The sequence below is a fragment of the Zootoca vivipara genome, chromosome Z (assembly GCF_963506605.1).
Source record: "Zootoca vivipara chromosome Z, rZooViv1.1, whole genome shotgun sequence".
Classification (NCBI taxonomy): Eukaryota; Metazoa; Chordata; class Lepidosauria; order Squamata; family Lacertidae; genus Zootoca; species Zootoca vivipara.
The window spans coordinates 26,626,104-26,698,192 of NC_083294.1; the positions used below are offsets into that span (position 1 = coordinate 26,626,104).

At 45.1% G+C, this 72,089-nt stretch overlaps 1 protein-coding gene across 2 annotated transcripts; it reads right to left on the reverse strand.

Annotated features, from left to right (window-relative positions):
• Positions 1-15,264: 15,264 nt before the first annotated feature.
• On the reverse strand, positions 15,265-42,940 carry CYSLTR1 (cysteinyl leukotriene receptor 1). 2 transcript variants are annotated; one of them, XM_035102076.2, is made up of 2 exons: positions 42,661-42,940; positions 15,265-18,915 (listed from the first exon to the last, which is right to left on the reverse strand). In XM_035102076.2, the coding sequence occupies exon 2, from the start codon at positions 18,896-18,898 to the stop codon at positions 17,861-17,863; it is 1,038 nt and encodes a 345-aa protein (XP_034957967.1). In that variant the 5' UTR covers positions 18,899-18,915; positions 42,661-42,940; the 3' UTR covers positions 15,265-17,860. The 2 variants fall into 2 exon arrangements, with proteins under 2 accessions (XP_034957967.1, XP_034957969.1); XM_035102078.2 differs by having other exon boundaries at positions 42,634-42,940.
• Between the last annotated feature and the right edge of the window lie 29,149 nt (positions 42,941-72,089).

The following is a 72,089-nucleotide window of genomic DNA, read 5'->3' on the forward strand; positions in this document are numbered from 1 at the left end:
TCGCCCGGGCTCTCCTTGCACCTAGAGATGTCGCTACCGTCTCTTACAAAACAATAATGGAACGGCTGAAGGAGCACTTCTCACCACAGCCCTCGGTGGTAGCTTGCCGAAATGCCTTCTACGCAAAGCGGCAAGCCCCGGGGGAAACCATAACTGGGTTTGTGACCTCCCTCCGCCAAGCCGCCCGGTTATGCAACTTCTCAGAATTGGAGAACATGCTTCGTGACCGCCTCGTCGGTGGCCTGAGGGACGAGATGTTGCAACGACGCCTCTACGCCAAAAAAGACCTCACGTTCCAGATTGCTCTGGAGGAAGCCCTGGCAACCGAAGCTGCCGAGAGGTCAACGCAAGAGGCACGACCGGCCCCGCCATCCCAACCGAGGGTCTACCACGAAGACCTCACCGACGAATCCGAATCTGACAGGGAGGAAGTACACCGAGTACAGCGGCGCACTCAAGCAGCACACACACCACAGCAGCCTCAACGAGAAGGAGGGAACTGTGCAAGCTGCGGGGAGAACCACGAGAGGAGGACCTGTCGTTTCCGCAACGCAGAGTGCAGGCAGTGCAGAAAATTGGGACACATCGCCCGGGTGTGTCGGGCTCGACTCACCCGTCGACAAGCATCAGATGACCGACCCAGGAGCCCCAGGTCACACGGCACCATGCACCAAGGCAACTCAACGGAGATCACGGACTACCAGGTATTCCAGTTGCCCCATCCCAGCACAGAGAAAATTTATATAGAGGTACAGATAGAGGGAGCCCCATGCCGCATGGAGCTGGACACGGGTTCAACTCTATCCATAATCTCGGCCCGAACATTAAGGGAACTGTGCCCTAATGGGGGTCCCAAACTAAGGCCGGCCCCATTCACCCTCCGGGACTTCCAGAAACGTAAGGTCCCTACTATGGGGGTGGGGACCTTCAGGGTGCAATATCGAGGGCGAAAGCAACAATTGGACTTGCTGGTAGTTAAGGGCCCCTACGTTAGCTTACTGGGACTGGCATGGTTTGGACCTCTGGGGCTAGCCGTTACCGGGGTGAACCGCACTAGCTTACAAGTGGACGTGGACGCCATATGCAAAGAGTTTCCAGGGGTTTTCGATGGGGCATTGGGACGATATACAGGACCCCCCATTGCCCTACAGCTAGACCCCGCTGTACGACCCATCAGACACAAGGCCCGCCGGGTCCCGTTCGCCCTGAAACCCCGCATAGACGAGGAATTGGACCGGCTCGTGGAGCAAGGAGTGCTGGAGCCGGTGCCCAACGCCCCCTGGGAAACTCCAATTGTCACACCCGTCAAGCCTAACGGTTCGGTCCGCATCTGTGCAGACTACAAATGCACCATAAACAAGGCTCTCACGGCCCATGCATACCCAGTGCCAGTGGTCAGCCATGTCCTCGCCACCCTGGCTGGGTCAAAAATCTTTGGCAAACTGGACTTGGCCCAAGCGTATCAACAGTTGCCTGTGGACGAAGCCACAGCAGAGGCTCAGACGATTGTGACGCACAGAGGGGCATTCAGAGTAAAGCGGCTGCAATTTGGCGTTAGCGTGGCACCAGGCATATTCCAGAATCTAATGGACTCTCTCCTTAAAGGGATTCCTGGCGTCACCCCCTTCTTCGATGATGTACTGATCGCCGGGCCCACACCAGAGGAATTTGAGGACCGCCTCCGCTCCGTCCTGCACCGTTTCCAGACGGTGGGCCTCAAGGTGAAGGGGGAAAAGTGTTTACTGGGAGTGCCGCAGGTGGACTTTCTGGGATTTAAGGTGGACGCAGAAGGGGTCCATCCAACCGGTGACAAGGTACGGGCCATTTGTGAGGCCCCAGCGCCCAAGAGCAAGCCCGAACTTCAGTCATTCTTGGGACTATTGAACTTTTACCATGCCTTCCTTCCCCATAAGGCAGCGGTAGCGGAGCCCCTACACAGACTCCTAGATAAAAGGGCCCCTTGGGTGTGGGGCCAGCGACAAAGGGCCGCATTCCAGGCAGTCAAGGACTTGCTCGTCTCGAACTCGGTCTTAGCACACTTCGACGAGAGGCTGCCAGTGGTGCTGGCATGCGACGCCTCTCCCTATGGCATCGGCGCTGTCCTGGGACACCAACTCCCGGATGGAAGAGAGGTGCCGGTGGCATACTTCTCCCAGACGCTTGCTGCAGCCGAACGAAACTACTCACAGATTGACAAGGAGGGTCTGGCAATCGTGAAGGGCGTAAAAAAATTCCATGATTTCTTGTACGGGCGGCCCTTTACCATAGTGACTGACCACAAGCCGTTGCTTGGCCTGTTTGTTCCTGAGAAGCAGACCCCCCAAGTGTTGTCTCCACGTGTCCTCAGGTGGTCAATTTTCCTTGCCGGCTACCAGTATGCACTAATCCACCGCCCTGGGAAGGCGATGGGCCACGCAGACGCCCTCAGCAGGCTACCACTACCAGAAACAGGCCCCGACCCAGCGCCTGCACAAGAGGTTATGACCCTGGAGCTGCTTCCCGACCGACCCATTCAGGCACAAGAAGTTGCGCACCATTCCACAAAAGATAGGGTCATCTCCCGGGTCCTGGACTGGGTGTGGCGAGGATGGCCCAGCAGCAGCCCCGGGCCAGAATTCGCTGGCTACACAAACCGCAAACATGAACTGTCGGCCCACAAGGGGTGCCTGTTATGGGGAAGCAGGGTTGTTGTTCCCCAGCCCCTCCGCAAAAGGGTCCTCACAGCCCTACACGAGACACACCCAGGGGTAGTGAGGATGAAGGCCCTTGCCAGGAGTTATGTGTGGTGGCCGGGGATTGACAGAGAGATAGAGGCCTGGGTCCAACACTGCCAGACCTGCCAAGAATCCCGCCCGGATCCCCCAAGGGCCCCAGTCCAGCCCTGGGAGTCCGCCCGACATCCATGGTCACGCTTGCACGTGGACTTCGCTGGCCCCTTCCAGGGAAAAACATTCTTCATAGTGGTGGATTCCTACACCAAATGGCTGGAGGTCGCACTGGTACCATCCACTTCTACAGCGGCAGCCATCCGGGTACTACGTAAGCTGTTTGCGACCCACGGGCTCCCTGACACCCTCGTCTCGGACAATGGAACCGCATTCACGTCAGAGGAGTTCCAGACCTTCACAGCGCAGAACGCCATCCGCCACATCCGCTCAGCACCATTCCACCCTGCCACCAATGGCCAAGCGGAGCGCATGGTGCGGACCACCAAGGACAGCCTCCGCCGCATGACACAAGGGGACTGGGAATACTGCCTTGTCACATTTCTTCTAGCACAGCACAGCACCCCAAGCACAACGACGGGCCGGAGCCCAGCTGAATTACTAATGGGCCGGCGCCTTGCAACTAGACTGGACCGACTTCACCCCGAATGGAGCTCAGGATGAGGTAGTGGGGGGGAAAGGCAGGAACCCCCGGACATTTGTGGCCCAGGACCCAGTGTATGCAAAGAATTTTGGGGCAGGCCCAGCATGGGTACCCGCCACAGTCACCAAGGTGACCAGTCCCGTGTCGTACGAGGTACTAACGGAAGGGGGGCAATGTTGGCGCCGCCACTGCGACCAGCTACGGCGACGATTCCCAGGAGGAACCCGGGAGGAGAGCGGGACAGAGGGGTCCCAAGGGGACAGCAGGGCAGTGAGGCCTGTAGAGCGAGAGGGGTGGGCAGGGGAAGCAGAAGCAGTAGGCACAGAGGGGCGCCCCGAGGCTGGAAGGACACCGGAACCAGAGCTACAACCTAGTGGTTCAGTGGCGCCAGACCAGACAGCCCCGGCACAGCCAGCAGCCTCGGAACACGAGCCAGAACCAGAACCCCTGACCAAGGAACACCCCAGGCCACAACGCACACGGAGGCGGCCAGCAGACCTTGGGGACTACGAATGCAACTTCCCGGGCAGGACTGGAACTTAGAGGGGAGGGGTGTTATGTACTGAGCTGAATCCTAGAACAATAGGATTCAGAATCAGCGGGAGCTACCCAATCCAACTCCAGGTGGAAGTGAATCCGCAACCTGATTGGCCTGCTGGAGCAGCCAATCAGGCTGCAGGCAGAAGTCAATCCACAATATAATTGGCCCACAGGTGTAGCCCTGAAGTAGCCAATCACGCAAGGCCCATTGTGTAAATAATGTATATAAGCAGATGGTTTTGGGAAAAGAGCCATTCGTCTTCTCTTCTCCTCCTTGATGACTATGAGCTGAATAAAGAGCATGAAATTCACTCTCGACTCCGAGTATATTTCAGTGGTCTAGGGACCCCAGGAGGTCCACATAATCCACCCAGGGGGAGGCACATAACAAAAATGGCACATAACAAAAATGACCCCAGAAATATCAAACTTTTCAAAAGCAGGGGGTCCATGGCTTGGCTTTTGAAAAACAGGGGTCTCAGTATGTAGCTAATTAGCAACCACTGCTCTACAGGACAGAGGCATAGCATTGGGGAGCCCTGGGCACACAATTATGAGGGGGCGTGAACCAGCCCCCCCACAAAGATCCCCATTCCACCCTGCCTGCTGCCAGGCCCTACACCCAGCCTGATGTCGCTGCTGCATCCTTGCCCTCCTCACTGAATGGCCATCTGGCCAGCGTTGGGGGGGGGTTACTTGCCAAGGGCAATTAGCTGGCTGGGCTCTGGTGGCTAGGGCTGGGCTGGCATGGCATGGCGGGTGTGGTGATTCACCCTCACGCCCCGTACCCACCCAGTGTGTGCACGTGCTCACATCCCAGGTGCCAACAAACAACCCAATGCTGCTGCTACAGGATAAAAATACCTTGGTGAAGCAAAGAAAGAAAGCACACCCTTTCTTCTCTCTCTGTGTTGTGTTGAGATCTGATCTGGGGAAAAGCAGAGAGAGAATTGCCCAGATTTGGTGCCACCTATGACAGTCACTTATAAATCAAAATGTGCCCATGGGCCTAAAAAGGTGGTAGGAAGCAAAGGGCATTCTAAGCACCGTATATGTCTTCTGTATTAATCAGGGAATTGCAGATGAGTAGGCTATTCTGGCCTGCCTCCAATCCTATTTAATATTTTGCCAACTTGAAATCTTACAGTCGAGGCTTGTGTGGAGCAGGGCTATCCAAAAAGATTTCTGACACATATAATAAAATACAGTTGGTGAGACAGAAATGAAAACTCACTATATTTGTCCGCTGGAACTCTTGAGTTTCAATGAAAAGCAACATTTTGTGGGGGAAGCTTAGTTTCTGTTTTCGTTCATTTTCAACCAAGGTCATATTGGGAAACATCAGATAACACCTTTTTCTTGAAGGGTTGTGTGTGTTTTAAAAAATGGAGGATTCAGGGGAGCTTATCACGCACACCATGGGTAGGCAAATTAAGGCCTGGTTGCCGGATCTGGCCCAATTGCCTTCTTAATCCAGCCCACGGACAGTCCAGGAATCAGCGTGTTTTTACATGAGCAGAATGTGTGCTTTTATTTAAATGCATCTCTGGGTTATTTGTGTGGCATAGGAATTCGTTTATTTCCCCCCCCCCCAAAAAATAGTCCGGCCCCCCAAAAGGTCTGAAGGACAGTGGACCTGCCCCCTGCTGAAAAAGTTTGCTGACCCCCTGACGCACACCATAGGTTGGGTTCTTTCTTTCTTTCTTTCTTTCTTTCTTTCTTTCTTTCTTTCTTTCTTTCTTTCTTTCTTTCTTTCTTTCTTTCTTTTTTAAAAAAACCCTTTTAGATCAGAGGCAATGAGACAGACACATACAGTATATAGGTTACATGATAGTCTAAAATAAACTTATTTTTTTAAAAAATGAATACTGAGTGATACAAAATTTATATAAAAGGGTGGAGCTTTTGATAAAAGGGTTGGGACTTCCAGTGAAAAGAGGGCAGGGCACATACTGCTTTTTCCCCTTTTGATATAGGTTAGTCCTTTTATTCTTCTGAGCAGACTGTGGATTTGGTGATGGGTCCCTCTTACAACTCCCTTCCTTGCCCCTACCTTATTTGAGCACACACATTGGACAAGCAAACTTTGTGCCCAGGTATGTTTCTTAGAGGAAACAACAGGTGTTAACACAGGGAGGCCATCTTAAAAATTAATAAACACATAAAAATAAAATGACTTGATTTTGCTCCCTGGGAAAGAGGAAGATGGCTTGTCTTCCTTTTATAACATGAAGTCTAGTGTGTTGCTATGCAAAAAAAGCTGTTTTCCGATAGCAGGTGTCATTTTCACAACGTCAGACTGAAACCAACGTGTGAGTAATAGTCACGACATTTCTCAGACAGACTGAAAAACATCAGCACAGCATCAAAAACCTAATTAAGCAGCAGTCTTTTGAGTCAGTGGTTATAATAAAGGTGTCAGTTGGGGAACCACAACAATAACAATAACAATAAATTCTATGCTGCCCATCTGAATGGGTTGCCCCAGCCACTCTGGGCAGCTTCCAGCAAATTATAACATAAACACATTAAACATTAAAACATCAAACATTAAAAACTTCCCTATACAGGACTGCCTTCAGATGTTTTGATAGTTGTTTATTTCCTTGACATCTCACAACAGGGCGTTCCACAGGGTGGGAGCCACTACTGAGAAGGCCCTCAGCCTGGTTCCCTGTAACCTCTCTTCTTGCAGTGAGGGAACTGCCAGAAGGCCCTCAGTGCTGGATCTCAGTGTCTGGGCTGAATGTTGATTGTGGAGATGCCTCTTCAGGAATATATAGTAACCTCATGCATATCGTCCTCAGAAGTTCCGCCAGTGGGGTCTGGTGGCCATTGGGACTGGCAAGGCAGAACACAAGGAGGCCAACAGTAGGTGGAGCCAAAACCACTGACAGGTGGAGCTGACTATTTCTAGTTCCCTCCCCATCCTCTAGAGGGATGTGGGTGGCGCTGTGGTCTAAACCGATTGGAAGGTCGGTAGTTCAAATCCCCGTGATGGGGTGAGCTCCCGTTGCTCGGTCCCAGCTCCTGCCACCCTAGCAGTTCGAAAGCACATCAAGTGCAAGTAGACAAATAGGTACCGCTCCGGCGGGAAGGTAAACAGCATTTCCGTGCACTGCTCTTGTTCGCCAGAAGTGGTTTAGTCATGCTGGCCACATGACCCAGAAGCTGTCTGTGGACAAACACCAGCTCCCTCAGCCTATAGAGTGAGATGAGCGCCGCAACCCCAGAGTCATCCGTGACTGGACCTAACAGATAGGGGTACCTTTACCTTTATCCCATCCACTTCCTCCATGCTAAGGAGGAGGAAGCTGACCGACAGGGTTTTTGTCCTTTGAAGTCGCAAAGTCACGACTTCAAAGCACGTAGCATGCAGCAAGGCACTGCTAAGACCCTTATTTTGTAGAGCAGCTGCTGAAATGAAGGGGGGAGAAACTGGCTGCTAACTGTGCCTTGCTGCCTGCTTACAGAATGTGCATTGAAAGCCCAGCTAAACTGAGTAGGTTTGGGTGTGTGAGAGAGTCTCCTCCACTAAGCTCTCTCGTGGAGACTAGCCCACACTCTTGTGCTAGTGCAATCAAGCCCTGTAATCCAGTTTACTCTTGCAGACCTCAAACTGAATCCCTCCAGCAGGATAATGGCACTGTGAAGGCACCCTTAGAATATCATAGGCAAACAAAAGGAAACAAGGTCCAATCCATCAGTATTTGTACAGTGGTACCGCCAGTTACGAATTTCATTCATCCCAGAGGTCTGTTCTTAACCTGAAACTGTTCTTAATATGAGGTGTGCTTTTGCTAATGGGGCCTGCTGCGTCACCGGCACACGACTTCCACTGACACCCTGAGAGCAAAGTTCGCAACCAGGAGCTCATTACCCAAAACGTTCGTAAGGAGGTCTGTACATAACCTGAGGTTCCACTGTAAACGGTTGAAAAGATGCACTGTCATGTCAGAACTGCAACCTTTAGTTGCCCCCCTCTCTCTGTGTGTGTTTTCACTAGAAAGTGGAAAACCATCATGCTATCTGCACAAACTAGAAGGAGAAGCCACCAGCTTTAGCACAGGGAGTAGGAAAAATGTGTGTATGACAAGATTAAGGAATCTGTGCCCCTGCAGATGTTGCTGGACTCCACCTCCCATTAGCCTTAGCATGGCCAATAATGTGATGTGAGCTGGAGTCCAGCAATACCTGGGTGCCCACAGATTGCCCACCCATAGATATGGGGACAATAGTACTGGCCACTGGTTGGAGTGCTGGACCATGTTCAAAACACTGAGTGATCTTGGGCCAGCCTAACCTACCTAACCGGGTTGTTGTGAAGGTAAAAATGGGGAAGAGGAGAACTATGCACACCACCTTGAAAGAAAGGTGGGATAAAAACATAACAAACACAAAAAAGCTGGGCACTATTATTATTCTAATAATGGGTTGTAGCTTATACAGTTGACGCTTGAGTTGCGAACATGATCTGTGTGGGATGCCTTTGCAACCTGCGCCTGCGCGTCTGTGCACATGCGGGTTGTGATTTGATGCTTCTGTGCATGCGCAAAGTGCAATTTAGCACTTCTGTGCATGCATGTGTGCCAAACCCAGAAGTAACCCATTCTGGTACTTCTGGGTTCGGCATGGAGCGCAACCCGAAAGGACGTAACCTGCAGCGGACGTAACATGAGGTATGACTGTATTTGTCAACATTGTGAATTATGCCACACTAGAGAGAAACAATGTCCATTTTCTAATATTCTTAAAAGACTTCTGATTATCCTGAGGTTTGGGAAATAGGTGAATCTATCTAACATTAACCAATTGATTAATAAAAAGTGGGAAGCTACAGTCTTTAATTGATTGACATCACACATATGCACTCCCCTTCTGTAAATTTCCTCCAACACCCCATCTGAAGACTGAGTAGAGGCAACTTTTGGTCCCACCTATAGTTTTTAAAGGATGCTGGAAATTGTTAGGAGATCCCTATTCCCTTCAGAGAGTTCTGATTCCTAAAGTGCCCTGAGATGAGGGATTGACTGTTACACCGCTCTGGGAATAGCAGCTTTGTGACGGGGTATGAGAGTGTCCTAGCATCTCTTGGCATCCTTAACAAACCACAGTTCCTAGATATTTTGGGTGGTGGAGAGCCACGACTCTTTTAAATGATGGTGCTTTAAATGTATAGTGTAGATGGGACAACACTGAGCCAAGGTCTAAGAAAGTTTTAACTGAGAATTTTGGCATTTTCTGAACAGACTAACAGGTTTCTATGCTTTTCATGTGTCCTTCTGAAATTGTTGGCACAGTCGCCACAAAGGATGTTGGTTATCCAACACTGAAACTTGGGTAGATGTTTCAAGCTAACGTTACTTCTTGTTCTGAGATGTTATCCAGTCCTGAATGGCTATCAATCAGAAATATTCTGCTTTCATGAATACAGTCTCTCTGAATAGAGTACAAACCAATACAATTAATATTTGAGGTGCAAACGCAACATAGGGCTCATTCAGACTACCTTTTGCAGGCCCACACTTTAAAACTCTGTGTCCTAGCAGGGTTTTATTTTTTGTCCCAGCACTTCCCCTGAATTTTATCACTGAACTGGAATAAAGGGCAACCCTCAGAAAACCTGACTGCCCTTGGGGATAAATAAAACACAATTCCAGTTACACTGCAGTGCCATCTAGCAACCAGACAGAGCATGGTACTGCCTGCAGAAACCAGCAGACTTCCCCCCTAAAAGTATTCACTCAGAATGCCTTACTAACTTTGTCCCCATTTCTAACATTAGTTTTACACATGATTCCTGGTGCATCAAGGAACTGTAGCTTTTTGATAATTTTGTTAATATTCCCGAGCATTTTAAGCTCTTTAATGCGATAAAACCCGTATCAGATAACAGCAACAAAAATCACATCAAATCACATCTCTCTTTTTCCCTTACACAGAGAAGAAGTACAGCAAGTTGCCTGGAGCTTGGGCAAAAATACCTGGTTGCTTCTCATTTTCTGGTTGCAAGGGCTTTTGAAGTTGGGGAGCTTAAGCTGTTGGAGCAAGGTTTGATCCCAGGTGAAATTCCAATGAGTCAAGGTTTAGCTTCTGAGTCCATCAGAGAAAGTGTGCATAAAATTGCATGCATTTGTGATGATAACAGATAACACGTTAGGGGAAGCTGCTTGAGAAAATGTGCCTATTAGGAGAAGTTCCCACTAAAATGATGACATGTTTTCATGAGGACTTAAAAGAATTTCAGAGTGATAGAGAACGGTAGATGAATAAACTTAAGATGGGGAAACTGAGAAACTGAGAAAAATCAAAACCGACACATCTGCTCACCCTTAGCTGTGATTCGATGCTCAGTTAAAGTGCTATGAATCTACTTAAAACTGTCATGGCTCCCCCCCCCAAATAAATATTATGGAAGTTGTAGCTGGTTAAGGATGCCGAGAGTTCTTAAGGTGCCCCTATTCCTCTCACAGAGCTACAGTTCTCAGAGTGGTTTATCAGTCGATCCCACAGGGAACTCTTTCAGGAGAATAGCCATCTGCTAGCAACTCTCAGCACCTTTAACCAGCTCTACTCCCATAATTTTAAAAAAATTTTTTGGGGGGGAGCCATGTCTGTTTAAAGTAGCTCTATAGTGCCACAAAGGTGAAGTATGGATGTGGTCTGCATTCCATGCTCTCTTGCGGTTGCATGAGGAGGGCAGGGCAACCATTGACTCAGGGGATGGGTATTTTAAATGATTTCCCCTAGTGAACTTGAAATCAATGGCAGGGCAATTTCTCCTGGCAGATCCTGGTATAAAGTTGTGCCAGTGATGAGGTGTTGGCATGGATTGAAGGGATGTTATTATTCTAGGATATGGCAGAAGAGTAATGCAGGTTGGCATCAATGCACTGTCAGACAAGTTGCTGATGGCAGACCCTCCAAGTGTCCCTATTTTTCAGGGACACTCCTGATTTAGAGAAGCCATCCCAGTTTCTGATTTGATCCCAGACTGCCCCGCCTTTTCCTTAGGATGTCCCTATTTTCATTGGAGAAATGTTGGAGGGTATGAAATTATCTGACCCCTAGCCAGCGGAAGGCAATCCTGTATAGAGAAGGTGTTTTTTTAATGTTTAATGTTTAATTTTGTTTTTATATATGTTGGAAGCTGCCCAGAGTGCTTCATGGGTTGTATGTCTTGTATCTTATCCCCAGCTGATGAAGACTACGGTATTACAAAACAGTAGTATCATTCTGGAGACACTGTCCTTTCGAGGCTTTTGAGACGTCTTCTGTTGAAACTGTTGAAGACTATTGGGAGACTTTACTTCTGAAACTTTTGAGATGTCTTTTGTTGAAACTTTTGAAAGACTATTGTGAGACTGTCGTTAGATATCTCTTTTGAACATACGGCTTGATGGTCCTCGCTACCACTCTGTTCTATTGTACACATGAACTTTGCTTGGCTTATTCCTACAATTTGAATGATATCATTATTCTATTATATATTCTCTACTAACTATCAGCCTATGTGTTGTGTTTGTCAGGGCCGGCTCTAGGGGTAAGCTGGGTGGCGCGGGGCGAGGGCACCGGAGCGATCTCCGCATCACGTCGCCAGGGCGCCCGACATGCTTGAGACGGCCCTGGTGTTTGTATGGTTGTGATTAGCTTTTTCTTTTTAGCTGGTGCTGTACCCAACCCTGCTGTTATCAAGAGGAGGGAGCAGCAGTGAGTGGGAACACCACAGTGAGGGGAAATCCCAATCAATCTAGCCCAGATGCCTAATTAGGCCTTGCCAGGCCTTCCCAGTTGACCTCAAGGCTGATTTGGTAAAGGTGAGACTTGGATGAGGGTGGAGCTTGGATGAAAGGGGCTTTCACTGATCAGCTGGGGACCTGAACGAACTTGTGATAGTCCCAAGGCAGCCAGAAGTGCCTCATCAATGTCCCACCTGCCCAAAGCCCAAGAGTCTACTTGATGCCCAGTTGCACCTCTTAATAATAATAATAATAATAATAATAATAATAATAATAATAATAATAAATTATTTATACCCCGCCCATCTGGCTGGGTTTCCCCAGCCACTCTGGGCAGCTTCCAACAGAAATATTAAAATACACTAATTTCTTAAAGATTAAAAGTTTCCCTAAACAGGGCTGCCTTCATCAGCCGAGTCTCAAGAATGAGGGCACCAGCAGAATTGGTGGGAAGCCCAGAGTTGGCATTGGAGTGCCCATTTGGTTGCCAGGAAGCTCTGTCACCCAAGGTCTCCTTGGGAGGAGGGAGAAGTTCCCACTGCAAACAACGATCCAGCTGATGATCAGGTAGAAAAAAGGTTCAATCCCCAGCATCTTCAAGCTGGGTTGGGAAATGCTCCTGCCTGAAACCCAGGAGAGCAGCTGTCGGTTAGTGTCGGCAACACTGACCTAGATGGATGACTGGTCTGACACAAAAAAAGTCAGCTTCGTATGTTCAATGTAGATCCATTTGTAAAGGACCATAGCTCACTACAGGTTTTGTGAAACTCCGGAGAACTACTGCCAGTCAATACTGAATGAGATGGTTCGGTGTGGTATAAGGCAGTTTCATAATAAAGAGGCGGAGCAGGCAATAGTGAAATACATTTCTTGGTCTCTTCTGGACCATTGTTGAGCTAACAGCTCCCTAATGAGCAGTAATGGGCAGCATTGTTGGTGTGTGTGTGTGCTCATATGGTGTCCCAACAGGGGCAGGGGCATGGTGCAAATGCTTTGGCAGAATCAATATGGTACTCCTGCCAGTGTTTGCACCACACCAACCTCCCCCTGCCTTTTCTCCCCACTTCACCTTCTTCGTAAGCTGCAGTGAATCAACTGGCAGGAGGTCAGGTGAGGGGTGCAGCTCTTCCATGCCAGGAGCTGCTGCTCTTGAGCTCCTTAGTGCCAAGAGTACTTACCTTCCCTTGGTGATGATCAGGGCCAATCTGGAGGAAATGCCAAAGTTCCTCCTGTCAACATCTGGTAATGGGTCAAGAACACCATCTCTATGCAGCTCAGGGGTGAGGAAGCTTTTTCAGACCAAGGGCTGCATTGCCTTTGGGACCAACCTTCTGGAGACTGTAGTGGGCAGGGCCAGGTGTAAAAGACTAGAGGCAAAAGTGGGCACAGCAAGGGATGTGACTCTTACTTTTGTATTGTTGGCTACTTTCCTGCCACACAAAAGCCAAAGGTTTCTGCGTGCACACCCACCCACACCCACAGGTGTATCCATCCAGGAAAGATTTTCACAATTCAAGGATACACTCCAGCCAGCCAAACACTTGAGGTAGGTGTGGAACAGGGTCAGCAGCAAGGGTTGTGGCTGGAAGAGACCCCCAAGGACCAAGTATAGAGGTCTGAAGGGCCACTTTCATCTCCCGGCCTGAAGTGCCGCATCCCTGATAAAGATCCATTTGATGTTGCTCCTAGCCTCAGCAGCTCCTGATATCTCTGCTACCTTTTCTGGAAGTAAACTGGTCTAGCGAATTTTGCAGTCTTTCCTTCTATCCTTTTTTTGCAGTTAGCTATCACAGACCTCATGAAACTCTCACCAGGCAGCAGGACAGCAAATTCCCTTTCTGATTTGTCCCATTTTGATTGCACTCATTCTTATTGGATAAATACAAAGAGCTACAAACTACAGAATTTTCCTGGCCACTCGTATAATTTGTGCTCATTTTACAAGCCCCACCTCAAAGGAAGCAAAAAAAGGAGGGTCTGCATACATATATTTACATTCAACACAAAGACAAAATTGACACGATATATATTTTACATGCATGTTACTCTTGGCAACACACTCCACATAGGCCACAGTTTGTAATAACTACAATGGCAATTTAAAAAATCACTTTTGAAATTTAATACTTTGTGCAATTGCTACCTCACTGAGTTTTCCTTGTTCATTTCTTTGCAGGAGGTGTCCAGTGCATTTGCCTTTAAACCATTGTTTAGTTTATCTATGATTTTAAGTTAAGTGCCCTTAACTCTAGAATGGAGGTTAGAATCATAGAATTGTAGAGTTGGAAGAGACCACAAGGGACATCTAGTTCAATTTCCTGCAATGCAGGAATCTTTTGCCCAATGTGGGGCAAATGTCTCAGGCTCTACTGACTGAACAATCCCTTCTTAGCATTAGGGGAGCTTTAACCCAATGCCCATCACTGTAGCCCCAATTTGGATTGGGCCCCCCTTTGCTGGCAGTTTGCATATGGAACAAAACTCTAATTCAGTTCAATGGAAGGCCCATCCCCACCTTGTGCCAGTTGGTGGCAAATGGGGATGTTGATTCAGATTGGAATCATAGTTAGGACAATGAACAGTTAAAGTCTCAACTCCAAAGCTAGGTTTTCAAATCCAGATCAGAGCCACCAAAACAATCATTCATGTTTTCTTTTTAAAAAACAAAACCCTGTACTAGAGATAGAAATTTCTGTCAATTTTTGTTCTCTCAGTTTTTCCAGTCTGAAATTCAGTTATCTACAGTCCTGCAGCAATTTGCTTTCTAATAAAAAAGAAAAAAGTGATTTCCCCCCCAGCATTATTGTACAAATTTCTCCTGCTAAATACATTTTCTATGCAATATGGACTACTGCACACATTTTCACAACCATGTACATTTTAATTTATATATTATATATATATATATCTAATATATGTATTTTTGTCAACACTGTTTGGAGAACTGCATTGCAAAATTCAGATAAGTGCAAATTTCGAAGTGCAAATAGCAGTGTTTCACTTTTCATGGTGTCTTGGAAAGTGCTAATTAGGTAGGTTTGCTTTTAAATGTGAACAGAATCAAATTTATCCTACCTCCCCACTCTGCCCTCAAGGATAAAGATACAGAGTTAGTATATCTATCTAGTTTGGCACCATGAGGAGCAGATTACTCCTACATTGCTTGATTGGATAGGCACTGACTCTGGCATGTTGAAGGGAGATGAGCCCTGCCTTGATCTCCTTGGAGCCTTTATACCAAATAATATTTTGCATTTTAGCCATAGCACTATTTAGGAAGCAGGCTTAAGCGTCTCATTGGCCCTGACACAATTCTGAATTCCCTGCCTCTTTGGGAATTCAGGGCACATACTCATCAGCTCCCCAGCTGCATTAATTCCCACCATGACAAATGTTTACATTTCCCACTGGCACTGTGATTAATGTCTTGAAAGTTTGCGCAATGGTCTTGCTGGGAGTTTCCAATCCTGTTTACTTTGGTCCACCAGCAGAGCTGTATTTTCTGCTGCTGCTCCACCATAACCTCCTGAGTGCTAAAGGAATGTGTGCCTTTCCCTACCGGCTGTTTCTCTTCTGTCTCTTTCTCCCCCCCCCCCCAAGCCGCCCCACTTCACTCAGATTTAGGTCACTCTGACATTTTCCTCCCCTGCTCTCTCTTGAGATTTTACAAGGATGCTGAAAATTCTGCAGAACCTTGCCAACTAAACTTTGGGTGTGGAAAGAGGATTCAAACATAGCTCATTTATCTTTGCATTATCGGCACTGATTGGCAGAAGCTTTTCAGGGTTTCAGACTAGGTTTAGGGCACACTATAACTAAAGCACATTTGAAGTGCATACATTCCCTTACGGAATTGTGGGCACTTTAGTTCACCCCTCACAGACTTTACAATCCCTAGTAAACTATAACAAACTATAGCCTGCAGAGTTCTTTGCGGGACAATACTTAACTAGATTGAGTTTGACCAAACTGTGGGAGGCAGTGGAAGACAGGAGTGCCTGGCGTGCTATGGTCCATGGGGTCACAAAGAGTCGGACATGACTAAACGACTAAACAACAACTTAACTAGATGGACCTAAGGTCTGATTGTGTGATTCTATGTTCTTACATGAGCCTCCTTGGTCTTAGCTCAAAACTCTAAACATGCCCTCCCAGGTCTCAGTTCTGCACCAGTATCAGAGCTCACTATAGCTTTGTGGTACCTGCTTGGAGATAGTGCATGCATTTCAGCCAGGGCTAGACCAAGACATTTTGGCACCTGAGATGGACCCCCAAAATGGCACCCCCCCTCCCCACCAGGGAAATCTACATCTGGAACAAGGAGGGGGGGAAATATTGAGATGAGGATCTGCAGTCACATCAACTTGCCTGATGGGTGGGCCGGCCCTGATATACAATGTAAGTCAGTTTAATCAGTTTCTTGGCAAGCAGTCTCATTGACACCAACTCAAGAAATAAGACAGTGGATCTTACATACTCGGTGGAAATTCTAGATATGCAGAAGCGTATACATTTGTTAAATTAAAATTTAATAAGAACATTTTAAAACAAACAAACTGATGACCTGAGAAAGCTCTGTGAGCCTCCAGGATATAATGGAATGTCAAAGTGCCTGTTGAAAGGGAGGGGAAAGAAAGTGAGAAGAGGAAACTGGATTACCGAAGCCAGGTGTGGAGAACGTTTAGCCCTCTGGGTGGTGTTGAACCACAACTCCCATCAACCCCAGCAAGCATGGCCAATGGCCAGGGATGTTGGGAGCTGCAGTTCAGTAACATTTGGAGGGCCAAAGGTTCCCCACTTAAGTCCTTTGCATCTTATACTAAGTACACTGGAAGGTGGGATTAAAACTGGTGTGTGTATCCAGTTCCCCTCAGTGTTCAGAGGGCATTTGGCTCTGCCCGCTGACTACTTGCGGTGTCACATGCATGACGCCAGGACATCACATCGGGCCCCCTCAATCATCTTGAAAGATGGCACCTCTGAAACAAAGTACAGTGGTACCTCGGTTTAAGAACAGTCTGGTTTAAGAATGATTTGGTTTACAAATTCCGCAAACCTGGAAATAGTGTCTTGGTTTGAGAACTTTACCTCAGTCTAAGAATGGAATCCGAACGGTTGAAGGGCACTGGTGGCGGGAGGCCTCATTAGGGAAAGGGCGCCTCGGTTTAAGAATGGTTTTGGTTTAAGAACAGACTTCTGGAACAGATTAAGTTTGTAAACCGAGGTACCACTGTACTTCTTCACACAGCACATATTTAGGGTAGTGATGGTCACCGATCTAGATGGCTTCAGAAGAGGATTAGAGAATTTCATGGAGGACAAGGCTATCAATGACTACTAACCATGATGGCACTGTGTTCCTGAATGCCTGTTCATAGGAGTCATAAGTGGTGGAGAGCACTTAGGGGTCCTAGGTTCCTATACCTATTCCCTTTCCCATTCTCCGGAGGACCTTCACCCTCCTTTACCCAGTTATAGCTATGCACTTTCTGCGAATCAGATCACTAGGATGGGATAGTGACTTTGCAACACTTAAAAATTAATTCATTTCTCTTAATTTGGAAAGAATCTTGTGGTTGGTTAAGTGTTACTGGGAACTGTAACTCAGTGAGGGGTAAACTACAGTGACCAGATTTTTGGGGTGTGTGTGTGTATGTGCTTCAAAAGTGCTGTGTGTTCCTTTATCTTACAACAAGCAGTATTTAGTCATTGTTTACTCTTTAGCATTGCCTCCACAAGACCACTTGTTTGCAAGTCAAGTTGTGAAGGACACAAATGCTTGTGCACAAGCAGTCCTGGATGGATGGATGTATTGATGTATTGATTGATTGCTTACTTGCAATGCACAATTACTGGGCAACTGTGAGATAGCCACTATCTTTCAGCCCAATCTACCTTGGAGGTTTGCTCTGTAGATAAAATAGAAGGAGGAGAGAGAACCATGTACACTTCCTTGAGCTTGGAGAAAAGGTGGGACATAAATGTGGCAAATAAATATGACAAATCATCCCGCACATCTACTAAACCACCAACACACATGGGATAATGCACCTCAGAGGGTATGACTGCTGCAGAGGTATCTGAATGACTCCAGAGGTCATGCCAGTTCCAGGTTGCCTTGCACCATCATGTTCATAACTTAAGAGTTAGCAGTGTGCCAGCTTTTTTGGGTTCCCACCCTGTACAGAACTTTTTTGGAGCTTCTGCAAAGTCTATAAGCCCATCTCTTCTCGTGCCTTCCCATTAGCTGGCTCCTCCTCAAAGTTCTTTAAGGACATCTTGAACTTGTGTGCCTGTGACACACTGGAGGCTGAGCCCTTTCGGAAGGTAGAAAGCCTTTTGCGAAAGTTGCCTCCAGAGAAGAAATAGAGAAGCGGGTCGAAGCAGCAATTGAAAGCTGCCAGGGAAAGCGTTATCACCACAGATTTCTGCATGTAAAGGATATCCTCACAACGTGAACCCCCTTTCATCATGAAATGAATGTGGACGGTGCGTTGGACATGATAGGGAGCAAAGCTCAAGAGGAAGGTCAAGGTGACAATGACAATCATCCAGATGGCTTTTCGGTGGGCTGCTTCTTTTTTTTGCAGGGAATTTTTCAGCAAGGTTCTTATGATCATGGTGTAGCAGGCGGCGATGGTGGTGACGGGAATGATGAAGCCAATAAATAATGCAATATAATGGAGGACCACCAGTTTCAGCATCTGATCTATTGGTGGGGGCTCAAAGCACTTAGTCTTGTTGCTCGAACTGTCCAGGTATGAGCCACTCAGCAGAAATGGCACACTTGTCAGTATCACGAAGATCCAAATGGCCCCGCATACCAGCACGGCTTTCTTCCGAGTTACAAACCTGAGGTTCTGCATGGGGAAAACAATGGCAATGCAGCGGAAGAAGCTCATGGCCGTCATGAACATGATGCTGCAGTACAAGTTGACGTACATGGCGTAGGAGCTGATCCGGCATAGGAAGTCACCAAAGAACCAGTCTCCCTTGTGGACATAGTACACCACCCGCAGAGGCAGTGTGCACACAAACAACAGGTCTGAAGTAGCAAGGTTGACCATGTATATCTGGAAGGCTGTTTTCTCCTGGAATGTTCTTATAAGGACACACAGCACAAAGCCATTTCCTAATAAGCCGAACACCGAGATTATAGAGTACGTTGTAGTGTACACTTGATTCCGGAAATCATCAATGGTGGCACTGCATGTCGTCACGTTGCTCTGCATATTTTCGCCACGAGTCATCAAATTGAACTCAGATCCTGTAGTGCAAACATGGGGGTTGGAGGAAAGGAAAGGAAAGGAAAAGGAAACAGTATTATTGTGGTGATTTTATACAACTTTTGCAACTGCAAAAGTGAAAGTGAAAGAGATGGCTTTACAGGGCTCCCAGTGAGCCAGTAAGCTGCAAATTAATAATCGGATCTGAGACATCAGTTATTTGAGCAAGCTGGTAGAGACATTATTTCAGTGACCTCTGGATGTGAAGTAGTTAGGGAGAATTGTGAAACCATTATTCAATATCAAGCTGAATAATCAGATCTATCAATCAGTTAAACATCTGGTGATTTCAAAAGGTACCCCCTTCGTTTAATTGTTGCACTTAAGAAAATGCAGCAAATTAAAATAATTCTAATTACTTGAGCACATGTCCTTGTACAAGCTCCACCTTAAAAGAAGCATTTTCTTCCATGTGTGGAGAAGACATTTAATTCAAAATGAATCTTAGTCTTCCATTTCAAACTATTGCTTCTGTAATATGTGAAGGTGTCTGTATTTACTTGACAGATTATAATTAACTGAACAAAATTCAGGCATTTTATTGATGACTAGCTGGCCCGGCCACGTGTTGCTGTGGCTCATCCCTGTGTTTCCCCCCACCCTGTCCCAATCCATGACGCATCCCATCTCCCCCCCACCCCCTGGCTCAGCCCTGTGGTTTCCCCCACCTTGTCCTGACTCATAACCTATTCCGCCTCCCCACCCACCCCCGGTTCATCCCTGTGATTCCCCCCACCCTGTCCTGACCCATGACCTATTCTGTCCCCCCCTCCCCCAACACACACCCATGTGAGTCCCCACCTCCATTCAGGCTAGTTCGGCCTAGTCTGTAAAGGCGAGCCGAGGTGCTGTGGAGAGGGAAGGTTTTCTAGCTGCAGTATTAGTGTAGCCGCCGATAGAGGGCGAAGGTTTTATAGTTGCGGTAGCAGTGTAGCCGCCGCTAGAGGGTGCTGTTTTGCAACCTCTTCTGGCTTCTTTTCCCCAGCATGCACTTGGGGGTGAGTTGTGTGTTCTGAAACATGGTTTTTGGGGTTTTTTACATTGTGCAGGTGTGACATCTGTCTACACAAACGGTATATGCTTCCTCTCACATTAGCATGGGACGTTGTGTGCAAATTTGAACGCTATCGGTCAAGCGGTTTCGGTGAAAAGTGGAAACACATTCACATGCCCTTTTTACATTTATATATATATAGATGAATGGTCACAGGGCAGGGCTGAATAAGGGGAATTGCTCTTTGAAACCTGCTTTTGGACCAGTGAATTATAGCAATGTTGGTTTTGTTTTGAGCTGGAAATCTGCTAAGCGAGTTTGAGCAGTTGTCCAACATGCTGGGAAAGGGAATTTTTTTACATTTTAATGGAAACCTACAGAATTCACATTTCCTTAAAGAAATAGTTTTTAAACTACACAAAGTGAAGCACAGCTATCCACCAGAATTTGCAGATGGTGACAGCAGTCACGAAATTAAAAGACGCCTGCTTCTTGGGAGAAAAGCAATGACAAACCTAGACAGCATCTTAAAAAGCAGAGACATCACCTTGCATACAAAGGTCTGTATAGTTAAAGCTATGGTTTTCCCAGTAGTGATGTGTGGAAGTGAGAGCTGGACCATAAAGAAGGCTGATCGCCGAAGAATTGATGCTTTTGAATTATGGTGCTGGAGGAGACTCTTGAGAGTCCCATGGACTGCAAGAAGATCAAACCTATCCATTCTTAAGGAAATCAGCCCTGAGTGCTCACTGAAAGGACAGATCGTGAAGCTGAGGCTCCAATACTTTGGCCACCTCATGAGAAGAGAAGAATCCTTGGAAAAGACCTTGAAGTTGGGAAAGATGGAGGGCACTAGGAGAAGGGAACGACAGAGGACGAGATGGTTGGACAGTGTTCTCGAAGCTACGAACATGAGTTTGACCAAACTGCGGGAGGCAGTGGAAGACAGGAGTGCCTGGCGTGCTATGGTCCATGGGGTCACGAAGAGTCGGACACGACTAAACGACTAAACAACAACAACAACAATTTTGCAATGCAGAGCTTTAAACGCAAAATGTACAAAAATAGGGGAAAGCGTGTATTAACAACAGACACTTTAACTTTCAAAAATGCATTGTATTAGGGAAAGTATGATTTGCAAAAAAAACCTTGAGAATGGAAGAATGTGAAATTGAGAGAATTTTAAAGCGACAGAGGCCAGAACTTACAGATTCATCTATCCCAGAAGATTCCCTGGACAGAAGCTCATGCATTCAGCCTTGTATCCTGCGCAGTTATCTGCCTATTCACTATTTCTGTTGGCATGGCAGACAATGTGATTACCAGAAGGGGGCGATCCTGTTTAAAGAGAGGAGTGCTTTACCAATGAAAAGAACTTACTGTTTCCTTTTACTGCGAGTGGCTGGCTCTGTTGGGAAGGCTTTAATACTAGCAGCTAGCTCTCCTGCACTGCCAAACTGGGAATCTGATAACACGGAAAACAGATAAAACGGTGTCTGATTTTGCCTTGTGCACAGATTATTATTTTTCTACCACACAGTTTACTTGCCGGGGGCGGGCGGGCGCGTGGGGGGGGGGAGTAAGCTGCATTGAAAATAGCAGGACTCACTTCTGCATAAAGATGTTTAAGGCTTTATTGGAAACCTGTTATCCATGTGCACCAGTTGGGATTGCAGAGCTGAAAATCAGAACACACTGGCCTGTGCCATCGTTCAGGGGGTGAAGGCCGCTGGGGAGTTAAACCCCCTGCCTCCCAGGAAGAATATCACAGCAAGGGGGAAATCAGCCTGGGCCCAGCTATTGGCCAAAAAGTGCCAGCACCAAAGAGCTTACTCCTTTACCCCTTGCCAGACAGAACACTTATAAGAATTTTGTAACTAAGAGCTGGTTCCCTTAATATTCATTTTTCCTCCTCTCTCCCAATTTCCATTTCTTTTATGTTGAGCCTTTTAGACTGCGCAACCTGAGACCATTGACCCTCTTATTACTGATACATGCAGAAACTATTTTAGGTGTGTCTGATATGTGCGCAAACGTGCACACCACAGTGAACCTGGAAGTGATCTAAAAACATCACAGAAAGGGAGCAGAGGTGCTTTGGCACGACCTTTTTATGGTTGCCAGGCACCTTCCTGGAAGGTGCTTTGGCAATTGTAAAAGGGTCGCACCCAAGCAGCTCTGAGAGGCTCTGGGAAGTGGTGGTGGTCGAAACAGGGGGGAAGCAGGGGAAGAGAGGGAGGAGGTGAACAAGCAGTGGTGGTGGGATGGTGGCAGAGGGAGTGCAAGCAAACGGCGACAGGATGGTGGGGGAGATGGTGGGCACAGTGTGTAGCGACATTTTTCATAGAAATATGGCACTGCCAATACCTCCCCCCCCCACTTACTCCGGACTTTATGCACCATTTCAAAGAAATCAGATGAAGGCTTGCAGAGGCAGACGCCAAACCAAAACCACAAGCTGCCATTAGAAGTAAGGGTGTATCTACTTAGACACGGCTCAAGGTATTTATTTCTACAGTAATTGTTATGCTACTTGGGGAAATGAAAATAGTGATCCTGTACAGGCTTACTCAGAAGTATGTCCAATCAAGTTCAATGGGATTCCCCCCCCCAGGTAAGTGTGGGCAGAATTGCTGCCCCTGAAGGACCAGGTGTGCAGCCTGGGAGTCATTTTGGACTCACAGCTGTCCATGGAGGCACAGGTTAATTCTGTGTCCAGGGTGGCTGTCTACCAGCTCTATCTGGTATGAAGGCTGAGATCCTACCTGCCCGCAGACTGTCTTGTCAGAGTGGTGCATGCTCTGGTTATCTCCTGCTTGGACTACTGCAATGCACTCTACGTGGGGCTACCTTTGAAGGTGACCCGGAAACTGCAATTAATCCAGAATGCGGCAGCTAGACTGGGAGTGGCCACCGGGACCACATAACACCGGTCCTGAGAGATCTACACTGGCTCCCAGTACGTTTCCGAGCATGATTCAAAGTGTTGGTACTGACCTTTAAAGCCCTAAACGGCCTCGGTCCTGTATACCTGAAGGAGCGTCTCCACCCCCATCATTCAGCCCATGGCTGTCTCGAGCAGGTCGGGCGCCTGGCGCTGAGGCGCGGAGATCTCTCTGGCGCCCCTGCCCTCGCAGCGCGCAGCGCCTCCCCTGCCGGCCCGGCACCCTGGTGCCCTGCACCACCAGGACTGCACCTAGAGCCAGGCCTGATTCAGCCTGGACACTGAGATCTGGCACCGAGAGCCTTCTGTTGGTTCCCTCATTGCGAGAAGTGAGGTTACAGGGAACCAGACAGAGGGCCTTCTCGATAGTGGCACCCGTCCTGTGGAACGCCCTCCCCCCCTCAAGGCAATAAGCAACTATTTTACTTTTAGAAGACAATTGAAGGCAGCCCTGTTTAGGGAAGTTTTTAATGTTTGATGTTGTACTGTTTTTTTTAATATTCAGTTGGAAGCCGTCCAGAGTGGCTGGGGAAACCCAGCCAGATGGGCAGGGTATAAATAATAAATTATTATTATTAATTATGCACCACCACTTTGGGCCCTTCCAGACTGGTGTTTTATTGCAGGAGAATTCTGCAACATGTTCTTGACATAATGATAGTGCACTGGTAGTGGATTTATTTTGCTTTAGTTTGTTCTGTGATGCTTCCCCAATGCTACTACTGATAGCTCAGTTGTTTAGAGGGTGGTGCTCATAATGCCAAGGTTGCAGGTTTGATAGCAGGTTGCAGGTTTATGGGACAGCGGTGTATTCCTGCATTGCAGGAGGTTGGACTAGAAGATCCTCAGGATCCCTTCCAACTTCACAATTCTATGATTACAGCCTGGAGAGGCTATAGCACAACCAGATCAGATCAGAAATAAATCAGAATGTTTTTGGCCGGTGAGGAGTACTGAAGCAGTCACCTTGGGTGGCGGGATTCCATGGGGACACCCCGCCCTTGCAGCCACTGGGGTGGCATGGCAGCAGCTTCTGGCAAGGTCTTGTGGAAATCTCATGAGACCTCACCAGAAGCCACCATTGCACAACCCCAGTACGTGAGGCTTCAGCAGAGGCAGGGCAGCGCCTTCCTGTTTTGCCTCAGGCGGCTAACCTCTTGTTTGTGATATAAAAAGTTATGGGATTTCTGCAGGAAGTTATATTATATGGATTGGCTGGAAATTAGGCAGTGTGAATAACCCAAAACCTTTGCAAGCACAAACAGTATTGAAAGCAGGGTTGCATCATGAACACAAGTCATCATGAGTATGCAGTAAAAAAAAAAAGGATGTCTGGAGCGGCGTTGTTGCAAAATTTCAGAGTGTGTACCCTTAAATCTTCCACTAAAAGTAAAATGAAAATCTGCCTGCAGGCCTATTGCCAGTTTCATTGGAGAAGCCCCAAGTTCTACTCTTTTGAAAGAGAGGAAACAATTGCTCTGACCACAATGCAACCAGGGAATTCCTCGCCGGAATTACTGTTTCTGATTGTGGTTGTGCATTTCTTGGAGGATACCCAGAGCATAACTTAGAAAAGGAGTGGTGCTGAAACCTAGGCATTCTCCCCTAGAAGTCATATCATTTGGTCTGAAAGATCATCCGCCCAATCCTAGAAATCTTGAGTGGGCGGGGGGTCATGCAGAGGCTCAATGGGATTGTATCATACCCTGCTTGGGCTGAGGAAGGCTGTAGCCAGGTGAGCTGAGTCCCTACTTGGTTTGCTATTCCAGTGATGGGCAACTTCAAGGCTTGTGTTCTCATTATTTAGGGTTCTTTATATTTGGACCTGGACTTTGACAGCCGTTCCAGAGTATTGCTGTCTCTGACGTAGGGGAAAGGAGCATAGCTCAGTGGTAGAGCACCTGCTTTGCATGCAGAAGACCCCACAGTTAAATCCCTGACATCTCCAGGTAGGGCCAGGAGAACCCTGTCTGAAATCCTGGACAGCTTCTGCCAGTCAGTGTAGACAATACTAAACTAGATGGACCCAAAGTCTAACATGGTCTATAGCAGCCTCCTATGGTCTTATGTAAAGTAGGACAGATGCCCCCCACCCCCAGCTGAGTCCTGGGGCTGTTAAAATGATACAGGTCTGAACTGTGACAAGATCTGACTGAAATTAAGTCTGAGATTCAGTAAATTTGCATAAACCACCCTAGTTTTTATCAGGAACTTGTCTAGAAAAAAACCCTACAAAACATTTCCTGGTAGTTTTAAAACCTTTCTGGCTCCACTAAGTGGAGCATTTTACCATATCATAATTTATTTCTGCTAGTTAATTTCAACTTGTTAACTGATATCATTTTGTCATTATTATTATCTGCAGCCCGATTTTATTTTTGTAACTTAGTTTTAATCTCTGATATAAACCTGCTGTGGTCTTCACTTTGAAGCAGAGTGTAATAAATATCTTTTAAATATAAAGGGTAAAGGGACCCCTGACAATTAGGTCCAGTCGCGGACTACTCTGGGGTTGCGGTGCTCATCTCGCTTTACTGGCCGAGGGAGCCAGCGTACTGCTTCCGAGTCATGTGGCCAGCATGACAAAGCCGCTTCTGGCGAACCAGAGCAGCACATGGAAATGGCGTTTACCTTCCCGATGTAGCGGTACCTATTTATCTGCTTGCACTTTGACGTGCTTTCGAACTGCTAGGTTGGCAGGAGCAGGGAATGAGCAACGGGAGCTCACCCTTTTTTTTATATATATAATTATATTTATTGGAATTTTTACAATAAAAAAAAATACCACACAAAAATACAAAAGCTTAAAAAATAGAAAAGAAATATTAAGAAAAACAAAAGAAAAAGCACAAAAAGAAAAAAAGAGAAAAAAGAAAAATAATATCTCTAACAATATCTTGTCCCCGACTTCCCCGTCCCTCCCCTCCCGGGTCTATTCCGTATCAAATTTCACAACTTCTTTTTTTTACCCCACACAACAATTTCTATTAAATTTTAAACTACATTACTTTTAACTATTTCTAATAATTTCCTTTAGCCTATAATTTCCCCCTAAAAAGATAAACTATTTCCTGATTCAAATTCTATCCAATCTTATAGCTAAACCTCAAATCCCACCCCCTCCCTCCCCAGGTAGCAGTTTCCCCTTTTCCCCGGCCAGCGTCTTCATACTGTCCAATTTCAAGCCTTTTGATCCATCCATTCATCTACTTTATATTCCTTCTTTACCCCACACCCACTCTTAGCCATTCTAAACCACCCCATTCCTCCTTCTTCCCCTTCTGTTGTTTTAATTCTTCCACCAGCCTCCCACCCTCATCTTTATTTCCAGTATCCCCTATTTCCAATCCTCTGTCTGGTCTGCGTCCCCTCACTCTCACTGGGGGGGCAATGGCCAGACTCTTTCCTCCCTCCTCAGTTCCTTTGTTTCTATCTGGGATCTGGTCGCCCTCTCTCACTGGGCAGACCAGGTCCCAGAGTCCATCTTGGTCCTTAGCATCCAAAATCACGTAGGTGGTCAATGCTTCCTCTCTCACAGGTTGCATTGATTTCTCAGTCCATTGCTCCTTATTTTCAGTCCGTTGTTCAATGATTTCTTCTTCTTCTTCCATTTCTAAAATTTCCGTTGGGGATATCTGTTGTTGGTCTTCTTTTAAAGTCTGGATGTTAACTTTGCCATAACGTACTTCCTCTGTCATTTCTCTAATAAAGTCTAAAATATGTTGCAGCTCAACCTCCTCCATTTGCAAGCGGGTTGTTTTGGCTGGCAGCCTTCTTTGTCCTTCTATGTTCCCGTGGGAATTATAACCTGATCCGCCAGAGATGGTGCTGTAGTGTCCAAACTAATTCCTTTGTTTGTTTCCAACCATATTTGTCATTTATAATTCAAACAATCAACTTAAATGTAGTCCAAAATGTAATCCAAAAAAGAGAGATCACAGAATCGCAACAATTACTCTTTATAAATCCTTATATTATCAACTGGTCGCGGCTTTAGGCTCCTGCCCCCGGTTTCCGGGAGGGGGGTTCTTGATCACAATATCAAATTAACCAACACAGTCTAAAATGTATATATTCCCCCCCCCTTAGTTCTGCCTTCTAAGGGGGGATACAAGTTCAATTTTCAGGGGGATCCGCACCCCTTCTCTTCAATCGGCTGCAGGCAAGTTAGTTGTGGCACAGCCTTCCGGGTAGGGGGGGGAACGACCTCCGTTTTTTATTCCCCTCCCAAGTCCAAATTCTTCTTTTAAAAACCAAATTGAATTATCTTACTCACAGTCCAGATCTTAATTTGAAGGTATCTGCCGCTCCTCTGTCTCCGGCTCGGAGCTTCCCGCTACCGGGGTAGCAATGGACCCAAGGCTCCGCCATGTACAGCCTGCTCTCGGAGGCTCCGACGGGGGCTCTCCGGGCGGTTTCCATGGCTTTTTTTGGAGCACTGCTGGGTATCAGCCCCCAGAACGCTCAATCTGGGGATTCTCCGGGAGGTCGCGGCGCCCGCGCGACTCTCCCCCTCCCCGGTAGCGGCGGGTGTCTCGGAGACCGAAACGAACCCCGCCGGCGGCTGATGGCGGCAGACCGGAAGTCCGAGCAACGGGAGCTCACCCTATCGTGGGGATTCGAACCGCCGACCTTCTGATCAGCAAGCCCTAGTCTAGGCTTTGTGGTTTAGATCACAGCGCCACCCACGTCCCTTTTGTTAAATATTGTAAAATATATTTTACAATGAAGCTAAAACCATTTTCATACCAGTGGTTAATAATAAAGTTTTTGGTGATATCTACAAAGAATAGAAACGAAGGAGAAGAATTATAACTTAGAGCAGAACAATAAAAAAGTACCATCTTTATGGGTGGTCAAAGTGACTTTTAATATAAATATTAGATTGAACTGAGCTGGGGAGTGGGAGAGAGGTGACAGCCAGGTGAGAAGTTGGGTCCAGTGTGGACGCACTGGTGCATACAATCCAGTGCTCCTACTGGATCAGCTGCATGATTTGAGATTACCCCATTCTGTCCCACTTAAGCCCCATTCAGGTAAGCTGCAGTGATGCCCATGTTGGGATAGTGGTTCTGTGGCTCAAGGTATGCAAAGTTCTGGCCAAAATGACAGAGGGAGGGAAATGTCCCTGGAACCGTTCTTGAAAATGTTTACTTGAGAAAATAACTTGCAACAACTGTAAATCCTTTCAGTAGAAAAGCATGCCCAGAAACATGCCTAGCCTCCTCCCATGTCTATAACTGTCCATGCCTATGATGTGAAATTCAGTTTCTGTTTATGTCTTTGGTGGCCTTGATCCAACAAACATAGAAGCTGAATCATATATCAGAGGCTTTTCAAGCATCCTCTCAGTAGGCTATGTGCACTTTGCCCCTGGGATTCCACAGAAGTTGAGCACTCTCTGAAACCTCTTCCCAATCAGCCTACAAATTTGCAAGCAGGACAGGCTGTGCAAAGGTTAACAGGCTTTCTGAGAGGAGAAGAGGGATATGACATGGAAGGAATTTTAGAAGTGGGAGAGTAGGAACAGGAAAGGGTGCAGCCAGAACTGATAAATGGACTAAAAACTTGTCTCTTCTTCTATGCAAGTCACCCTGAAGAGCCATTACCTGGCAGTGGAGGCTGATCCATTAGGGTGAATGGGACACCTCAGTTAGTCCTCAGCAAGTTTCACCCACCTGCTTGCCTTATCTACAACCAGTCCAGTACTGCCTGCCAGCTTCATCCTCCTCCGTAGTCTTTATGTAGCCAGCCTTTATGGATAGCGACAATTCACTAGGATTAGTTGGGCCTGCCTGTCTTTGGCTCTGGCTCCGCCTACTCTTGGCATTTTAGCAATCCCAATAGGCACTAGGCACCTGTGCCTGAGATGGTTCTCATTTTCCCCACTCAGGAAGTTCATATGCAGCTGTTCAAAGGTGGAGCAATTCTCCACTAGAGAGTAATTCTGTTTCTCAAAGTGCTTCCCAACAAATGAAGGCATGGTCTGTGCATCTTTGTCTGGGTGGCCAATATAGAATTAGAGAGTTGTAAATAACCTGTAAGTCATCAGGTTTGGACCTATGCTAGTTGCTTCATTTTCCACACCTAAATCTTGTCTGAATGAATGAATTCATGTGATGGCCTCTGAGGCAGATGCATGAATACCTACGTCCTGGAAATAGTGGTTGCCATATGTCCTCTTGAGAGTCGGCACAGCAATCAATAGTTAAAAGTAGAAGTTGGCAAATGTGTCCTATTTTTTGCTCTTCAAAATATGGCAACCCTATTTTCACAAAGGGATGGATCTTGGAAATCAACCAACCCTAGCCCTTTGCTCAGTGCAGGACCTGCAATTCAAGATGCAGCTACGTCATCCCTGGCAGATGGTCCAACATCTCCTTAAATTCCTCCAGTGAAGGCTTAACACCTCCCAGGGGCAGTTGGCTCCAGTGCTGAACAGCTCATAGCTAAGTACTTGAAAGACTTGGGGTGCATGCTCATGACACAATTTTGCATAAAATCTCCACATGCTAATTTATATCTATAGAAGCAAATTTTAGTTGACTTTCAGAGAGGAAGAGCATTCTGGTCTTTGTTGTCATGGCTTAGTCTGAGTAACAGGGTGCCAATGGGATGTAGCTCAGCACACTATGTGTGGATCAGACCCTCTGCTCTACCAGTGGCAGACTTCAGTACCATGGTGCCCTGTGCAATGCCAGGTAAGTGGGCACTGTGTTTTGGGAAGGAGACACAAGGTTCTGGCAGGTTCCTACAGCCCTCCCACTTCCTTCCCAAAGCTGGGAAAGTGCTAACTAGTCTTTGAGAAGGAGGAAGGAGATTTCTAGGACTCTGTCAGAGCCTCACACTTCCCTCCCAAAGCACAATGCCTCACTAACCTGGGTTTGAAATAGTGCCCCCTTGGCTCAGAACTGGGTGCATGCACACCACTGACACAGCCCCCAATCTGCCCCTGGCCTTACCAACAATGTATTGGAAATAACTATTGCTTAGTACTAACACCACTCCTCTCTCTCACACACTCTTATACATATTATTTGCACACACTTAGCTTTCCTAATTCTATCCACCTGTTGCAAGGTTGGAGAACTTCAGGCACAGGGACCAAATGTGGACCCTCAAGCTACTCTATCTGGCCCTCGGCATTCCCTCCCTAAGCCATACCCCTCACCATCCCTGCTCTGCACCTTCATTGGCTAGAATGTCTCCTTGAACTCTAACCATGCCTCTTGTCTACCTACATAAAAGATAGAAGATAGATAGATAGATAGATAGATAGATAGATAGATAGATAGATAGATGATAGATAGATATATATAGATAGATAGATAGATAGATAGATAGATAGATAGATAGATAGAGAAACCAGGACTCTGGTCCACAACAATACTTAGCCAAATTATATATATGGGTATTTATTTAACAAAATTGCTACACCACTTGATTGCAGTAAAACCGCTAAGCGCTTTACAAGAAGTATTAAAACTGTCAACATGAAAAGAAATTAAAATAAAGATAAATAAAATTAGCAGCAAGAACAGCTAAAGCACGTCAACATCTGCCTGGGTGGATAGGCTTGCATAAGCAAAATGTTTTAAGCAGACACTGAAAAGAGTGCAGCGAAGAAGGCTCCTGCCTGACATCTACAGGCAGGCAGTTTGAAAGCGTAGGTCCTCACTAAAAGACCAATTTCTTACAACTGAGGAATGAGTGGCACCTGTATCAGGGCTAGTTTTGCAGATCAAAGGGGTCAAGTGGGCACATATGGGGCAAGGCAATCCTGGAAGTGCACATGAAGGGCTTTGCATACCAACAGCAACACCTTGAATGTGGTCCTGAAACAAATCGGGAACCAGTGCAGATCTCCAAACAGAGGTGTTATACAGTATGTGGAAAGGTTCTTCCTTCTGTCAGCAACCGTGGCGCAGCATTGTGTGCTAACTGCATTTTCCAGATTAAGTGGAACCTCTCACACTGTGGAGATTTCAGCCAATGGATCCCACAGTGTTTGAAGGATGGTTTTAATATTTATAATTCATTAAGGTGATTTCCATTAAAAGAAATTAAGTGATACAGAAAAAGAAGAAGGAAAAGTGAACAACAAAGATACATATAAAAGCGTATTAGTCTTAATTTTAAAACTAATGACACCTTAGGTATTGAAGCTAATACATTTTCCCACTATCTGGGTAATAATGAAAGTTCCAATCATATTTTACAGTCTCTATATTGAACTTATGTATTGTTAATCTATAAAAAGTAATTGCTGGCTTTTTATTTTTGAATGAATTGTCCAATTGCGCCAATATCTCAGGTATCTCGGAAGTTGAAAGGGCTGGCAGCTCAAACACACTGGTTATGAGATGATGTAATTGAAGATATTGCCATTGGGCTGCATCTGATAGATGATATTTTTGCCTTAAAATAGCAGAAGTATAAAATTCCATCTTCCCTATCTATCAGTTGGTGCAATGCCAATACACCTGCTTCCATCCAATTTTTCCATATCCCCATCTTTTTTTTTTGCAATTCTTAGTGTAGGGTTTCCCCACAGAGTAAGTTTAGCATGTGAAAATGGATCAAATTTGTTTTTATTAGCCAATATATTCACCTGAGATTTCAAATATTTTGATGCTAATATTGTCCAGCCAACCAACCAAAGGTACATATATTCTAGGGTTGCCCACATTGGAAAATTAGGGCCAACAACTGGATTCCAAAATTTAGTACTTGACTGTCAATGCTTAGCAATATAATTCCAAATTTGGAATTCCAAAACCGTCTTCTTTAATTTGTAGCTGCATTTTGTGCAAGGATATTTTTGGTGTTGCTGAGCCCCAAAAGCATTTCCTAAACAATGAATTTATTTATTTTTAATATGATCCAGATATAAAAACTGGAAGTCCTCTCAGAATACAAATGAATCTGGGAATAATATTAATTTTGAGTGTTAGAAGGGATGGTGTCTATCTGCACCTATTAACTTAGATATCTGCAGTGGTGGAGCTATGAAAGCTATTCTACATTATCTGTTCTCTGGTTCCATTTATATGAGGCCATTTTTACGGCCTCATAAAAATCAGTGGAATTTCTAGGTAATGATAACAAAAAGCATACAAACGACAGCTAACTTTTCTTTGGCTGCGGTGAGAGGGCAACGGAAGTGTTTTAATGTGAAGGCAAACACCTTCTTATCCCAGATAGTTTTTCAATAAAGATACTGTGGTCATACAGTGGTACCTCAGGTTACAGACACTTTAGGTTACAGACTCCGCTAACCCAGAAATAGTACCCCAGGTTGCTTCAGGATGAGAACAGAAATCGCATGGTGGCAGCGGGAGGCCCCATTAGCTAAAGTGGTACCTCAGGTTAAGAACAGTTTCAGGTTAAGAACGGACCTCCAGAATGAATTATTAAACTGAGGTACCACTGTATAGGGTCTTAAATGGCTAGGAGGGTGTGTAACGTTTCAGCTCGAAAGTGGGTTCCAGCTTCCATCAGTCCCAGCCAGCATGACCAATGGGTCAGGGATTATGGGAGTCATAATCAGTGCTTTTTTTTTAAAGGTGCTAGTACTCACAATGAAGTCATTGCAAAAAGTGCCACTTTTAACACTGGGGGAGAGAGGAAGGTATCGGTATTGGGTACCTTTGAGTACCCCCAGAAAGAAGCACTGGTTATAATTCAACATCATCCAGAGGGCTACAGGTGTCCCAGCCTCCCATCACTATGTTAAAGGTAATAGCTGTTCTCATTGTGTACCTGCCAGCAACTGGTATTCAGTGGTATTGTGCCACAGTGGAGTCCTGAAAACATGGAAGTTCCAAATTGCCCTAATAATGAGTAATCACTGATTGAAGATAGGGTCTGTCTCGGTGGGGGGATGGATGGACCTCGGGCTCTCCACACATTGTTCGACTACTACAACTCTCATCAGACCCAGCCAGAATGGTCCAGGGTGTGGGATGACAGAATTTATAATCCAGGGTCACAGGTTAGTCACCTCTGGTTTTATTATGCTGGTGTTACTGGGTGCCTAGTTATGGCTGGTGTTATGTTCATAATAATGCTCCAACTACCGCACAATTGCGCTCATTTCACACGCTAGCAAGGTTATGCTTAAAATTCTACAAGGCAGGCTTAGGCAGTATGTGGACCAAGAACTCCCAGAAGTGCAAGCTGGATTTCGAAGGGGCAGAGGAACCAGAGACCAAATAGCAAACATGCGCTGGATTATGGAGAAAGCTAGAGAGTTCCAGAAAAACATCTACTTCTGCTTCATTGACTATGCAAAAGCCTTTGACTGTGTCAACCACAGCAAACTATGGCAAGTTCTTAAAGAAATGGGAGTGCCTGATCACCTCATCTGTCTCCTGAGAAATCTCTATGTGGGACAAGAAGCTACAGTTAGAACTGGATATGGAAGAACTGATTGGTTCAAAATTGGGAAAGGAGTACGTATATTGTCTCCCTGCTTATTTAACATATGCAGAATTCATCATGCAAAAGGCTGGACTAGATTAATCCCAAACCGGAATTAAGATTGCCGGAAGAGATATCAACAACCTCAGATATGCAGATGACACAACCTTGATGGCAGAAAGTGAGGAGGAATTAAAGAACCTTTAGTGAGGGTGAAAGAGGAGAGCGCAAAATATGGTCTGAAGCTCAACATCAAAAAAACCAAGATCATAGCCACTGGTCCCATCACCTCCTGACAAATAGAAGGGGAAGAAATGGAGGGAGGGAGAGATTTTGCTTTCTTGGGCTCCTTGATCACTGCAGATGGTGACAGCAGTCCCGAAATTAAAAGACGCCTGCTTCTTGGGAGAAAAGCAATGACAAACCTAGACAGGATCTTAAAAAGCAGAGACATCACCTTGCCGACAAAGGTCCGTATAGTTAAAGCTATGGTTTTCCCAGTAGTGATGTATGGAAGTGAGAGCTGGACCATAAAGAAGGCTGATCGCTGAAGAATTGATGCTTTTGAATTATGGTGCTGGAGGAGACTCTTGAGCGTCCCATGGGCTGCAAGAAGATCAAACATATCCATTCTGAAGGAAATCAGCCATGAGTGCTCACTGGAAGGACAGATCATGAAGCTGAGGCTCCAATACTTTGGCCACCTCATGAGAAGAGAAGACTCCCTGGAAAAGACCCTAATGTTGGGAAAGATTGATGGCACTAGGAGAAGGGGACGACAGAGGACGAGATGGTTGGACACTGTTCTCGAAGCTACGAACATGAGTTTGACCAAACTGCGGGAGGCAGTGGAAGACAGGAGTGCCTGGCGTGCTCTGGTCCATGGGGTCACAAAGAGTCAGACATGACTAAATGACTAAACAACAACAATGTTCATAATGCCTTTTTATAGAATCCTAGAATTGTAGAGCTGGAAGGGACCTCGAGTCATCTAGTCCAACCCCCTGCAATGCAGGAATTGCAGCTAAAGATAGCTTACTATTTATACAAATCTGTAGTGAAATTCCTTTGCTTTTGGTATTCCTAACTTCCCCAGAGTTGACCAACTTATAGGGCTCGTCCACACTGCTTATTCCACCGCTTATTCCACCACTTTCTTTCAGGAAAACTGGCTATTTACTGCTGTTTATTCTGTGGATTGACGTTTGTTTCAATTAAGGGGTAAACAGTGGGTTTTCCCAGGGAAAGTGGCGGGACAAATGAGAAACAGCTTGGCCTATGCCTAGAAAGTGTGGGACAAGCGGGAAAGCTCTCAAACCCCTGCTTTTAAGGAACAGGACAAGCAGAAGTGTGGACGAGCCCATAGATTTTCTGCCATCAGTCATTTAATAATATAATTCTTCTTTTCTGTTCCAATTCTGCCCATATGCGGTTGTATAGATTGCTGCACTTTCCCTTGATCTTCCTCAATCTCTGGACCCCAAACGTTTGAATAACTGGATATTTTCACAGACTATCCATTCCTGTCTGTATTACAATGTTTACGTTTCCAACTAGTCATATCTGTTTCAACTGCCATGTGCCATCTAGCTGTTATTTTGCAAAAGTTTCTCAGTAGATGTATCTTTGATATCATCAAATGTACTCTTTCTCCCAAACCTTCTCTGAGATTTCATTATTTGTACCAGCAGACCAGCTATTACAATATAATTATTCATTACATTTAACTTTATCAGACTATATTTTTTATATTTGAATATTTTCAAGATAATTCATTCATGTTAGTAACTTTTCAGACTTACATTTCCTTACCTATCCTGTTCTATCTAATTTACTTTGGGAGCTTCCAGCTGGGAGCTTAATATTGAAAATAAGTCATTCAGATATTGCAAGCTGGATATGGGGTTCAATGATTTTATGTCTTATTGGATTTTCCAAGGAAAGGGAGAATCAGTAATAAATGTGGAGGATGAGGGCTGACATTCTGATGTCAATGGCATTGTGTAGATACTGTGAAAAAAAATGCATGCATCAGCACCCACCCCATAATAAACCCCTTTCTGCTTTTCATGCAGAAGGTCCCAGGTTCAACCCCTGACATTTATTTATTTATTTGATTTCTATACTGCCCTATACCAGAAGGTCTTAGGGCGGTTCACATAAAGGATCACATACATAAAATCAAAATGCAAACGACAACCCAATAGAACCCCCTAAAAAGAGCCAGCATTTTAAAAAGGATGTAGTTCAGGTCAGGCAAAGGCCTGGTTAAAAAGAAAAGTTTTTGCCTTGCGCCTAAAGGTGTATAGTGAAGGCGCCTGGCAAACCTCCCTGGGGAGAGCTTTCCACTGACGGGGAGCCACTGCAGAGAAGGCCCCGTTCTCGTGTTGCCACCCTCCTGACCTCTTGAGGAGGAGGCACACAAAGAAGGGGACATCTCCTGGTATGTACTTATAAAAATACAATTTCATTTTTTAAAAAATGGTTTACAACAATCACACACACACACACACAAAAAAAAAACTTTAAAAAAACAAAAAAAACCCAACCAGATCACCAACTAACTATTACGGAAACTGCCCACCTGAATTGCCTGCATAAGCCTGGCACTAAAGAAATGTGTTCTGCAAACGTTTAAAGGTCAAGGCAGAAAATACCTGCCCAGTTTGTATTGGAAGAGCATTCCACAGAGCTGGGTCAATGACCATATAAACTCAATTTCATGTCAGTATCACATGAGCCTCGCCAACTCAGTGCACAGCCAGTATTGCTCCCATACAAGATGATAGAGATTGAGTTGAGATATTAGGCTTCAGGAGGTCCCTAAGATGGGACCAAAGTTATTTAGGGTTTTGTATATTAATACAAGGATCCTGAACCTGGCTCAGAAATGCAGGTGAAGCATATATATATATATATATATATATATATATATATATATATATATATAAATTTATTTTTTATTTATTAAGGATTTTCTTGGGTTACAAAGGTAGTGCAATGTCTCAATTATTATTATTTCCTTCTTCCATGTATCATTTTTACAGAAGCATATTGTTGACCATGTTCCCAATTGGCATTATGGCTGCTGCACTCTGCACCAGCAAGTGCTTCTGCACCAGTTCCAAGCGCAGTCCCACATAGAGCACATTGCAGTAATCCAGCCTTGCAATTAGCAACCCACAAACTACAGTGGTCAGGCTATCCATGCCCAGATAATATGTCTGCAGCTGGAAAACCAGACAAAGATAGTAAAAGGTGCTCCTGACACAGAGGACATGTGGGCAGAGAGCACATATAGGAGAACCCCCAAGCTCAGTGGCGGAGCTTCATGCTCTGGCACCGGGGGTGGGGGCAGGGCTGGTGCCCATTCTGGGGGCGGGGTGCACTTCCCGGAGGGGCGGGGCACATGTTCCAGGGCCGTGGCGCACCTCCCGGGGGCACACCGTGACTCCCAGAGGGGCGTGGCGTGCATTCCGGGGTTGGGGCGCGACTCCCAGAGGGCCGTGGCGCACGCTCCGGAGGCAGGGCAGATGCCCGTGATGGCGCCCCTTGGAGCCCGCCGTTCGGGGCGGCCCGCCCCCACTGTCCCTATCTTTCTACGTCCCTGCCCAAGCTACATATCTGCTCCTTCAGAGGGAGCACTTTCCCATACAGAATGGGTAACTTGCCTGTCTCCCGCACATGGGAACCACCAACTCAAAGAGCATTCATCTTCCCAGGATTTATTGTTTATACCAGTTTTTTGCCAATAAGGTGGAAAGACCTTTCTGTGAAATCTTATCAATTGCTGCTGGCAATCAGTGGGCTCGTCCACCTTTCTGCTTGTCACATGCCTAGAAAGCACAGCCTGGCGGTTTTCCACTTGATCCATGCTTTCTAGGCACAGATCCAAATGGTTTCCTTCTTGCCCCATTCCTTTACGAGGGAAAACCTGCTCTTTAGCTCTAAACTGGAGCAAACTTCAACCTGGAGAAAACCTGAATTGCTGATTGCTCTGAATGAGTGCTAAAGAGCGGTTTCCCCCCCAGGGAAAGCAGTGGGGCAAAAGGAATAAGGATAAGCCCAAGTGTCAACAATACTGAACTAGATGGACTAATGTTCAGATTTTATGTAAGACGGTTTCCTAAGTTCATGTAAGAGGAACTTGCCCTTCACATGCCCTTCTGAGGAACTAAGTTGCTCCTTGGGGAAATGCACTCGGTTATCACCAAAAAAGAGGACACGTTCAAGCCTAAATTTCAACATACTAAAGTCTCATTGGCTGTTTCAATGGGAGAGTTAAACGTGTGCGTAGGTAGGTAGGTAGAATTGTGGGATGGATTGTACTAAAGATTTCTTCCTGGGCAAATTTTAATGCCCTGAAGAGCCCTGCATAATCAATATGAGGAGTGAAGTAATCATGCCTGCCAGCCCCACCTCCTTACACATTTTGCATGCATTGCTTATTTATCTATATCTATACTATACACCCGTGGGACGCTGGTGGTGCTGTGGGTTAAACCACAGAGCCTAGGGCTTGCAGATCAGAAGGCCGGCGGTTCGAATTCCCGCGATGGGGTGAGCTCCCATTGTTCGGTCCCAGCTCCTGCCAACCTAGCAGTTTGAAAGCATGTCAAAGTGCAAGTAGATAAATAGGTACCGCTACAGCGGGAAGGTAAACGGTGTTTCCGTGTGCTGCTCTGGTTTGCCAGAAGCGGCTTTGTCATGCTGGCCACATGACTGGAAGCTGTACGCCGGCTCCCTCGGCCAATAATGCGAGATGAGCGCCGCAACCCCAGAGTCGGTCACGACTGGACCTAATGGTCAGGGGTCCCTTTACCTTTACCTTTATATTTTTTTGCATCCAGTGCACCAAAATTAAAAGCACTACAAACTCAGTTAAAGTTGTACCATAATAGAACAAAAATACATATACTGTATTAACTGAATATCAGCAACTCACAATAAACCCTCACAAAGGAGGGGCTTGGAAGGAATGATGTGATCTTTACACCACATAATTTGCAATGCACAGATCACACAATCCATCACATTGGACATGGGTATCCATGTACATCTGGCCTCCTTACGGATGCTATAACTTAATGCAAGGGTCCAGGAGTAGCAGGCACAACCACAATCCCACTTCATTATACCATCTGCACATGGCTTCCATGGATGAAAAGATGGCAAGCTATTTACCCAGATCCCTCTTCCCTTCAAAGCTCTTTTAATGCAAAAAACATGCACACCCCCACCCAACAAAGGCAGTGGTGGTTGGAACCCATTGAGATGGGGGGGGGCTTACACTTCCACTTATCCTGCTGGTTTCCCCCAGGGAAAACTGCTCTTTAGCGCTCAATCGGAGCAAATGGCAATTCGAGTTTTCTCCAATTTAGGGGTAAAGGGTGGGTTTCCCCTTGAAAACATGCAGGACAAGTGGAAAATTTCTTGGACCTGTGCTTTCTAGGAATGGGACAAGTGGAAATTTGGATGAGCCCTGGTAGCGCAGAAAGCAGAGATGACCAAAAGTAGCTGGAGGCAATGCCAATGAAAAATAGAACCAACTAACTCTAGTTTTGCCTTTGTCCTACTGAGCTCTAAAAGAGGAACACTGAAACTTAAGAGGAGGAAGTTACAGGTAGGTAACCGTGTTGGTCTGAGTCGAAGCAAAATAAAAAAATTCCTTCAGTAGCACCTTAAAGACCAACTAAGTTTATATTTTGGTATGAGCTTTCGTGTGCATGCACACTGTGTGTATCTGAAGAAGTGTGCATGCACACGAAAGCTCATACCAAAATATAAACTTAGTTGGTCTTTAAGGTGCTACTGAAGGAATTTTTTTATTAAGAGGAGGAAGTTGACATCCAGTGCCACCCCCTGGAGAGAATTTAAGCTTAAAGCAGACAGGACAGACTGAGATCGATGGGCCTATTTGCCCTATTTGCCCTAACAAATCAGCCCCCAGGTGTTACAAAATGATACCTCTGCACATCTCCTTCCACATCCTTGCTATTTTCAGAATGTTTATAGGAGTGCTAAAAGGAGACATCATTTTTTCTATTTCCAACTTAATTCTCCAAGCACCTCTCTTTTTCTATTTCTGGTGTTCCTAAGGTCTACAAATATAAAAAGAAAGAGACTAAAAAAACCATTGCTGAATGGTAATATCTTCAATGACAGCACCTTTTGGTGCCTGTTTATGAACTGTCAGCTTCAGAACCTCCTGCATTGGTGGAGGGAATAATTGGATCATTATAGGGTTGCCATACGTCTGGAATTTCCTGGACATACCTGGAAGATTGCAGTCAAAAGTAGTTTCCTGGCAGAAATTGGCCAAATATCCGGAAAAATCCAGACATGTCAGTAATGCCGCTCCCCACCCCCCCACATTTTCCTCAAAAATAGCTTTAAAATGTCCATTTTTGTGATTTTGTAAAAACAGCTCAACAACTTTTCTGTCTGGATTTTCACCTTTTGAAATATTGCAACCCTACATTACAGAAAGTTAAACCTGTAGTTGTTGGTTTTTAAAAATAATTATTTTTGGAATGTTGTAAAGTGAATACTCAAAGTGCTTAAGGAGCAACATTAGAATCTACACTAATGTTGGTTTTAAAATTGAGGCTGCTTCAGCAACCACAACAAAGATGTTTTGGGTATACTGAACTCAGCAGTGTCTTTACAGGAATGGTTGGTTCAGAGAGACTCTGGTGATGTAATGATGATAATGTCTCATTGCAACATACGATGTTGCAGTACCCTGTGGTGTCTCACTTTTGGTCAGAAACAGCTTCTTGTATTAACTTCCTTTTAGAAATATCTTTGATGTTCACACACTTTTAAACTACATTCCTATGATGTAGGAACTCACAGACGAGCTGTTACGGTTGCAAAGAGACTTATACTTCAAGGTCGGGTTGCACTGCTCTTTCTAAATTTGAATGGATTTATTTTAATCATTAATCTTGGATTTATGGACAGTTTATATTCATGTATATATTTAAATTAGGATGGTTGGATTATTATTATTATTATTATTATTATTATTATTATTATCTTTTCTTGATGGAATATTCTTCTTGGTAATGGAAGCCAACATTGCTTCTTTCATCCCTCCCCCTTATGTTAAATTTTAAATAACCAGTATTGAAATCAGTAAAAATAATGACAACCCAATTCTCCAAGTGTTGTTGCTTATGCAGGCAAAACTGTATCACCTCCTCCACACAGGAGGAAGATACTGGGCAGCCTGTACACACTGTACAGTCACAACCTACATTTAAAGCAGTATCATGCCACTTTAAGCAGCCATCAGTTCCCCAAGGAATTCTGGGAGCTGTGGTTTCTTAAAGGTGCTAAGAGTTGTTAGGAGACACCTGTTCCCCTCACAGAGCTACAATTTGCAGAGCTGTTTAACAACCACTCCCTCCTCACTGAAAATTCTGGGAACTTGTTTTCAGTGATTTACCTCCATAATCCCTCGAACCCCTCCCTAAATTTGGCCCAGAAGAACTAGAGAACCCCCCAGATCAAATTTAAGGGTGGTAGTGAGGTGACAACATGGAGAGGGCATTGTTCAACATTGCTTCCATCAGCTGAGTGAGATTATTTGATGCAATACTATTAGAAAAACAACAGATGTCCTTGCTTTTTATGAGCAACTCTGTTAAGTCTCATGTGAAGCAAGAAAAATGAAGAATGGCAGTCCGCTTGCTAAACAAGTACCACTGGGAATTATCGCTCTAGTGCAATTGGTACATGCAGAGAGAAAAGATTGTTATGTGCTTCTCACTTCCTCAGTCAATGGAAAGTTCTGGGCCAATTCTAAGTGGCCTGGTTTCCTTTGGATGAGAGAGACTTACACTGGCTTTGTTCCAGTTGCCTCATTTGTGGATCAACAAATAGAGCAGATGTTGGTGCAAAAAGGCAGTCCTGCTATGCAACAGATCCACCAAGTGTCATGGGTACCACATCCAAACACACCAAGATTCCCAACTCCCAGGAAACCATCTCCTAATTAGTAAGACTCACTGATGAAACATCCATTGACAAGTATCTGCAGCTACTTCACCTCTTGTCTTGTCTTGGAGACACCTAGTGTCACAGCTTTGCAGGTTCAATCCCTTGCATTTCCAGGTGGTGCTAGGGACCAATAATCTTAACTCTATATCATGACAGCTTCCTGGGTTCCCATGATCATTCTGGACAATGGACCGGTAAGGTGCTTAATATAAGGGCTTATCCACACTTACCTTTCACCCTGTGCTTTCCAGACACAGGTTTGCACTTTAAAGCTCTGTGTCTGGGCGCTCTCTCTCTCTCTCTCTCTCTCTCTCTCTCTCTCTCTCTCTCTCTCTCTCTCTCTCTCTCTCTCTCTCTCTCTTTCTTTCTTTCTTTCTTACCCTGGAACTTTCCCCTCAAAAGCACAGTCTTTAAAGTAGAAGCACAACAAATGGAAATTTGGGTTTTCCACAGATTGCTGTTTGCTCTGATTCAGCAGTAAAGAGCAGGTTTTCTTGGGGAAGGCTCCAGAGCAAAAAAGAAAGTAAGCAAGAAAAAAGAAAAGTGCTTGGACACAGAGCTTTAAAGCATAGAAAAGCCATTAAGAGTGGTTGGGCAGAAGCCATAACAATATGGGTCACATTGACACTATACATTTAAAGCACCATTATACCACTTTAAACAGTCACAACTTTCCTCAGATAATCCTGTGAAATGTAGTTTGTCAAGTGCACAGAGAGTTGTTCAGAGAGCTGCAATTTCCCTGACTTCTCTGGGGGAAGGTGTGACTGTTATTTGAGTGTGATATTTGGTGTGACATTTGAATGCCTTAAATGCATGGTGTAGATGCTGAGAAGCTAGTTAATAGTTGTAATCTCAGGCATTCTGATACTGTATCTAGGCATGAAAGTCCCAAGATGCTCACATGGTTTTGACAAGATGAAGAGCCCAGCATGATAAAGGTGCACATTTCAATTGTCTTATCACAACTCAGTCAGAAATGCCAGTTAATAATTGCTCTGGTAATGTGCTTCTCTTCCTCCTCTGATAACACGGAGAAAAACAAACAAACAAACATAGGGAAAGCCTTGGTCATTGAGCTAAGATTGAAAAGATTTCTGCTTTATGAATACCTTGCTTGTTGCATCACTCAGAGTTTCACATATCAGCTGTCATATGACAGGAAGGGTTTATGGCACAGGTCTGTTTATATATATTGCAAGAGCAAACTACAGAGAGGCAACATTATCCACTGCACAAATTAGCCCCAACTGTGAAGCCTTTAGAAGGCTATACAACAAATTTGCTAACATACATTTACATTCCTTTACTTCTTAACATATCAAAACTTACATGCAAAGTCTCAGGCTAGCTACTTACAAGCTTTTCTTCATCATCAAGCAAAGTGGATAATTCCGGGGAAGAATTCTTGCGCTAAATGTATCACAAGTCAAGTAGCAAAAACTGTGATACTGAAAGCAGTTGCTTCTGATCGCAGGCAGAACAGTTCCTTCTTTTAGAAAGAGGAAAAGGTGTATCCTGTCTTCTGAAGAAAAATGCTGATGAAAAGTTGACTAAATCTCTGAGGTTTACAGGAAAGCAAAAGGATTTGAAATGCAATAGATGTTCTGCTGCTACTTGTATCCCAGCTGCCTTAACAGACCCTTTCTGCTCCACTGCCTGGAGCATAACGGTTAAAAGGAAAACCTGCAAAGGTCCCACCCCAGATTCTTTGGCAAGGGAGGGGCCAAGTCCTCCCTAGATGGTAAAAATGCAAATAAGTCCACTATGAACTGTTTGATTAACCAAGCCCTGTTTCTTCTTTCTCGAATACTATGTGTCCTTAGTAAACAGAAAACAGTTGCGATTGTATGCCTTATATTGTATGCTCGTTCCTTGCTTCTAATTGTTGTTCCATTTGTTATTGTGGTTACTACTACTTCCACAGTGTGGGAGTTGCAAAGATGGTCACAGTTATGCTATCTTGAGATAAAGAGCACTGATTATATGGGGATAAATGCTGTAAGTGGGCTCAGACTGAAAAATCTCAGAAGAATCTGAGTTGAGGCAGACTCATTACGCCAGCTCATGAAAGAACATGTCAATTGCTAGGGTTCACAACAATCTAAATACTTTTTGTCACACACTTTCTTCAATGTACTTTCATCATTTCCTCCCCCCCCCCCCCGCTCTTTTAGTATTAGCACTCAGGAGCTCTATTTACTCATTCTCTTTTCATGCAAAAGGTAAAGAATGGCCTGGACGGTTAAGTTCAGTCAAAGGCAACTTTGGGGTTGTGGCGCTCATCTCGCTTTCAGGCTGAGGGAGTTGACATTTGTCCACAGACAGCTTTCTGGATCATGTGGCCAGCATAATTAAACTGCTTCTGGAGCAACAGAACACCATGACGGAAACCAGAGCACATGGAAATGCCGTTTACCGGTAATATTTATCTACTTGCACTGCTATGCTTTCAAACGGCTAGGTTGGCAGGAGCTGGACAGAGCAATGGGAGCTCATACTGTCACAGGGATTCGAACCACCAACCTTCGGCAAGTCCAAGAGGCTTAGTTGTTTAGACCAGAGCACCACCCATATATAGAACTAGGGATGCTGCTTCACTCTGCATCCCACCTACCTAGCCCCTTGCCAACCCTCTCCCAGTGCACACGACTAAGCTCCCCTCCTTTTGATGTTTAGTTGTTTAGTCATGTCCGACTCTTCGTGATCCCATGGACCAGAGCACACCAGGTCCACTGTTTTTCCAGGGAGTTCAGGTTTGAACAACCCTCTGGGTTGGGCTAGGCAGGCTAAGAGACAAAGGCTGAACCAGTTTTTTCCCCCAGACACAATTCAAAACCCTGGGTTAAATGTGCTTGAGAAACATACTTGATTCACTCACACAAACACAAGCATTTAAAACTGCCATTTTGGAACATGTGAGTCACTACGAAATAAGATATATCGAGAGAGAGAACTAGTATTTTGCACTGAAATGTCTTTGTAAACCATCAGGGATAACCTGACTGGCGGTTTGGTATATAAATATAATACACACATAAATATAAATATTATTCATAAAATAAATCATGTACAAAGCCTTACATGATTTGGGGCCTTAGAGTGAAGACAGACAGACTTTCAAACATGCTGTGGAAAGGAGAGAAACACACATTTCCTGAATTCCAAGGCATTTGTTTTCAGGGCAGAGATTGACTGAAGCTTATTGACAGCTATTGCTTCAGAGAAGCAGCAGCTCAGACAGGGAATTTGCATATGAGCTGAAGGATCTACCTTTTCTTGGCACTCAATCAGGGCCTGATCCATACCAGTGTTTGCATATGCATACCCAGGGTTGTTTGTTTTTTTCAAAGCAGATTTTCCAACTCCACAAATTCCCCATCAGACACCCCAAGCTATTTTTTTAAAAAAAGCCAAACGAAACCTGAACAAACAGAAAGCATTTTTGCTCTTTGTTTACACCCTCTGTCAGTGGTCATTTCTTCATAGGAACCAGTGATTCTTATCTGCTATACAGCGATGATGCATTTATGAATCTGCCTTCATTCAGTAACCAGCAGGCACAAAATCAAGAGTGGTTTAAGGGTTTTTAGAAGGATGCCATGAGGCATTTCCTGCCCAAAGTGATGAAGGTGTGCAAGACAAGGTTCCGGCCCAAATGAAGGGTTTTAATACCATTTGGGCAGATAATAATAATAATAATAATAATAATAATAATAATAATAATAATAATAATGTATTATTTATACCCCGCCCATCTGGCTGGGTTTCCCCAGCCACTCTGGGTGGCTTCCAACAAACTATTAAAATACAGTAATCCATCAAACATTACAAGCTTCCCTAAACAGGGCTGCCTTCAGATGTCTTCTAAAAGTCTAGTAGTTGTTGTTCTCTTTGACATCTGGTGGGAGGGCATACTACCCTTATATAATTTAGGTACATGCTTTCCCTGGCATGGCCTGTCGTTTGAGTCCTTAATAAGCACCTTTGTCCAACATCTCTAATTTCCTCCAATTTTTCAAACCGGATTACTGCACAACATTTGATTTATTTTTTTAAAAAAATGCAATTCCACTTTTTCTGTCTATCTGTACACACATATCATGTATTTGCTCTCTTCCTGTGTAGCGTCAAAGGCAGGTAACTGGGCACAAATTGGGCAATAATAACTCTGCCAGTCCTGTCTTGCACTGCAGGAACCTCAACTAGATCTTCCTTCCTTCCTTCCTTCCTTCCTTCCTTCCTTCCTTCCTTCCTTCCTTCCTTCCTTCCTTCCTTCCTTCCGCACCATCCAATTTGACCCTGCTGTGGTTAGTGATGGTTGCCATATTTAGAGCCAGGAAGGAATTTGCCTGCAAACAAGCCTGTTTCCTCATAGCAATAGTCACAACTTTAAGCAGGCAAGGCATTGGGTGGAATCTTTTAGTCTAATATGAGGTGGTGCATCACCCAACCTCAAACAGGTGCGATTTTAGGGTACCCAGTTAGGAGGGGGGTCTAGTGGAAAGTCTCTGTCTAGAAGCCAAGTGTGGGGCAGACAGGCGATAGAGCTTCCAGCAGTAGCCTGGGAGGGCCCCCTCAGTAGACCTGCATCTTGAGGAGGTCTCATAATCCCAGGAATGTTCAAGTGTCAGACCTCCATCTGGAGGCTAATAATGAACAGACACCTAATACCTGTGCCAAAGCCTACTTACATCTGTAATCAACAAAAGTTGTGGGCAATTTTAAATCCCAGGACATTGTCTTGTCCAGTTTGCTACACCTAGGCCTCCACTCCCTGGGTCAGGGGTCACTGAATGTGGGTCTGCAATACAGAGTTAGATGGTTTGGCTCAGAATAAGGCAGCTTCCTACCGGTAGGTTCCTATGCAATCAAGAGAAACGGCTTGACTTTCCACAAAAATGTTCCTATGCAGCCAGCAGAGGGTTAACAGGTTTCTTTACAAATAAATTGGTTTAAGGATGATCATCTTGAGTGCTCATTGTTTCAGTTACAGTAACATGGCAAGAAGAGCACTTTTCCCTAACCTAATTGAGAGCTAGCTATACCTCATGCATTACCCAAGTGCTATCTTTTGTAAACCATTATGCTTCTCCGGCAGCTGTTTGGAGTCGGCATGGGTCATGTGTTGCATCAATGCCATTTTTTGGCCATCAAGTCATTTTGCATAGCGCACCAAAGGCCTTGTAGCAGCTCTTCTGCTGCTCCCCAATGCTTGTAGGTTACCCGCAGAGTGTGTTTCAAAAGTGCTAAATGATCAGATAAGGCCATTTGTTGCAATGCAAAGCAGCACAGTTTAAACTACTTCCTCCCAGCACACAGCACTTCTAATAGCATTAAATTGCTTATTTTCTGCAATTAGAAGAATGACCTCTCACTTTGCTTCTGTTTTAAACAAAGTTAATCTCCTGGCACTGTATGGTGATTATAATTTCACCCCTTGCACAGTATTGATACATCAGCAGACAGGAGGCTGACATTTTGGAAAGGAAGATTGCTGCTCCAAAGGCCACTTATGCATCACTGGGGGGGGGGGATGCATCACCAGAGGCATAGCATGGGGGCATGGCTCCAGGCACACATTTTTGATGGGGTGCAAGCAGGCACCCCCACGACAGACATGGAACCCTGGCAGTGGAGGTCTAGTGAGCAGGTGGGTGGAGGCAGTGGGTGAGGAGCATGTTGGAGGTGGGCTCTGTTCACCCTCTGCATGGGCCCCTGGAGTGCCCCCACCCCGGCGGCCCAGGCCACCAGGGGGACACAACACTTGCCCTACCCACGGCACCAGCAACCCACACTATGCTGCTGTGGATAGCCAAAGGACAAGACCACAGATTTGCCTAAAAATCGCAAGTGCTATAATTTAACTAGAGATGCAACACATCTTGCCATAGTGGCGTAGACTCTGACCAGGTGGTCTGCATGTCCAGGTGCTAGATTTCTGGAAATCTAGCAGAATCTAGTGGAAGTTAAGTACTCATTTCTGTATTAATTGCTTCCAGAAAAGACGTGGGGGAGGGGGGGGACTCCAATTGCAAACCCATTTACTTGAAAAATCACAAGCTGAAGCGCTGTGGGTTAAAGCACAGAGTCTAGGGCTTGCTGATCATAAGGTCGGCGGTTCGAATCCCTGCGACGGGGTGAGCTCCTGTTGCTCGGTCCCAGCTCCTGCCCACCTAGCAGTTCGAAAGCACATCAAAGTGCAAGTAGATAAATAGGGACCGCTCCGGCGGGAAGGTAAACGGCGTTTCCGTGTGCTGCTCTGGTTCGCCAGAAGCAGCTTTGTCATGCTGGCCACATGACCCGGAAGCTGCCTGCAGACAAACGCCGGCTCCCTCGGCCTTTAGAGCGAGATGAGCGCCGCAACCCTAGAGTCGGACACGACTGGACCTGATGGTCAGGGGCCCCTTTACCTTTATAGCAGTATATTAAGGGACACAGGTGGTGCTGTGGGTTAAACCACAAAGCCTGGGCTAGGGCTTGCTGATCGGAAGGTCGGTGGTTCGAATCCCTGCGACTGGGTGAGCTCAGTTGCTCGGTCCCAGCTCCTGACAACCCAGCAGTTTGAAAGCATGTCAAAGTACAAGTAGATAAGTAGGCACCACTCCTGTGGGAAGGTAAACAGCATTTCCGTGTGCTGCTCTGGTTCGCCAGAAGCGGCTTTGTCATGCTGGCCACATGACCCGGAAGCTATACGCTGGCTCCCTCGGCCAGTAAAGCAAGATAAGCGCCGCAACCCCAGAGTCATCCACAACTGGACCTAACAGTCAGGGGTCCCTTTACCTTTATGGCAATATATTGATCCAAATGTCACAATTACATAGCACAGCAAATAATGCAGTGTAAAAAGAACATTAGGAATCAGGGCAGGAATGCTGGCATTGTTGACTGTTGTTGACATCCATCTGTCTTGGGAGTCAATGGAGGAGTGTGCCTTTGTTCTGTTGCAACTGAGGCAGATCTAGGTGTCCAGTTATGCTACTGCAGATGCACCATGACGTTTCTTCTCTCTGCGCTCCTCCCAACAGTCATTCCTCCTCTGGTCACTACTATAGATACACAACCTCCAGGCACTGTGATTGTCTGTTGCCAGCCTTCATGTCACACTTGCAGGCATCTTTGTAACGCAGAGCTGGTCTACCACTGGGCCTGGAGCCTGAAGCCAACTCCCCGTAGAGCACGTCCTTAGGAATCCCGGCATCTTCCATTCTGTGGACATGCACCCTGAGTTACCCAGATAACTTGTTGGGCCCCCCCTCATGATCTTGTGCCTTCTTTACAATTGTTAATATTTTTAAATGACATGGGGATCTGGCGATGGGGAAAATCTCCACTTTTTTTTTAATTGCCAGACACAAAACTTTCAAAGACATGTGGATCTGCCAGGAAAATAGGGGAGGGGGGAAGAGGTGAAATATCTTTGGAAAGACATCAAGACTTTGGGAAAGTGATTTATATTTTATCATATCATTTTGCTAGGTGACAAAGTTATAAGTATTTGCAGCAAAACTGAGAGCTGAAGTTGTGTTAATATATCTGTAGTGTGAGAAATAGATGTTTTATGTCCAAATGATTTTTCTTTGTGTATTTTGGGCTTATATGGCTCTAAAGGGTGAAATGTGCTCACCTTTCCCCCCCTTTTGTTGATAGTAATTGCACTAAAATAAAATCCAAAGATGGCCTGTGCTGGGACAAGTGAACATATGTGCTTCTTTGGACATCAGGGTGGGTGGGTGGGAATCTAAAACGAATGACTAAAAGATTTTGGTGCTACATTTCAAATGTCTTTAGAAACAAAAATGCAGCAAGAATTGGAACCACGGAGCTTTTCCAGATAATTTAACTGTGTTTGGATGCAATCCTGTGATCCTTTATGGTAGCCTTTCTCAAGCTTGAGTCCACATATGTTGTTGGACTACACTCCTAGTTAGCAGGACCAGTGGTCAGGGATGATGGGCGTTGGGGTTCAACATCTGTGGACCTAAGCTTGAGAAAGGCTGCTTTAGCTTTATGTATGCTATTTTTTACTAATCTACACATGCTTATGTACACTTTACCATAGTATATGCATTTTGCACAAATTACTTAGCTGGTGAACTGCACTGCCAAATTCAGAGAAGTGCAAATTTCAAGCTGAAACCTAGTGGATTATAGGATAAGGCAGTTTAGTTACCATCTGTTTCTATCTCTCTCTGTGTGTGTCTGTCTCTTTCTTTCTGCATGCCCACCATACATTTAAAGTACATGCCCCCCCCCCAATCCCAGGAACTGTAGTTTGTTAAGGATGCTGGAGATTGTAGTGCTGTGAAGGGTATACTACAGTTCTCAGGATTCTTTGGGGGAAGAAGTTATAATTGTTAAAACAGGATGCCATCTTCTGGGGCCGTCCTCTAGCATGAGTCACATGACCTGTGCAAGATTGTGCCCCTGAAAAAGTGCTGCCCCCCCATGAGATCACAATGCCAAATTGCGGCACCCAAAATGGGCTGCTGTGCTCTCACCGGGGGGGGGGGGGAGAATGGGATGCCCCATTTGTCCTGGGACAGTTGAGGAGTATGGTATAAGTGTGCTTTAAATGTACAGTATGGTTGTGACCTCTCTCACATACACACAGACCTCCTTTGGGTCTTACAAAAAGAGCCGTCTCAAAGGATGCTGTCTACAATCAGCAATAAAATATACAAACAAAGAACTGGCACATTGAAGAAGCCTTTCCTGCCTAGGCAGGGGACTTTCCTGCTGTGCCCAAATGCAGAAAACAAGAGTGCCTTTTTGTTATTGTGGCATGGTGGGGTAGGGTTAAACTCCCTTTCCTTTAACCCTTTGCAATCTGCATGACATATAGTTGTTTGTTAAGGTATGAAAACAGAGAACTCATGGTTAAGAATGTGTCTCCATGTTTTTAAGGAAAGAAACATCAGAATTATTAAACACAAAGCAACATTGCCAACTCTGTTTTGCAATTTACTAACAAACTAAGGTGCTTCAATTGGTTTAAAATACAGTAAAACAGAAAAACTTTACAGGAAGTTTCCCAGCTAAACATTTGTTACGCACAATGAGCAAGCAAATGACAGGAAGCTTGGAGTGAAAGGGGCAAGTCAAATATGAAGATGCAAGCCTTAGAAAAATAAAAGTTTGTTTTTGCTTTTTTGTGGGAAGTGTCAGGAAGTTAAGCAAAATGCTCCACTGTCTCAGGAGCCCTGTCATTCTGACCCCAGCTTCTCTTTCAACCACATTTTGCTCATCTGAGGCCGAGAAAATTATTGTTCTCGTCAAGACATTGTTCTTTTGCAGGCATTGTTTATTTTGATTAGTGTTCTTAACACTACAGAAATTGCATAGAGCACTTTCAGTCACTTGCTATTTTTGAGCAGGATTCAATTGCATAGAATTGCATAGAATTCACGTCGTGCAATTAAAGTTGATTTGGCACTTTTGCCAAATCTGTTTTTGCAGTAAGAAAAGTGATGGGGAAATGCAATGGGAAGTATGGGATAATAATTGCATGTCTTCTTCTTTGGTGATTGCTCAAAGTTTCTCCCTTTCCTCCTGAGTTTGAGCATCTTCAAAGTCCATGACAGTTTTGGTAAAGGCTGTTCTCCAATTGGAGCGCTCGCAGGCTTTTCTAGTTGTCGGTGTTTAAACTACATTTTTAAAGATTTGCCTTGAGAGAGTCTTTAAACCTCTTTTGTTGACTACCAGCATTACACTTTCCATTTTTAAGTTCAAAATAGAGCAGTTGCTTTGGAAGATGATAATCAGGCATCTGAACAACATGATCAATGAAGTCATTGCTTCAACACTGGTGATTTTTGCTTCTTCTAGTACACTGGCATTAGTTCGCCTGTCTTCCCAAGTGATGTGTAAAATTTTCAGAGACACCATTGATGGAATCTTTCAAGGAGTTGGAGATGGCGTTTTACAAGCATACAGTAAGGTTGGTAGTACAATAGCTTTGTCAGCGCCGTTTTAAGCGCCCCTGTCGCCATGGTGCGCCGGATCTCTCCAGCGCCCTTCCGCCCCGTTTCCCAGCGCGGTGGGCGGGTGGGTGAGGCGCTGCTGCGCGGCGGGCGGGCGGCCAGGCACAGCGCGATCTCTCCGGCGCCCTCCCGCCCCGCTTCCCAGCACGGTGGGCAGGTGGGCGCCGCACACAGCAGCGCAGCGGACCGGCCGGCCAGCGGGTGGGCGCAGTTCGCGGCGCCATGGTGCCCTGCGCCACCGGGGGTCTACGACGAGCCGGCCCTGAGCTTTGTAACAAGTATTTTGGTTTCCCTGTGAATGTCCCAGTCCTTAAACACTCTGTACTTCAATCAGGAAAAAGCTGCACTCATGCAACTCAGGCGATGCTGGATTTCAGTATCAATGTCAGCCCTTATGGAAATATAACTGCCCAGGTAGGAGAAGTGATAACACTTTCCAATGTTACACCATTGAGTTGGATTTGTGGTGCTGCAGAGGGCTTGTTTTGTGTTTGTTGGTGCATAGGGTTGGTGCTTATAGTCACACCTGTTTCTAGCCCACATTCTGTTTTCGGCCCTGCCCACAACTGACATGTGATCCCAATAAATTTTCCTGCGATGTATTGTGGTTATCAAACTGAAAATATGTCTCTCCAGCTCTCCGATAACACATTTGCTGTACAACCCCCTATCTTTCCCTAATCTGCCACCTTTACAGCTGTCCTTTCCCCCCCAGTAGGAGGGTAAACTCTTAATTAGAAAGTAACTGCCCCCCCGATCCCTTTCAAGAGGATAAGCTCTCAGTTAAAATGTAATTCTTTTCCTCTATCCTTTACATGTTCAGCTTTGACCCCAACCCATGTCCTCCAACATTTTCTGTGGGAATATAATTGTATTGCAAAGTCTATTTGTCTTACAAGTGCAGAGAAGGCACAACTCCAAGGAGTTACGTGCAGAATGGCTAACTGTCACAGTGAAAGCAGCCAGCTCCTTTGCTTCTGTTATAAGGAATCCTGATGTTCCTAAGTGGCCACAGTCAGTAGCAGCTGATGCACAGCTATTTCTGGCCATGGAAAGATCCAGGCATATAGTGGTCAGAGTCTTGGACTGAGGCTTGCTGGAGGGATACATTCCCCAGTAGGTAACCTCCTGGGGTGGGGGTGTCACATGTCAGTGGTGGGAGGAGCCAGACACAAGAACTGGGCAGAGCAATGCATGTGACAATCACACAAGAGTCTGTATTCTAAAACCCCCCCCCCCCAGAAATGAATTGTTTTTTGGATGCACCCACACATCTTTCCATCCAAGCAAACAGTAGGGCTGGGCGATATCTGGCTTTCAACTTTGTGATATCGGGTCCTCCCTCAAAGAGGGCACGTGTTGCGGTGAGACCTGGAGTCCAACACCCTGTGTTGTGGGTAGGTAAGATTGGTCAGCCACAACACCCAATTGGTAGGACCCTCAATGTTGGGTTCAATCTGGCCAATGGGGCACAGCCCAAATAGATTGAGGGGCCTATATATATACCCATGCACGTGACCCAGAGCTTCCTCTTTCGGTACGGGTATTCGGAACAGCAACAGTGTGTCCTCTGTGCAAACGAGAGAGAGAGAACGATTTACCTCCGATGGATTGTCTTGGTGATCTTTTTCCTTTCTTCCCCTTCATTCTCCCAGTAGTTATTATTCCCTCTGGTTAATTCCCTTCCTTTGTGTGCCTTTCCTTCCCCCCAAAGGAGCTTTTGCCCCATGGGGCTTCGGCCCCTTAAGCGCTCCCAGTCCATGGAGCTTATAGCTGCCTGTTAATTGTCGGCTTTCACGAAGTGGCTTTTTTCCTTATGGTCCTGGCTACGCTGCAGCCTTGGTGGCTTGGAAAATTTGTTGGGCAGCCAATCGCTTGAGGCTTCACTGAGAGTTCCCTCTCCGAGCAAGTTATATTTGCTGGTTATTCTGCTTAAGGGACTTGGTGGGAATTTCCCAGGGCCATTAACCCCTTTCCTCCCAGTTTTAACGCGATCACCATTTTACCTTCTTTCAAGGGGGAGGTCTTCACCCAGCTGATTTGGCGGGAGTGCCATCTTGTTTTGGCAGGAGCGCCATCTTGATTGCGGGGTGCCCCCTCTTTAATCCCGTTTGTATTTCTGTAATTCCCCTTGTTTTATTGAGAAGGTTTCGGGATGCCTATTAAGAGGAATCCCAGTCCTGCTCTCCCTTCCAAAAGGGTGATTAGAGGCCAGTAGGGCTGGGCGATATCTGGTTTCAACTTTGTGATATATCACCTGCTGAACATTATTATATTCCTGTACTACTATGTCACAATGTTTGAAATAAGGATGGAGTTGGTTTTCAACTTGATATATCACCACCTAAACATCGTAATATACTGATATATCACAATGTCTGAAATAAGGATGGAGCTATGTAGATGCATTGGCGGGCTTCATGCTCCCATATTGTGATTTTTGCATAGCACACACACACACACACACACACAGAGAGAGAGAGAGAGAGAGAGAGAGAGAGAGAGAGAGAGACTATGATTTGCAATATATTGCCAGTTCAGAAATTAGAAAACTAACATCATGACATGGACTTGAACATGGGCGTACCCAGGATCAAAACTAGGGGGGGGGCACGCCAGCCACCCCCCCACCCAATTGGCTGGCTATGACGTGGCTGGGATCCTGCCAGGAGGCGTGGTCAATGTCCACACCCCCCCCAGAGGGAAGGGGACTGTTTCCAGCTGTTGCCAAGGCACACGGAGCCACCCGCGCTTGTGCTTCTGCCTCACCCGCTCCTTTACTGGCAGCGGTGACTAAAATGAGGCATGCAAATGAAGTGCCTCAGAGCATTGTGGGGCAGCACTTTCTGTGCTGTGCTCGCTGCAACTTGAAGTAGTGTGGGCTGAAGTTAGCCCAGGTCCAGGTCCAGCTTTCCCTCGACGGAGGCAGCTTGCTGCCACTACTGCCGTTTCGCTTCAGCCGAGCAGGCCGAGGCGGAGCACAGCTGGCTGCGTCCTGGCCTGTTGTGCTGTGCTCTCCCTTTTTTGCTTCTAGGGGGGCAGCTGCCCCCCTGCCCCATGCTGGGTACGCCCATGGACTTGAAACCAGTTTTGGATGATATATTGCCCAGCCCCAATGCACATAATGATTTGTGGTATATTGCCAGGTCGAAAACCATGAAACTGATAGCATGATATGGACTTCAAACTGGTTTTGGACAATATATATGAATATATTGTCCAGCCCTAGAAAACAAGAGGCATTATCATAGTTGAATAATACAGGCAACACACTGAGAGAGTTGCAGAGAGAGTTTGTGGTCTGAGGTGAGCCTTTGCAAAATCCTGAGGGTCAGGTACAGAGGCTTGGGGAGGTTGCATTGCCTCCACATCTCTGGAGTAGGATCTGAAAGACTCAGATTCAATGCTCCACTCAATGATTAATCTCAGTCATTCTCCTGTCCCAACATAAAAGAATGGTTGTAGTTTTGGACACACAGAATTCTTCTGATGTGTCTGCCCTGTTCACATTTAAAGAAGGTGGGTAGGGGTCTAAACCACAGAGGTACCGCACCGGTGGGAAGGTAAACAGTGTTTCCGTGCGCTGCTCTGGTTCGCCAGAAGCAGCTTATTCATGCTGGCCACATGACTCAGAAGCTAGAGTGTAGGAGTAGTTCTGGGTGTTGCAATATGCTTGCAATAAGTTACCTAGACCAATTGGGAGGGATAGACAGAAAGGCAAACTATTCATTCCTTGCTGATTCCTTCTTAAATAATTATCTGTCATGTAGATTGTGTTCCAGCCTTTGCTTTCTTCCTGCTTCTTCTCCAAGTTAATGTGTCAATTTGTTAAATTCTTGACTCCATGTTCACAGAACATGCAGCTGGGTCTTCCTAAGTGCAGAACCTTACATTTGCCGCTATTGAAATTAATTCTGTTAGTTTGGGCATAGAATCATAGTATCATAGAGTTGGAAGAGACCACAAGGGCCATCCAGTCCAACCCCCTGCCAAGCAGGAAACACCATCAAAGCATTATTGACATATGGCTGTCAAGCCTCTGCTTGGGTGGGGTTATTGCCCAGTTCTCCAATCTGTTAAAGTCATTTTGAATCCCAATTCCGTCTTCTGAGGCATTGCTACCCCTCCTAGTTTGGTGTCATCTGTAAATTTGATGAGCATCCCCTCAATTCCTTCATCCAAGTCATTTATAAAGATGTTGAACAAAAATGGGCTCAGGACAGAACCCTGCATGACCCCACTTCTCCCCCCCCCCCCCGGATGACGAGGAACCATTACTGAGTAATCTTTGGGTTCAGTCAGTCAACCAGCAACAGTTACCTCGTTCAAGCCACATTTTACCAGCTTCCTTACAAGAATATCGTGGGGGACTTTTGTCAAAAGCCTTTCTGAAATCAAGATACACACTATGTCCACAGCATTCCCCTGATCCACCAATAATGTAACTTCATAAAAAGAAAAAAGAAATGGGATTTTTTAGAAACCCATGCTGTGTTTTAATAATCACAACATCCTTTTCTATGTGTTCATAGACCGGCTACTGAATGATCTGTTCTAGGACCTTTCCTCGTATCAATGTCAAGCTCACCAGTCAGTAGTTACCTGGGTCTCCTCCCCTGCAAGATCACTGAAAAAAGATTTGTGGCAAGTCTTAGATCTCTACAGCTTAGATTTTTCTTGAAACCAGGTCAGCACCAGCAAGAAACAAAGGGTCGGACTTCATTTTGCCTGTGGCATGATTGAAACTTTAATTTGAATTTCTTGGAAATGCACCTAGTCATCATCTGCCAAGAAGCAGGAATACTTCGTACCTGCAATTCCTCTGCACAGCCTTAGGACAAAAAGAAATTACAGCTCATCAAGGGAAATGTGGGTGTTGCCATGGGGTTTCCAGAACTGGCTGTTTTAATCACTCCTTTACATTTGGAGAAGTTTGGGATTATAGGAAATACATTCATTGGTAAAGATTTGCTGCTGCATAGGTCTTTGAGGGATGTTTGGAAGCAAAAAGGAAAACTTATCACATAGGCTGTGTACATGCCATTCATTTAAACACCCCCCAAAAAAAGAATCGGTTCTGTATACTTGAAGGAGCATCTCCACCCCCATCACTCAGCCTGGACTCTGAGGTCCAGCACTGAGGGCCTTCTGGCAGTTCTCTCATTGCAAAAAGTGAGGTTACAGGGAACCAGACAGAGGGCCTTCTTGGTAGTGGCACCCGCCCTTCCAACAGATGTCAAGGAAATAAGCAGCTATCCTATTTTTAAAAGAAATCTGAAGGCAGCCCTGTTTTTAATATTTAATTCTGTATTGTTTTAATATTCAATTGGGAGCTGCCCAGAGTGGCTGGGGAGACTCAGCCAGATGGGCGGGGTACAAATAATAAATTATTATTATTATTATTATTATTATTATTATTATTATTATTATTATTATATCATGGGAACTGTAGTTTTCTAAGAGTGTTTTGAGTCATAGCTATGTAAGGGGTAGAGCGGGTGGCACTGTGGTCTAAACCACTGAGTCTCTTTGGAAGGTTGTCAGTTCGAATCCGCTTAACGGGGTGAGCTCCCGTTGCTCTGTCCCAGGTCCTGCTAACCTAGCAGTTCGGAAGCATAAATAGGCACCACTGTGGCAGAAAGGCAAACAATGTTTCCGTGTGCCCTGGCACTCATCACCGTGTTTCACTGTGCCAGAAGCGGTTTAATCATGCTGGCCACATGACCTGGAAAACTGCCTGTGATCAAACGCTGGCTCCCTCGGCCTAAAGCGAGATGAGCGCCACAACCCCATAGTCACTTTTGACTGGACTTAACCATCCAGGGGTCCTTTACCTTTACCTTAGTTTCCAGCATTCTTTTTGGGAGGTGAATATGCTTTAAATTATGGTGTATATGCAACCCACATTTGTCTTTCTTAAACAGCCTGTGGTTTTACCTCTTGCACTTGCAGACCCTTTAAGTGTGCCTATTTTCCAGGAACGTTCCTGATTTAGAGAAGCTGTCTCAGTACCTTATTTGATTCCAACATGTCCCACTTTTCCTTAGGATGCCCCTATTTTCATTGGAATAATGTTATGGAGTGACCTGATCCTTGAGCCATCTGAAGGCAATCCTGTATAGGGATTTTTTTTTAAAAAAGTTTATTGTTTTATTATGTTTTTATAGATGTTGGAAGCTCCCAGAGTGGTTAGGGCAACCCAGTAAGATGTGTGGGGAATAAATAGTAAAATCATCATTATGGAATGGGTCATCCCTATTTTTATTGAGAAATGTTGGAGGGTATGAACTTACCTTCCTCATTGGTAGCTTGCCTCCCACTGCAAATAGTAGACTTGGGCTTGTGTGTGTGAATATACATTCCAATTAGGGCGGTCACTTATGCATAACTAAAACATAGAATGTATTACCCCTTCCCCCAAAAGAGGAGGAGGAGGAGGACATTTGCATAAAAATTGCTTATGCTGATTTTCTGTATTGTTGCAAATTTAGGATAATTACTTTCATTTAAATAGAAATATGACACATCTCACTGGGGTGGGGGGGGGGGTGGGCAGTCTGTGACTTAGGCTCCATCTGCACTATATATTTTAAGCACTATAATACCACTTTAAACAGTCCTGGGAAGCTGTAGACTGTTAAGGGCACTGAGAGTTGTCAGAAGATCCCATCCCCATCAAAGAACTACAATTCCCAGAGCAGCTTAACAGTCAATCCCTCTTCAGAGGGAATTCTGGTCTGTGAGGGGACAGGGGTTTTCCTAACCACACCCAGCACCCTTAGCAAACCATAGCGCCCAGGATTCTTTCAGGGAAGGTCATGACCGTTTAAAGTGGTATGATATCACTTAAAATGTATGGGGCAGAGGGCATGTATATAAGCCTGCTCAGTCTGTTGCCCATGGCACATATTTGCTTATGATAACTTATATGCATTGATGCAAATTTAGAAATCATTACTATAATTTGAATAGAAATATCAGAAATACATCTCAGCATAGTGGAGGAAATGGCGACCATGTGATCTGTTTGCAGGCTCTGTCTGCTAACTGTTGTTGATGTTTAGTCATTTAGTCGTGTCCGACTCTTCGTGACCCCATGGACCATAGCACGCCAGGCACTCCTGTCTTCCACTGCCTCCCGCAGTTTGGTCAAACTCATGCTTGTAGCTTTGAGAACACTGTCCAACCATCTCGTCCTCTGTTGTCCCCTTCTCCTAGTGCCCTCCATCTTTTCTAACATCAGGGTCTTTTCCAGGGAGTCTTCTCTTCTCATGAGGTGGCCAAAGTATTGGAGCCTCAGCTTCACGATCTGTCCTTCCAGTGAGCACTCAGGGCTGATTTCCTTCAGAATGGATAGGTTTGATCTTCTTGCAGTCCATGGGACTCTCAAGAGTCTCCTCCAGCACCATAATTCAAAAGCATCAATTCTTCGGCGATCAGCCTTCTTTATGGTCCAGCTCTCACTTCCATACATCACTACTGGGAAAACCATAGCTTTAACTATACAGACCTTTGTTGGCAAGGTGATGTCTCTGCTTTTTAAGATGCTGTCTAGGTTTGCCATTGCTTTTCTCCCAAGAAGCAGGCGTCTTTTAATTTCCTGACTGCTGTCACCATCTGCAGTGATCATGGAGCCCAAGAAAGCAAAATCTCTCACTGCCTCCACTTCCTCCCCTTCTATTTGCCAGAAAGTGATGGGACCAGTGGCCATGGTCTTAGTTTTTTGATGTTGAGCTTCAGACCGTATTTTACACTCACCTCTTTCACCCTCATTAAGAGGTTCTTTAATTCCTCCTCATTTTCTGCCAACCACAAGGTCCCCTCCTCTTTTCCCTTCTTGTGCCTCCTTAGGTTGATACCAGACTTGAACCAGACAGCGCTCCAAACTGAGTAACCTTCAGAAACTCCCATTTGCTTCAGCCAGTATAACCGATGGGAGTTGTAGTTTAGGGGCACCAGGTTTCTGAAGGCTGAAACAGAAAATGCCTTGAAACAGAGGATTGACTGGCTGCAATATTACCAATGAAGTGTTTAAGTCAGACAAAAAAAAGAAAGAGTTTTTTTTCTTTTGAAAAATAGTTGTTAGAGAAAATAAAACTAAGTTAATTTCTAAAATGTATAAAATTTTATTAGAATGGGAAACAAAATAAGAACAGATAAAACTGGTAATGATTCACTGGGTGGAGCACTTTGGTTATAATATTGAATTTGCAGCATGGGAGAGGTTTTGGATAAAAGGTTTAAAATTTTACAGCATGTTACGCTTTGAAAGAAAATTATATGAAAATGATGTACCATTGGTATTTAACTCCTAGTAAATTAGCTAAAATGTATAAATCAAAGTCTAAAATGTGCTGGAAATGTAAAGAGAAAGAGGGCACCTCTTATCATATGTGGTGGCCATGTAAGGTGATAGAGGGTTTCTGAAAAATGATATATAATGAATTGGGGTGCTGCTGAAAATAACTTTGCAGATAGCTCTCCAGATAGAGGGTTTCTGAAAAATGATATATAATGAATTGGGGTGCTGCTGAAAATAACTTTTCCTGAGAAACCAGAAGCTTTTCTTTCAGGAATTTTAGGTGTGGAGATCCCAAAGCATCATATGAAACTATTTATGTACGCGATCTCGGCTGCCCGGATTCTCCATCTTCCCAGAGATGGAAATTCCAACCAAGGAAGAGTAGCAGATAAAACCAATGAACTATGGTGAAATGCCAAAACTTACAGGAAGAATTAGAAAGAATTAGAAACCAGGAAGAGGCAGATTTTAATAAAGAATGGAGAAAGTTCATAATTTATATTGTAAACAATTACATTCATTGGTAGGTTTGACAGAAAATTTGTAGTAAAAAATTGAATTATAGATTGGCAAAGGATTTATAACAATAGAGTTACAGAAGAGATGCAGAGGGAAATCATGATATGAGGATCCACAAAGGGGAATTAATGTTTTTATTGTGTTTGTTTATTTTACTTTTGCTTATTGTATGTAAAATTGAAAATGCAAAAATAAATTAAAGTGTATATATAAAGAAATGAAACAGAGAACTGTGCTCTATAAAGTAGGACAAACAGCAGTTACAATCAGGAGCACACTGGGGCCAAAGGATTAAAGCCCCTCCCTCTGGCCATTCTGGTTTGTGCGCACGCACGCACATACATGCACGCGTGCACACGCACACACACACACACACGCAGGCTATTTGTTAAAGAAAAACTAGCAAGGACAAGCTGACCCTTAGATGTGTGTGTCTTTATCTTGTGTATCTGAGCAGCCTAAAAGAAGCTCAGAAATGGAAATGATTACTATTTCCATGGAACTAGAGATGTAGCTGGGAGCATATGAAGAAGCAAACACTGTCCTTTGTATTGGTAATACTGGTAATATTTAGCTGGAACAGCTTTTTAAAGCAGCTATGGGTGGAAAAACACGTATCAGCCATGGAAATATACCTTTGTAATGTGTAAATAGCGAATGATGAATGACATTTGTTTATGTTCTTTCCCCATTTTTCTCAGCAATAGCTGTAAGCAATTTAGAACTCTTCCGGGGTCCAGACCTTCTTTGAGAGGAAATGGTTGTTGAAGTTTTGCCTAACCTAATGACTGTTTAGAGCAGCCTTTCTTAACCTTGGTTTGCTAGATGTTCTTGGACTACAATTACAACTCCCATCATTGTGAGCCAGCAAGCCAGTGGTCAGGGATTGTGTGTGTTGTAGTACAAAGAAACATGGGGACCCAGAGTTGAAAAGGCTGGTCTGGAGTAATAAAATCAGAGAATTGCAAAGTTGGAAGTGACCCCAATGGACATCTAGCCCAACCCCCTGTGGCATTACAAAGGAATAAAGTTTCTTAATAGCTGTGGAATGTCCCCAGAACGGGCAAATGAAGGATAGACAGGCAGAAGTACTTGAAAGAGTACAGCAGCTGGTGATTTTTAATGTGTTTGCTTGTTTCTAAAAATGAAGGGGAGCCAAAAATACCCTTCAGATATCATTGGACACCCAACTCCCATCAGCCTAAACCAGGATTTCCAATGGCTGGGGAACATGTGAGATATAGTCTAAAACATCTGGAGGGTACCAGGTTGAGGAGTTGCTATAGATGAACTAATATGCAATTCTCTAAATTGTTGCAGGTGCTATTTAGATCATGTAAGCTGGGGTCATTGAATCATTACATTGGAGAATTACTTGAAAAATTACTCTTGAATAATTGAGAATACAGTACTGTACTAAATTCAGTGAAGTTGAAGAGAGCACTGCCTGAGATATTAACAGTTATTTTTAACAAGCCCATTGGATCAACCATGGTTCTATAAACAAGCTTGGGATGGTGACAGCCATCTGCCTAAGTCTCTTCTACTTGACTAAAAAAGGACTGTGGTGGAATAATTGTCTGTTCCTTGGCCCTTAAAGCAGTTGGCAATTCTAAATGGAAAGAAGAGAGCTGAAAGTTTCTCACTGGAGTTAGTCAGACGTGCGGCAACAGTGTTGTTGGAGGGAATTCAGAGGAAGAGTGATGCAAGTTCAGAGAAAATAAGCTAAAAGAAGATCAAAAGAATTGTATTCCCAAGCATCTTGGCCTAAAAACAAGGTCAGTTAAATCAGAAAGAGAACGTAGCTCTCACAGAGATATTCATGGCTAGAATATTCAACATAACTAAGATAATTACATGCACAGGGAATGTTATAACAGAAAGGTGTGTTTATATTCTCTGTGCTGTGATGAGTGGAGCATTTCAGAACTCAGATTATGGGAGGGGGAGGTAGAGGGACACTTAATGAAATTCACAAGCCCCACCAACTGTCAGGATCTAGTGCAAACATTATCTTGAGGTGTCCATGACCACTTCCAGACAATCAGTTTATTGAGCATTTCTCCTGATTTGTTTGCAAGCAGATTAGATAACATTTTTTTCACAGCAGGTGCTATCCCACACTTTCCAATGCATTTTCTCTTCACTTCTCTTATTGCAAAAAGCCTGATCTTTTGAGGACACAGGTATTTTGTGCAAGATTTCCCAATCAACAACAATTGTGTATCCTGAATTTGCCCATATGTGATGAATCCCACCAGATAAAAGCAACTGACTGGAAGCTCCCCTCAACAGAGGAAGAGTTGTGGAGCCTGCATAGACCTCTGGTACAACTGGGGGCCCTGAAAAATCTGCTTTCACCATACTGCAACCCAACTTATTCAGCCCATTCAGGACATTGTGCCCAGGTTCCTGATGAACCTTCATATCCCACCTGGACCCCATTCCATTCACCTCCATCCTTCCAGGAACTGAGGCAGGATTGGACCTGGCAAGAAGGCAAGAGGTGGAAGAGGAGTGCTTGCCTGGCTATTATCAAACATCTATTCAGGAGAAGGGAGAAGCCAGGAAAGTATTAGGAGTGCCCTTTGGTCCAGCAGATGACCAGTTTTGGGATGAGGAGGTGGCCTGTAGAATGTAAACTTCATAGGTGAGTGGTGTCTCTTCTTAAGTGCTTAGGCAATTACTTGGTGGCACCAAGGGCAGACTTGGTCAACTAATATGCCTCCTTTTTATAGATCTAAATTGAGTGGAGCAGTAGTGGCATGCAAGGGAGGAAGAGTACAAGTATCCCATGGTTTTGAACAAGTGGGTTCTCTCCAGTGGCAAATTTGTACTAGCAGAAAGTGCTTCCAATTGTGCCAAGCAAAGCATCCAATTTTCACCCATCACCTCCATCCCTCTGTGCTTCACTACATCCCAGACAGTCCTGGAGGTGGGAGGCATAAGTGCATAGGAGAGAATGACAACATTTCAATAACTTGCTTTCTTGTATGAGCAGAAATGCTTTCTGCTAAGGCAGAGGTGGCAGGCAGCCTTCAGTTTGCAAGCTAATCTTGACCTGCCAGGGGTCCCAATTCGGCCCTGAGACCATTTTCCAAAACCACACCCACCTGTCGATCAGCTGACATCACTCTGATGGGCAGTTGACATCAGCTGGGGGACAGGGTGCGGTTCAATTTTCCTTTTGGCTTTGTATGCTGCAGAACCTAACCTCCCACTAACCAGCTGATGAGCAACGCACTTCCTGATCACAAGGTGGTTTACACTGAAACCCCTGCTAAAATAAAAGGTTTTTGATTGTTCCATTTTAGTAGCACTATGTTGACTGCGAGGTGTTTTGGAGTCCCAACTTTGGAACATCAATATACCAAATAATCTGACGTTATTGTGACATCAAGTCACAAATCTTGCCTATGGAGCTAAACAGGTTCCTCAACTCCCCGTGGACTAAGCCACCACGTACTGTATAAAGATCTTATTGGATTCTCAGAGATATTGCTTGAAACATGACCATGGGTACGAAACATCCCTTGGAAGCAGCTTGGTTTAGGTAGCCTTTTCTTTTCCATCTTCAGACTTTGCAATTGTGCAATTCAATTAGCAAAGGCCAGAGCAGAGGGGGGGGGGGAAACCTCCGCATAATGGACTCTGGAGCATATTGATGTCAGGCTGTGGGCTAAGGAGCAAAAGCACTAATTGGTAGTACTGTCCAGAAGGAAGTACTGAGGCGCCAAGGTTGGGAAGAGCTAATAAATCAGGGCAATAATAAAATGATGATGATGATGATGATGATGATGATGATGATGATAATCCATCTTCCAGGCTTCGCTAGACATGTAACAGAAAACTATATTTCTATTTGACCCTTTAAAACAACAATCAGTCCAGAAACACCAATTCTATGAGATTGACATGCTCCACCTACCCATCCAAATTATCCACACACCAATCTAATACGATGGGTGAGGAAACTTTGCTGGCTGGTGGGCCACATGCTTAACTTGTCACCCTGGAGGGCTGTTAATTACAGTGATGTCGGGTGATGCTGTGCTTGGAAGCCCCAACTGCTGTGATTTTGAAGTGCATCACAGGACTGTTTGAAAATCCCTTTGCAAATATCCCAGAGCTGCTCTTTGAATCTCAGATTTTCAGAGATTTAAAGAGCTGTGTGGGGCTGCTTGCAAAAGAGCTTTCAAACTTGCTGCTCTTTGAACCTCAGTGGATGAGTGGGGGTTAAATCCTGCTGCTTTGGCTGTATGTATTTGTTCCCAACAGTATCAAATTTGGCTCCCCTGTCCATTGGAGTGATATTGGCTGATCGGCAGGTGGATGTGGTATAAAAATAAATGGCTTACTGGCCAAATTGACACCCCACACAGGCCAGAGTTTCACCACCCCTGAAATAAAACACCTGCAATAAAACACTTTTAAGCAGCTGCAGGATACAAAGGCAGAAACCGTTTAGGAGACATAGCAACATGGGATATTTCACATGCAGAGCAAATGCGCTACCAATACGTTATGACTCTTCCTCAGATAGAATAATAGACTCACATAGAGGTTTGTCATATTCAGGTACAGTTAATTAAATTAGAATCATCCCCTTAAGTCAGGTATGGGAAAGCTTTAAACCCCACAGATGTTGGACTGGACCATCCCTCTCCCCATACTGGCCCTGCTTCATGACTGAGGCAGAAGTCATCCTACAAGATGGTGAATAAGCATTACTTCCTTCCAATCATGGGTCAACTGGTCACCCTAGGCATGGATGTACCAGTAGTGCATGTGAAAAGGATTTAGGGGTCTGAGCAAGGCAGAATAGTGTGGTACTATTACTTCACTTAATCAGGACACTATACTTCTGTTGATGGAGCCTAGAATAGCATTTGCTTTTTTTGCTGCTGCCTCACACTATTGACTCATGTTAAGCTTGTGGTCTATTATAAAACCTAGATCCTTTTCACATGTACTATGGGTAACTCAGGTGTCCCCAGGGGCATAGGAAGGGAGGGTGGTAGTGGCGCTCCGCCCCAGGCAGTGCGATCCCGAGGGCACCATCATGGCTGCCCCCCCTGCCCACACTGGGCACGTCGCCCCTGCAGGCGGTGGTCCCCGCCCCCAGAAAGCGCACCATGCCCCTACGGGCGGCGGTCCTCACCCCCAGAACGCGTGTCACACCCCTATGGGTGGCGCGCCACGCCCCCAGAACGCGCGCCATCCCCGCCCCCGCCTGCTCTCCACCCCTGGTGCCGGAGTGTCCTGGGAGAGTGGGTGTCCCCAATATTATATTTGTGCAGCTGGTTATTCCTGCCTAAATGCAGAACCTTACATTTGTCCCTACTGAAATTCATTTTGTTAGTTTTGGCCTAGCTCTCCAATCTGTTAAGGTCATCTTGAATCCTGATTCTGTATTCTGCAGCATTAGCTATCCCTCCTAGTTTGGTGTCATCTGCAAATTTGATGAGCATCCCCTCAGTTCCTTCATCCAAGGCATTTATAAAGATGATGAACAATGGGCCCAGGACAGAACCCACTTGTCAGCTTTTTCCAGGATAACTCTTTAGAGTCTTGGAGAGAGGTCATTCATATCCCCACTACCCAATGCTTTTTTTCTGGGGGGAAGCAGAGGTACGTACACCCCTAAACATTTTGTGAATCTAAGTTTGGCCTCATTAAGGGGCAGTATTCCAGTATGAGTAGGAAAATGAGAGTACCCCTAAGCGTGTGTTTTTTTATATAGAAAAAAGCACTGCCAATACCTGATCTTCAGGTTTTCATACATTCACATGGATACTCTTTCAAAGAGGAAAAAGTATTTTGTTGGGTCTATAAATCATATGTAAGCCTGCCCCCCATGTTCTTTCCACTTAAAATAGAAAAGTAAGAAGCAATCCCTCTGCTTTTATAAACTGTACTCTCCCACCCTTCGGTCTGACTAATAGTGACTTTTTTGGGGGTCATTATTAAGATTTCCTAAGTGCAAAGGAAGAAACAGTTAAAAATAAATATGAGATACTGACCATCTGCTTTTTGTAAGTAGTGTTTGACGTGAAAAGTGACAGTTATGGGGAAATTAATCCCTTCCCATAAAAAAATATTATAAACCTAGAATTTCCAGAGGAAGAAAACAGTGCCCTCTCCCTCCCAGGCCAAACCATGGACAGAAAAAGTACATTTAAAAAAAAAGTGAAGGAGTTACAGCAAAATCTAATAGTGTAAGCTGACCCTTAGGCTGCACTGGTTTCACTGGGACTTGCCTCTGAGGAGTACCATATATAGGACTGCATAGTTAACCTCTGCAATGTGTGTGGCCTTCACTTCTGACACCATGTAACAGATTTGGATTCAATATACAGTACTGAGAAATGGCAAGAAGAAAGCTGCTGAATAAGACTAATTAATGCACAATGACCACTCCCCACACCGAATGGGGGGTGCCTTTTGTGTGGTTGCGCACAGCCCCCTGGGATCCCAGTTCGGGCTGGCTTCACCCTCCCCAGGCCGGATTACCTGAAGGTCTCCGCCTACCTCAGCCAATCGCCCAATCCCGCCTGGGGAGGCATTGCCAGGGGATCGGCCAGGTAAGGGGAGGGACCGTCCTGCCCACACAACAGGAGGTGAATCTTACCTGCGAAGCATCAGTTGACTCCAGAGCTTCTCCCACCTCACCCTCCCTCAGTTAAGTTTTCTTTTGCAGGTTAACCTTTTCTCCACAGGTACGCAGGCACTGCTATGTCGTGGTCACTGTTGAAGGGCCAGAAAGGAATTTTCCTGCATTGGCAGGTTTTGCCTTTCCCGTAGCAAAATGTCACAACTTTGGTGGTTTCAGGCCTTGGACGGAATCCTTTAGTCTATTTTCCTAAATGGGGGGGGGCGTGAAATGGTGAGCCACACCCCCTTGTGGCAGTGATCCTAGGGTTCCCCATTAAAGGGGTCTTGAGGGGAGGCATTGGCTATACACTGAGAGGTTATCATTGCCCCCCCTGAGACGGCGGGCAAACAGGGAGCGGGCTCTCTGCTTGAACATATGTTCTCCAGAGGCAGCCCAATCCCCACACATTCTGGATAACCTGATGTCTCCCAGATCCCCAGCTGGGGACTGGGAAGGATAAATGCCCAATGCCTGAGCCAAGGTCTCCCTACATCTGAAACTTAATAAAGTTGTGGCCAATTTTAATCCCATAGCACATTGTCTTGAGTCATTATTCCGCTCGGGGGTCGCCTGGGATTTGGGGGGACTCCGCCTGTCCACGCAATACTTACTACAGTGATGGAGAAAGATTCTTCTTCTTCTTCTTCTTCTTCTTCTTCTTCTTCTTCTTCTTCTTCTTCTTCTTCTTCTTCTTCTTCTTCTTCTTCTCTCTCGTGTGTGCTTTAAACCCTATTGTCCATCTATTAACAAGGAAAGAAATTGCATTAAAAATTACCAAAGGGAGGAGAAAATTAGAATGAAATTCTCAAGAGTTGGATATATGATTTGTGATGTTGCAGGTGGGGTGAAAGGTGGTTGTGAGCATCCTCTCATTCTACATTTATGAGACTATTTTCTCATAAATAGTCTGCACTCTGTAGCCTTTTTGAGTTATGACACTTCAATCAAAGCCCGTGGGAAGGCATCATGAGGTTACTACTCTCATGGGGCTTTTGAAACTAGGAAGCATGGTTAGTCTATGAAGCTGCAGAATGCCGGAGAAATATTTGATGGGAAACACCCACTGCATTTAGTCATCTTGCAATGATAAGGCATGCTTGAAACCTGGCATCGGTGCTATTTTTCTAGAAAAAGAGAGGGCCAGAACTCACCATGACCACCTCCCTTCTTCTTCTTCTTCTTCTTCTTCTTCTTCTTCTTCTTCTTCTTCTTCTTCTTCTTCTATCACTCGTAGCCGAGTAAGATTGTCTTCCATATACACGGTTTTAACAATGGGTCCATAAGTGACTGTGGAGGCCAATTCTGGATCCACATGTCCTTCCACAGTGGGGACATTGGTTTCGAGGTGGGAGTTGATCACGATGTGGATATGCCAAGTGGGCCTTCCATGGCGCCCACCTGAAAGGTGCCAGGATTGAGTTCCAGTGAATTCCAGAAAAGAAAGAAGAAGCCTCTAAAGAAATCCTCGTTTCCCAAGAAGGAGGAAGAACAACTTTTCAGAAACTGGAAAGTTGATTTTGGTACAGCACTAATCCTTGCCTAAGCAAAAGCTTTAAAAAGTGTCATCTCCCATCTGATCTATAGCACACAAAATCTCTTTGAATAATTTTCAGGCACACCACATTCAAGGAAGGGGCACAGCAATTCAGATAAGAACCTAAGTTCCTTGACAGATCAGACCAAAGGCCTTTATAGCCCAGGATCTTGTTTTCCACCATAGAAGCCTCTGAGAAGTCCACAAGTAGAATAGAGGGGTTTGCTATGGTAAAACCACAGAACTGTAGAGTTGGAAGGGGCAACAAGGATCATCTAGCTCAACCCCCCACAATGCAGAAATCTTTTACCCAACGTGGGGACTGAACCCATAACCTTGAGATTAAGAGTCTCTCACTCTACCAACAGAGCTATAAATGATACAATAAGAAATATCAACACCAAATGCCACAGTATATTTACAAAGCATATGTAGTTAAACTAACCATGGCTGTGGGGATTTTAGTATTAGTATTAAACTGTAAATAACTTACGTATATAACTCACAATAAATAACTTACGTATTCTTGTGTGGGTGGTCTATGTAAAGTCAATGCATATATTGCTACATTTGTTTGGAATCATAAGAAAGCAGTTTTCCTAAGTGTAAATTATGATATAGTTTTTCCAGTAAAGGAATGTCTATACTAATCCCCCATCCCCACCCCGCAGCCTGCCTCCTCCACATATCAAGAGACAGTTTTTGACTGCTACTGGGGCGTATTCTTGATTAGAGAAACTTCATTTGGTACAGAGTTCAGCAGCCAGGTTGCTCACTGGAGCAAGATGGTTTGAGCATATTTCATTGATCTTGGTCTGACTGCACTGGCTGGCAATTAGTTCCCAGATGCAATTCAAAGTGCTGTTTTTGACCTATAAAGGCTTAAATAGCTCAGGACAGCAATACATCAAGGACTACCTATCCTCATATGAACCAACCTAGACCCTGCATTCATCACCTGAGGCCCTTCTTTGTGTGCCTCTTGCGTGAGAGGTTCAGAGGGTGGCAAAACGAGAAGAGGCCTTCTCTGCAGTGGCTCCCCATTTGTGGAATGCTCGCCCCAGGGAGATTTGCCTGGTGCCCTTGTTGCATATTTTAAGGCACTGCACAAGAAAGAAACATTCCTTTTCTCCCAGGCCTTTGGCTAATTAAACAATCTATGGCCTTTTAAACAGGGGGTGTTGATGTAGTAATAGTAGTTGTTGTTGTTACTATGTTATGCATTTTTGTGTTTTTATCTTGTAAACCTGCCTGTGATCCTCTGATGAAGGGCAGTATGGAAATTTAAGAAATATTAGTAGTAACAGTAATAGAGGTTGCATCCCACTAAATTGTACTCAGAGATTAATGGACCCGAATTAATCATGTGCATTAATTTCAGTGGGTCTACTCTGAGGATGACAAAGATTGGATACAACCCAAGGACTCTGAATTCTGGGTTTTGTTCAGAGATAGGCTGAAACTGCAAAACTTTGCAGGCTTTCTTGGAAGGAAGCTCCATTGAAATCAGTGGGACTTGCTTCTGGGTACATTTGTACAGGCTCAGGCTCTAAGCCTGTAACCTACTATACATTTCCTTGGTATTTGGGGACAGGGTGTGGTTGGTTGTCTGTGGTTGGCCACAGTGGGGTTTGTTTGCATTTGCGAGGGTGGGGTGGGGTGGGGGTGGGGCTTGTTGGGTCAGGTAAACCAGATTGATTTGTATGCTGTCAGGAGATTCTTGTTGTTGTATTGTTGGGCTGTGATGTGATAAAGGGGAGCCATACTGGGGTGAAGGCGTTCTCTTCTATTTGTCCTGGTGTCAGTTTCAGTTTATTGGTTAGCTTTTCTAGTAAGGCCTTTCCCCATACAATTTGATACTATTGGTCCATGTTTACTTCTGACAGGTCTCTCCAGTGTCTGGCTATGAGGCTTCTGGCTGCTGAGAGTAGGTGGGTTATAAGCTCTGTGTAAAGTGATTGGTCATTATGATCTCGGAAGATGTTCAGTAGGGACCAGTAGGGCCACTTCTGGGGTGAGTTCTAATACCTGTTTAGTTATTTTGCATATCTCTTTCAGGACTGCTGTCCAGAAAGGTTGGATTTTAGGGCATTCCCACCACATGTGGAGGTGCAGCCTCTCCAACATCTTAGTGAGGTTCCTGGGATTATGTGGCATAGTTGGTTGGTGATGTAATTTGATTCTATGTTGGAGATTCTCCATCTTCCTTCTGAGGAGGGGAGGTGCAGATACATAGCTGCCAAGTCTCCCATTGAAAAATCTGGGATCACCAGCGGTGCGGCACCGGAAGTCGCTTCTACGCATGTCTGGACATACGTAGAAGCAACTTCCGGTGCCGGCGCTGCCCGATTTCTAGTGCCCAGACATGGGCAGAGCGGCACCCGAAATCGGTTCTGTGCATGTCCAGACATGCACAGAAGGAGCCTCCCTGGCAGGTAGGAAACCGGGGGATTAACGGGATTTTTTTCCTATTCGGGATAACAGCGGGAAACGGATTAAAATCTGGGGGTTTCCCGCGAAAAACGGGAGACTTGGCAGCTATGTGCAGGTATCTGGGGCTTATTCTTGACTTTTTTGTGAGAAAATAAACAAGTAGTTTATTCTGCTACTTCTGGAGTTGGGTTGGGGGAATCCAGATTGGGAGGGTTTGGAATAAATAGGTTAGTTTTGGGAGGGAGTTGATTTTGATCATGCCTTTTTTGTCTTAGAGGGATGAAGTTGGTGTTGTTCTATTTCCTCAAGCCACAGGGGCTCGTAATTGTGGAGGTATAGTTTGTTGAGGTTTCTGGTTGTTTGAACTTCTAGGTACCTAAATTTGGTGTGACAGCGTTTATCTTTGTGATGTTGGTGAATTCCTTTGGTGTGTGTGTGTGTGTGTGTGTGTGTGTGTGTGTGTGTGTTGAAGCACATAGCCTCAGATTTTGCAAAGTTTACTTGTGGGCCTGACACCAATGTGAATGTGTTGAGTTCCTTAGCTAGGGTGGTTGCTCTGTTTATGAGGTCTGGTGTTGTGACCATCAGGTCATCCGCGAAGAGCCCTAGTTTGTAGGTTTTACCTTTTATTTCCACACCCTTAATACCTGGGGCTGCTCAGAGTCGGATTGATAGGGGTTCCAGGGCCAAGATGAATAGGAAAGGAGACAGTGGGTATCCTTGTTTTGTGCCTCTTTGGATTGCTATGGTATTGGAGTCCATATTGTTAACTCTGCATTTTGCTGAGGCTTGAGAGAGCAAACCTTGGTTAATTTGGAGAACTGCATCTTAAATTGGGGGCCCCAGGATGTTTTAGAAGCCCCAATAGATTTTGATGCAAAATGCTTAATCATAGTGGTTTGCCTGCTGGAACCTCTCCTGGAGAAAGCAGCCTTTGTTTCAGAGACATATTATATCCAGACTAGATTACTGTAATGTGTTCTGCCTTCAAAAATGGTTTGGAAACTTCAGTTGGTAAAGAATGTGGCAGCACTATTCTGTACTGTTTACATTGGCTGCCTATTTGGTTCCAGACATAAAGTGAAGGTTTTGGCCGCTCCAGCCCTGAAACAGATGTGGTGGGGGGACCTTTTGCCTTTCAAATGTTGATAAACTGCAACTCCCATCATCCATGGCCATCAACCATACTTGCTGAGGCTGATGGGAAATTTAGTTCAGCAATCTAGAGGGCCAAATGTTCCCCACACTTGCCCTAAATAGTTTGGAACCACATTGCCTGAAAGATCACCTGCACCTCTAGCAATATGGTTATCTCTTGCCTGACAATAAAAGAGATTAGGTTGACAAGTGCCAGAGGCAGGG

Excerpts from the sequence above, each read along its gene's own strand:
- CYSLTR1 (XM_035102076.2), bottom strand. The coding sequence starts at position 18,898 with ATGACTCGTGGCGAAAATATGCAGAGCAACGTGACGACATGCAGTGCC.